The sequence below is a fragment of the Rattus rattus genome, chromosome 6 (genome assembly GCF_011064425.1).
Source record: "Rattus rattus isolate New Zealand chromosome 6, Rrattus_CSIRO_v1, whole genome shotgun sequence".
NCBI lineage: Eukaryota > Metazoa > Chordata > Mammalia > Rodentia > Muridae > Rattus > Rattus rattus.
The window spans coordinates 73,240,645-73,308,731 of record NC_046159.1 but is presented as its reverse complement, the minus strand read 5'-3'; the positions used below and the strand labels follow the sequence as shown (position 1 = coordinate 73,308,731).

General features: G+C 45.3%; 1 protein-coding gene across 1 annotated transcript; it reads left to right on the top strand.

Annotated features, from left to right (window-relative positions):
* The first annotated feature begins 7,346 nt into the window (after positions 1-7,346).
* Suclg1 (succinate-CoA ligase GDP/ADP-forming subunit alpha) lies at positions 7,347-37,443 on the top strand. The gene is made up of 9 exons (XM_032906330.1): positions 7,347-7,474; positions 15,238-15,341; positions 19,656-19,772; positions 23,147-23,359; positions 23,836-23,893; positions 28,568-28,651; positions 29,879-30,030; positions 35,698-35,886; positions 37,223-37,443. Exons 1-9 carry the CDS (start codon positions 7,378-7,380, stop codon positions 37,247-37,249), a joined length of 1,041 nt encoding a protein of 346 aa, XP_032762221.1. The 5' UTR covers positions 7,347-7,377; the 3' UTR covers positions 37,250-37,443.
* The last annotated feature ends 30,644 nt before the right edge of the window (positions 37,444-68,087 follow it).

Sequence of the window (68,087 nt, the reverse complement as noted above, 5' to 3'; positions counted from 1 at the left end):
ATTTCTTATATACATTTCGAGTGTTATTCCCTTTCCCGGTTTCGGGCAAACATCCCCCTCCCCCTCCCCTTCTTTATGGGTGTTCCCCTCCCCATCCTCCCCCCATTGCCACCCCCCCCCCAACAATCACGGTCACTGAGGGGTCAGTCTTAGCAGGACCAAGTTTCCCCTTCCCCTGGTGCTCTTACTAGGATATTCATTGCTACCTATGAGGTCAGAGTCCAGGGTCAGTCCATGTATAGTCGTTGGGTAGTGGCTTAGTCCCTGGAAGCTCTGGTTGCTTGGCATTGTTGTTCATATGGGGTCTCGAGCCCTTCAAGCTCTTCCAGTTCTTTCTCTGATTCCTTCAGCAGGGGTCCTATTCTCAGTTCAGTGGTTTGCTGCTGGCATTCGCCTCTGTATTTGCTGTATTCTGGCTGTGTCTCTCAGGAGCGATCTACATCCGGCTCCTGTCGGCCTGCACTTCTTTGCTTCATCCATCTTGTCTAATTGGGTGGCTGTATATGTATGGGCCACATGTGGGGCAGGCTCTGAATGGGTGTTCCTTCAGTCTCTGTTTTAATCTTTGCCTCTCTCTTCCCTGCCAAGGGTATTCTTATTCCCCTTTTAAAGAAGGAGTGAAGCATTCACATTTTGATCATCCGTCTTGAGTTTCATTTGTTCTAGGCATCTAGGGTAATTCAAGCATTTGGGCTAATAGCCACTTATCAATGAGTGCATACCATGTATGTCTTTCTGTGATTGGGTTAGCTCACTCAGGATGATATTTTTCCAGTTCCAACCATTTGCCTATGAATTTCAAAAAGTCGTTGTTTTTGATAGCTGAGTAATATTCCATTGTGTAGATGTACCACATTTTTCTGTATCCATTCCTCTGTTGAAGGGGCATCTGGGTTCTTTCCAGCTTCTGGCTATTATAAATAAGGCTGCGATGAACATAGTGGAGCACGTGTCTTTTTATATGTTGGGGCATCTTTTGGGTATATGCTCAAGAGAGGTATAGCTGGTTCCTAAGGCAGTTCAATGTCCAATTTTCTGAGGAACCTCCAGACTGATTTCCAGAATGGTTGTACCAGTCTGCAATCCCACCAACAATGGAGGAGTGTTCCTCTTTCTCCGCATCCTCGTCAGCATTTGCTGTGTGAAATCTCACCTCCTACTCTTTTTAAAAATCAGATTCTTTTCTCCTTTTGTATAATCTGAATATAATTTTACCCCCCACCCCCCACACTTCTCCCAGTTCCTCCCTGCCTCCTCCTCTCCCATCTGGATCTGCTCTCTTTCCATCAGAAAAGAACAAATTCCTAGGTATTTATATAAAGGAAGGCTGTTGTCGTTGTTGTTAATTTTGGATGCAGCTCCTTTGATGAAAGTGTTTATCAGCTGTAGGAGTTCCCTGGTAGAATTTTGAGGTTCATTTATATATACTGTCATATGATCTGCAAATGAAGATACTTTGACTTCTTCTTTTCCAATTTGTATCACCTTGTTCTCCTTCAGTTTCAGAGCAAGAATTTCTGTCTTACTAAGAACCATAGAAAGGATGGGGAGATAGCTCAGTCAGTAAGATGGTTGTCTTGCAAGCATGAACATTTGGGTGCAATTTTCCAGAATCCATATTTTAAAAAATAGGTGTTGTCTACATTTCTAGCCCTTTGAAGGACATTCTTTTGGTATCTCAGAACTTAAATATGACAACCAATGTTTTCTTAATTGATATTGTCAAAAATGTCAGGGATGTCAAAACCTTGCTTGACATCCAGGGGTTAAGCCAAGGTAGGCAGTGAGGTGTGGCCTTGGTGGTTGGAGTAAGTGTTGAGAGCAGCTGACAGTAGTCAGCACCGAGAGGGGCTGACAAGGGTTGGTCCAGATAGCGACCAACATGGGCTGTTGCCTAGGGCAGCCAGAAATTAGAGAAATTACTCAGCAGACTTTTCTCTGAGGGAACAAAGTTTGATTCACTGGGGCTGGCATTCCCTGTAGCCAGCAAAAAGCTCAGACTCGTTTAACTCTTAAGGACTTGCTAGAAAGAAAAGGAGAAAGAAAATTCTTACACATACACACAGAGTGGTTGCAGCAAAAGGCAGACTCCAATAACTTCATACATACAAATACATACACACATACGTACATACATGCATACATACATATGGATGGACAATCATTCAGACATTGAACGGATGGAGCAAAGCTCTAGCAAGCAGGCTCAAAGCATTTTACATATACACATATACATATATACACAAATACATACACTTAGATACATAGGAACATACATACATACATACATACATACATACATACATACATACATACACACACACATACAGTTGGTGGATGGACAAGCTCCAACACTATTTTTTCTTCTATAGCTTATATATTCCAGCAAAATCTTTCAAGGAGCATAAAATTACAATGTGATTACATTCTATTTTCCTTCTAGTGAATGGCTATGAAAAAGCAGTATGTTCACCAATGCCTTTACAAGAAAAAAAAATTACATAGTACAGGTAAAGAAGGCAAATTATTCCCAAGAACCCATGAACATTTATGACTAAGCAACTTGTTACAGATTAACAAAGTGTGAGCGAGAGAGGTAGTTTTCTCAGCCAGTTCCTCTTAGTAGCAGGGAGCAATTTGTGGTTACAAAGGAAGGAGTAACTATTTTATTATTTATCTTCGAAGGTAATCTTATAAGAACCTTAAATTTAAACTTTTCCATAAAAATCAGTCATATCTACTTTTAAAAGTTCTTCAGGATGTGTATCTACTTATCAGCACTTCTTAATAAATCATAGCAGGAAGCTGAGGGCAAACATGGGTCTAAAGAATCACTCATCAATCCAGCCATAGTGAGAGCCACGTCAGCCAGTGAGGCCACCAGCTCTGTTCCCTGAGCATAAAGGGTCCCCAGCTTAACTATTAAGAGTGTGCTTTCTAAAGTTCAGATTCTGCCTGGGATTTTCTACATCAGAGTCAGTAGCGAAAACATCTTAACCTAGTCTTGTTTACAATTTAAGTTTTCCAAATGCTTTCTAAGGGTGGTTGGTCATTGCAGACACTCTTCATTTCTAAGTTCTTTCCTAAGGTGGTGGTCAAATCATGGATCCGCTCCAGCGGCAATGCCTGAAAGAGATCAGGCATTATTATTGTGAATGACACAGTCCAGGGAGGGGCTGGAAGCCCTCTTAGAGCGTTCATGTAATTCTTACATGAAGAGAGATGTGAAGGCAGCAAACAGAGCAAAACTCCATAACAGCCTGAAATCCTCAGGACACATGGTGCACAGGGCAGGGCCATGCCTCTGCGAGGTGCTCCCACTGTGACTGTGCTAGCTGGTGGACCGCATTCCATGAGTTCTAAAGTCATTTGTCATCCCTCCTGCACAGCACTCAGCATGATATTGCATTACCTGATAAAGAAATTGAGGAAAGAAAATACAAACATCTGTACAAACTCATTCTTAACAAAATATGTCAGAAACACTCATGCCAATTATAACCCTTGCTTCTGTAGTGGGTCAAGTGGCTTTAGATGGTATTTACAACTGCCTTCCTCTACCACTCAATCTGTCTTTTCGCGGCCCTCAGTAAGCACCTCATCAGGTCTTAATTGTTTTCCTGGAGGAGTGACCCATACCTTTATCCCCCATGGGTCTGTGCCCTTTGTCACCCTGCCTGGATTGGGCTGTGGTAGTTTCCTTTGACTTCAGGATATGGAAGCACCAAGAGATGCCCTACAGGATCTTTTCTTGCTCAGGCATACTTTTCTGACCTCTGTTGTGGAGGCCGATCCAACTTTCTCTTGGTAATCTGGGTTAATCACCCTCCTAGCACTCGTATTCCTTTCTTAGTCTGTTGTCTTACAGGCTTGTTCTATCTCTCTCCTGGCAAGGGTGCTCCCTCTCTGAATCCAAAACTTGAAATCGACAGACTTACCTTCTCCAGAACAAACTACTCCAAAGTAAAAAATTTTCCTACTGTGTCACTAGGGGGTGATAAGTGGAACCATTCCCTCTCTGCTCTTTGATTCCTGGGCCTGGGGATCCTAGCTATAGGAGAAACCTAGATTATATTGACATTGATCCAAAGCATGTACCCACTGTCTTCTGGAGAACCTGCCCGTCTTCCAGGCTGCTGCTACCTAATTGGCATTGTAAATTTGTGTCTTCAAAAAGGTGTCTTTATTTCATTTTCCTACCAGACCAGCTGCTTCCAGGATGGCGGAAGCACAGTAAGATCAGCAGATTCCATAATCATGGGCCCACTGTCGCCTTCTCTGGCTGGAAAGTGAATTCTTTGGTAGAAGCATACTGTGTAGAATACTATGATGGTAGATACAACATTCTGTAAGTCAATGGATGGTGGTTTTAGCAGAAGCATTACATGAAGGAAAGGAAAACCCAGAACAAGAATGAGTATCTATTCCAATAAGGACAAAGTGTTACCTTTTTTCACAGAAGTGGTTAAATACAGTCGACCTGCCACCAGGTCCACAGACTGGTCACCCTGGGGAATGGTGCCATATCTGGGCTTGTATTGGTCTCTGGTATTGGAAGGTCTGGCACTAAATAGCAGTTGAAGCCAGGTCAGCCTTAGTGAGTGGAAGCCCGTGTTGTTGAGCCACTCCTAACTTTCATCTCTGCCACCATGGTCACTTTGTTCATGGGCCCATTGCACAATTACAGCAATGGCTGGGAAAGCAGCTGACTGTCCACAGAATGGGTCATCCTGTCTTCTTGATTATTGGACTTCTCAGATGAAGTCACCTTTTTGGCAGCATTAACATGGAATACAAGTATCTTCAAATCCTTTTTATCAATGTACTTCTTGCCCAGATGTCTTTCCACCAATTTTCCAATCATCTTCTTCCCAAGTCTCTAACCATCTAGCCAAACCACTGGCTACAGCCCATGAATCAGTGAACAGTTGAAAAATCTAGCCATTTGTGATGGTTTGTATATGCTTGGCCCACAGAGTGACATTCTTAGGAAGTGTAGCCTTGTTGGAATAAGTGTGTCACTGTGGGCATGAGCTCTAATATCACAGTCCTAGGTGCCTGGAAGTGAATCTTCTCACAGCAGCCTTCAGATGAAGATATAGAACTCTCAGCCCCTCCTGTACCATGTCTGACTGGATGCTACCATGCTCCTGCCTTGATGACAATGGACTGAACCTCTGAACCTGTAAGTCAGCCCCAATTAAATGCTGTCCTTGTAAGAGTTGCCTTAGTCAAGGTGTCTGTTCATAGCAGTAAAACCCTAACTAAGACACCATTTATCCTTCCAAACAAACTGTAGTACCATGTATACTGCCCACTATGAAGACTTCCCTTCACTGGTGTCTTTCAGGGTTGTCTCAGAAAGCGTTTGTAATGCTGCAGCTGTCCTCTCGTGGGTGATGCCTGCATAATGTACAGAACCATCAATAAACCAGGCCCTAGTCTTCTCAGTCAGCTGATCATAGGAGGTATCCCACGAGGCTGTAGGTGCATGCTTGGTGGCAGACAGCATTGTAATGCGAGTGGAAACCATAGGCACTTGGCGAACTTCTTCATGTAGTTTGCTCGTGCCTTCAGGACCCGTGCAGGCTGGATCACATATACACCACTTGCATTTATTAAGAAATTGCCACTGTGCACATCCTACTTTATGACTTGATGGTTCAGATAATTCCCAGCTCATGATGAACAGGTCAGGTTATATAGTAACTTGGTGTCCCATTGTCAAACTTAGTCCCAATAGCAGGCCAAGAGCTGCCTCTCAAAGGGAGAATAGTCTACAGATGATGGTAGAGCATTCCTTCAAGATCCAAAGGCCTCTTCTGAGATTCACCTAGAGGGGCCTGCCAAAGGCTCCAAGCAGCATCCCTGACTGCCACTGACACCTCAAGTACCACTGGGTCTGCTGGGTCACGTGGTCCAAGTGGTAGTGCAGCTTGTGCAGCACCTTGATCCTCCTGAAGAGCTTTCTCCTGCTCTAGGCCCCACTCAAAGTTAGACATTTTCTGAGTCACGCGGTACATGGGTTGCAGTCACACAACCAAGTGAAAAGGATGCTGTATCCAAAATCCAAACAGGACCAGTAAACACTTCTTGGTGCTGCTTTCTCGGTGGTGGGAGGGGCCAGGTGAAATAATTCACCCTTTTCATTAGAAGGAATATCTCTGCATGTCCCACACCACTGGACTCCTAAGGATTTCACTGAGGTAGAAAGCCCTTGCAGTTTGGTTAGATTTACGTGTTACCCATGAGTTCAAACTGGCTGCTACCCACTACTCACTGGGTCCAACCAATCAGCATAATGTTGTCAATATAATACACACACACACACACACACACACACACAACATATTTTGTTAAATAAATGAAACAAATGCTTAATTATTAAGTAAAGATTCGTTGAAATTTTCCTCCTTAAAATCATTGTTTACACTGGACCTATTTGGAAAAAAAAAAAAACAAAACTTTCCCACAAGGGTAGGATCTACAGGACAAGTCGACGTCTACAAGGAGCTTGTAGACGTGCCCAGTCTTAGACAGGTGCGAATTATAACGACGACCTTATTGAGCTAGAATAACTTTATTGATTATAATGATAAGGAATCTTAGGAACACGGTTTTAGACGAGAAACTTGGTGCTTTGGCTCCAGGACTTGCTGAGGTTTTAAAAAAGTGGAGTGAATAGTTTGTTCCAATAGGGCAAAAATTATCTTTGATCTCGAGCTGTAGTTAGGATTTTAGATAGAGGCATGCATACATTTAGCATTGTCGAAGGCAGTGAGTCAATTTGTTTAATAAAGAGATTCCTGCTTCTGGAAACTGTCAGCTAAGGGGCTTTAAGTCTCACTTTTTGTCCTTTCTTTGGCCGGCCGCTACTGCGAATTCGATCCCTATTACCAGGGGTAATTTCCGGAACCTTACAGGGAAGGCAAGAGGAGTCTTATCTTCTCTGTAACAGGTCAGAAAAAACAAGGTGCAGGACCACGGTCTGGCACATAGCACTGCTCAGCGTTTGTCACTGCTTTTCCTGGGTGCCCACGCCAGAGTTTAAATCGCATCCAATACCTTCCCTTTCTGCATGCTGCTTACTCGAAAAATACATTTCCCACAACACCACGCGCCAGCCGGGCCTCGCATGGGCTGTCCCTCATATTGCCGTTATGTTTATGGTTACCCAAACCCACATTTAGAGAAGAACAGAGCTACTTTCTGCTTTTCGAACGGCATCTTTCCTTTTCTTTTCCACCAGTGACGTTCGTTGTTTGAGAAGAGATTCCGAGAAGAACAAAATATTCGGGCTACTTCTCTAGACACCTTTCTGCGCGAGCCTGAGCCCATGCTAAGGTCCTGGGGGGTCCTGAGAGTGTCATTGGGGGAATGACCGCAGCGGTAGTTGCTGCGGCTGCCACTGCAACCATGGTCTCCGGCAGCAGCGGCCTTGCCGCCGCCCGCCTGCTGTCGCGCACCTTCCTCCGTGAGTCGTGCCGGCGGGGCTCTGTCTTCCATGCTTCCGTAGGCCTCGGGCTCCAGGTCCTGGCCCCTGCGGTGCCCAGGCTCTTCCGGGCGGGCCCTGGAAGGGGCTAGGGAGCCACGGGTCCAAACGCTAGTGGCAGACCTCAGGGGTAGTGGGGGCTTTGTCCAATAGGGTTGTGGATCGGCCTAGGCACTGTCTGCAGAGCATTCTTCAGACCCGGGAACATATTGTAGTCCCTACGGTGACGAGGGGTGAGGTGGAGGTGGCCTCTGGGCTGGCCCTTACTTGGAGCCAAGGGTGGACAGGTTCAGGATGAACTCTTCTGGGATAGTAAGCCTCCGGTTGAAGAGGCTGTATTTTGTAAGGAAAGGTTCTACACTTGGAGTTGACCGTTCTGTAGAGTGGTAGGGCCAACGGAAAGGTGGTTTCTACACCCAGAGTCAGCGTGGCCCCTTGCAGGAGCGTAGAAGCTGTGGGTTAGCAAGCACTTTCACCAATGATGTGTCGCTCTTTACGAGGCTCCAATGAACACTTAAGTTTCTGAGAACTAATCTCCCAGGATTGCTACTCTCTCAGCAATGCTGACACTTGAAAATTATTGCTACGTTCAAAGTCTCTGTTAGGTATGTTAGGAAACAACTCGAATCGGCCACGTCGTGTTTGAAGTCTGGCTAACCATTCATACGTGTATACATTCATTCGTGTATAGTAGTCTTTTTTTTTTTTTTATGATTTCTTGATGGATGTGGTAGCCCATGCATTAAATTCCTTCATTTGGGAGGCAGAGGCAGGTGTGTGGGTCTTTGTGGGCCTGGTCTACAAAGTAAGTCCCAGGATAGCCATAGCTGTTACACATAGAAACTTTGTCTCAGAAAAAACGAAACAAAAGAAACAAAAACCTACTAAACAAACAAACAAACAGCAAACACATCTCAGGTAATAGTGATTCGGAGACAGCGTGGTTTGTGAAGCACAGCATTGTTAGGCCTATAACTTACAGGAGAAATGATTGCCAATTAAAACTGTGATGAGTGATTGGTTGTCAGATTTATCCAGATCTAAGAGATGTTAAAAAGTAATGAGTGGCTTGGTTTCATTGTGCAGAGTAAGTGAGTCAGTTTACAACTCAGGAAAAGACACTCAAGCACCACTCTTTTCCTTGTGACATCTTGCTTCTTCTTGCATCAAATAGTAGGCGAGAGTATCCTAAAGTGTTCAAGGATAAGTGTGCACCTAGTAGCTGTACCTCATCGCCAGATCATTTGAGGACAAAGGTCTGACTTGATAACTTTGCCAATGCAAAAGCGTTGGGTCTATTTGGGAAAGTTTTTCTGGAGCTCCTTCTTGACCGATTAAAAGGATACTTGAATGTGTTCTAGATAGAAGGGAAGAAAGCAATTAGTTGTACCAGTAATTACTGTGGTTGGTAGAGTTTGAACACTAGTGTGTTGGGTATGGGCCTAATCCAGCGTATTTGGAATCATTTGTGGGTTAAGATGTAGAACACCAGGTGTGCACACTAGCCAGTTTAATGGAACACCCAGCGAAGAGTGGCTCACCTAGGCACCAGTGTCTTTCTCTGCTGGGGTCTTGCTGGTCCAAGACTCTGAACGAGCCTAGCCTCCATCCAGAGGGTCTGCTGTTTTAGTAGAAGTTTTTCCAGAAGAGTGTCTAGATGATTTGGTTCCTTAAGTTCATTCTTAGCAAAACTTGGCAACTGTCACTCCACAGAACTGAAGGTCTCTCTTCCTAGACTCCAAGATTGGAAGCCTAGAAGAGATTTAGCTTTCTGTCGCTGGAGTCATCTCAGACCTGAGTCATGCTATTAAAACTCTGAGGATCTAAGATCTAAACTAGGGTATTTTTGTATTAGTAATATTAGTTCTAAGGTTACAAGTGACTGTTTAATGTTTAAAAACCTCGAATTTGGCAGACCTTGGAATTCTCTCATATCTGCAATATTTCCATGCCACAGCAATGGCCATGTTGCCTTGCAAGTTGCTGCCTCCTCCCCTCCTCCTCCTGTTCTTCCTCCTCCTCCTGTCTCTCCTCCTCCTCCTCCTGTTCCTCCTCCTCCTCCTGTTCCTCCTTTTCCTCCTGTTCCTTCTGCTCCTCCTCCTGCTCCTCCTCCTCCTGTTCCTTCTCTCCTCCTCCTCCTCCTCCTCCTCCTCCTCCTCCTCCTGCTCCTCCTCCTCCTCTCCTCCTCCTCCTCCTCCTTCCTGCTCCTCCTCCTCCTCCTTCTCTCCTCCTCCTCCTCTCCTGCTCCTCCTCCTCCTCCTGCTCCTCCTCCTGCTCCTCCTCCTCCTGTTCCTTCTCCTGCTCCTCCTCCTTCTCCTGCTCCTCCTCCTTCTCCTGCTCCTCCTCCTCCTCCTGTTCCTTCTCCTGCTCCTCCTCCTCATCCCCTTCTCCTTTTTCTTTCTTGTCACAAATTATTTAGGCTCTTAGGTTAAAATAACTAGAGATGATAGGGAATCCCACCTCCACCCGGTTCTTAAATTTTAGCTGGTGGCACATAATGTGTTAAAGTCCCAAGTTTTGCAGTGTTGATTTGAGTTAGAAAGATAAAAAGACAAACAGCCCTAGATACTACAGGGCTCTATTGGAGGGCAACTAGAAACTGCTAAGCTGTCCTCCACCCCACACATTAATGACTTATGAAAGAAGAGGACAATCCTGTTGACATGGGAAGAATAGATAATGAAAAATGAGAATAATTTCTGATGAGAAAGTGTATGAATTTTATAAGCATCATTGAGATTGAAATGAAGTTTTAAAAGAAACCTAAAAGTTTACTAGAGTCTTTAACAAATATCAACCAGGAGTTACTGTAAATCACATCTTTCAGAATGGTTAATAAGAACAGGTATTATTTTGATCCTTAGAATTAGGATAGATGATGTCAGAAAGTAGATCTTATAATTCAGCTAGTTCTTCTGTTTTGCCTGGCAAATGAGGAAACAAACCCAGAAAATTTCCCAGGTGGTGTCAAGAGTGCTGGAAGCCAGATCTGCTGGTGTGTGCAGTGTCGTCACATGTGTGCCTTGGGAAGCTTGAACCTCCATGTGAGAAGCAGGACCTCTGTACTCTTAGTGATCTGTGGAGGAAGCATCTGTCAAGCTGCTACTTGCCTTTCTCCTGTCTCTGCCAAGTTATACAGGCTTATTTGCAGACCCAGGGAGTGTGTGGAAAAGGAGACTCAACAGCGATCTTTCCCTTTCTAGTCTCTGTTGCTATTTACACCAAGGAACTCAACGTTTAAGAAATGGAAGCCTGTATCCAAATGTATTGATGTACCCCTGAGAGACGTGACTTGATTTTCTGGCTTCATAGAAACACTGAAGTTTAAAATGATTTCTCCTAGGTGTAGCAGAATAATTTTGAGTTTGCCACAGGGCAGGTATTTTGTTGTTTGACCAATTTATTGATTTTTACTTTATAACATTTCTAAAATCTTGATAATTTCTCATTGGTGATACATTATAAAACATTGCATACACTATTTTCATACTTAGTGCTTAAAAACAGGAGTGCTTTAAATTTCACAAAACATAGTGCGTGTGATCAACTAAGCCAATAGTATGGAATGCATCATCAATATGAGTGAATATATAGTTTAGTATTTGAATAGTCAATTGGGGGTAAGTAGTTGCTGAGGTACTCCCATGTATTTAGGTCTATTATGTAACAGCTTCTTCTGCAATTAAAATACTTCATCTTGTAGGATGAAACTCCTTAAGCAGGAAGGTAAAAATCTATGAGTAGTTTCAGGAAGTCCCTAAAACTGACCAGATTTACTGTTAGAGTAAGCAATAAAAGCTGAGCCTTCCCCTCAGACAGAAGGGAGCCAAGCCACAAAGACTCTCATACCTGGAAGAGGCAGAAACAAGCCAAGCTGCTTGGAAGAGGTTTAGACCAACTGAAGCTCCAGAAACGGGCATGTGCCAGCCTATTGAGCTGCTGCAAGTTGTGCAGGTTCCCAGCTTTATGAGATGTTATCCATCTCGGGTGGCCTTTAGTGCTGCAGCTGTCTGAGAATCAGGTCTGTCCGGTCAGTAACCCCTCATCCGTTCTCCTGTAAGTAACTCCAGTAAACTTAGTGGTTCACCACATTGGACTTTGTTAGTGTTTGTACTTTGCTCTGTCCTGAACTCCCTATCTGGGATAAGTAAATGTGTGTGTTACATCTCCCCAGGAGAAGTTTTGTCACACAACAAGGTCTCTTCACTTGGGGACCACAATAGCCTATGTTTTGCATATGTATAATTCATGTTAGTGCTATGATAGAGCAGGTTTGAGTGTTCCCCAAGAGTTCCCATGCTAGGAGCCTCCAGTGAGGTGGTAGAACTCTGAGAGCATTGAGATCGCCGTGCCTAGAGGGGATTATTGGTAGTCTGCCCAGGTCACTTCTCAGTGAGTTACCAAGCATGGCTGTCCCAAGAACTTGACCAGTGCCTTGGCATCCTGTTATTTCCCTTGGTTTTCTGCCATGTTATATATGGGCAGAGGGGTCCTCACCAGAGCTGGACAGATAAGGCTGCCCTAAAGTGTGAGCTGAGCAAACTGGCTTTCTTTTAAATTCGTTACTTTGTTAAAAGTCAGTTGTTTTGTTAAATCAGCTGCAGGTGGGCCAATACAGCTAGTGAGTTTACATTTGTTAAATTCATGAATGCATATACATCAGTAAAGGAGGAAAAGGGGCATAGTTTTCAGAGTTGAATTGAGAAGTGTTTCTATGACTAGAGTCAGGTCATGGGTAAACTAATCTTAAAAGACCATGGTTCCAGTCCCACCTGGCAGATACCTTTTTTCCCCAGTATTTACAGACCAGCCATCTTCTACGTGGTATAATTGTTACCTATAGGAGTTAGGGCTGACTGACAAGCCTGGCTCCTCTGTGAAAACACCTTTCTCAGTACCCAGTCCCTTTCCTTGAGCATCTTATTTCAGTTTGTCCTTTTATAGTTTGTGCTTCTGGCTGTTTCAGAGGCAGGAGGTGTCTGTGGTGTAGGACCTGACTCTCTTAAGCACTCATGAACCTGTCAGAGCGGCCATTGATTTCTCACAGTAGTTGCTCTGCTCACACTGCAGCGGTGATAATGGAAGTAAGGAAGTGATTAGTGATGCCCCACGTACTGTGCCCTAGCCACTGATTTCCACGTTGTATATAAACTTTAATCTCACATCAGCTGGTGAGGTACATACTGTGGTTTTACTTTGAGATTACCCCATGCAAATGTTCCTCTGTGAAAAGATTCCCAGTTTATTTGTGAATGCTGCACAATCTGTGTGTGTAGAGGTCAGTTTATTTGTGTATAGAATGTGTGTGAGGACAGCCAGGGAGATGATTCAGTGGGTAAAAGCACTTCCCACGAAAGCCAGCTGGCCTGAGTTCCGTCCATAAAACCCATGTAAAGGCGTAAGGAGAAAACTGACTCAACAAGCTGTTCTCTGACCTCCCATGCTGGTGAAGAACCAATCTCCCTCCCTCCCTCCACTCTTTCCTTTCTGTCTCTCATTCTCTTTTTCTCTTTCTCTTAATGCACACGGAGAGCATATCTCGCTGGACTTACTTTAAAGTGTGAGCCTTATACTCTCTCTTTTTAGGGCGATGGTTCTCAGCCTTCCTTATGCTGTGACCCTATAACAGTTCCTCATGTCATGGTGACCTCCAACCATAGAATTATTTTCACTACTACTACTTCATAACAGTATTTTGCTAATGTTATTAATTGTAATGTAAATATTTGTGTTTACTAATGGCCTTAGTCTACTCTCGCGAAAGGGTCATTTACCCCCTCCCCCCAAAAAAAGAGGTTGTGACTCAGGTTGAGAACTACTGTTTTAGGGGAAGATTTACCTTTGTGCTAATGAAGGATTTCAGGAATGTAGCAGGCACTTTGATACCTACTGGTGTCATTTCATGTTAATGCCACACCCTTCCTGTGAGCAGCTATTAGCCTGTTTACAGATGGGAAGATCAAAAGTGAGGCCTTGATTGCAGTTCTGGGCCTGTGTAGGTAGGACATACACACCTGCACAGACCTGCTGGTTTCTGAAAGTGACCCCAGTTGCTCATGGGGACAGTTCCAAGGCTACACTGGGCAGTTGTTTGAGCTCAGAGGTGGCCCAAGCTGTGGCCCCTAATAGCCGTCAGCATATTCTTGGTGGCCAGCTTCAGACTTTCCGCTGGCCTGCTGTTTAATTTAGCGTGTTCATTTTTCATCTTCATTGCTCTACTGTTATCGTCTACTGTGCTTCTTAGCCTTATCAGTATGTCCATGAGCTAAGGGCAGGGATGATCCGAGTGACAGCCCCATGCTCTGCTGCACAGTGCAGTGCGCTCAGCCTTACAGGCTTTGAACCCCAGTGACCTGCTCAGGTCAGGCGCTTGGCTGTTCCCTGTGCCACACTGGGCTGCAGAGTGCACCCACAGCCCCCTGCTCAGCATAGTCTGGTCCAGGAGTACAGCTGTCTGTGTATGTGCAGGGCACTTTCTGAGAGGTACAGGCTGACGTCTGTCCTTCCTAGGTCTCCAGATATCTCTTTGGAAGGTGCTTCTTCAGTTGTGGCCCAGGAGGTCTGATGACTGGAAAGCCCCTCATAATTGCGAGCCCTGTGCCCTTTGCACTAAATTTTGAAGTAAGAGTTGGTTGTAGTAGCTACTTGGACTTTCTCAGTCTCCCTTGAGATGGGTTGCCAAAACTGACTTAGGTGTGTGGTTTTTCTTCTCATCTACTTTGGAACTCATCTTAATTTCTCTGCTTAATATGTGAGGTTCTGAATCCTACATCAGAAGGGTTCAAACAGAGTGATCTTGGGTTGTGTTGTAGCAAGATTTATACCAGGACTTGGCATTCCCTGCGTTGCTGTTACCGAGTAATAGCTAGAGCGTCTCCTTCATTCCTGAAGTATACCTCCTAGCCCAGCTGGTGTCCACAGGGGCTCATGGCCTAGTGGGGCGAGACATAACAAACATTAGTAGGAATGATTTCAGAGTTTAATTAAGACCATTGAATTTGGATCCCAGGGTCCTTTATGGGGAATGAAAATTACAGATTTCAGCTTTTCTTTTTCAGTTCAGATAGTGCTAGAAGATTGTGCTTCGAGGTAACAAAGGGTCCTGGGTGGAGAGCAACTTCTTTATGTTTGTTTTCCTAGTTCACACCGAAATTCACCTGACTTCATTTAAGACGTGGTTTTAAGTTGGCTGTGATCACAGTGTTGCTCTTAGATTGGAAGACTTTGTTTTTATTTATTTATTTATTTATTTATTTATTTTTATTTTATTTTTTTTTTAACTTGAGTATTTCTTATTTACATTTCAAGTGTTATTCCCTTTCCCGGTTTACGGGCCAATATCCCCCTAACCCCTCCCTCTCCCCTTCTTTATGGGTGTTCCCCTCCCCATCCTCCCCCCATTGCCGCCCTCCCCAACAATCACGTTCAGTCTTAACAGGACCCAGGGCTTCCCCTTACACTGATGATCTTACTAGGATATTCAATGCTACCTATGAGGTCAGAGTCCAGGGTCAGTCCATGTATAGTCTTTAGGTAGTGGCTTAGTCCCTGGAAGCTCTGGTGGCTTGGCATTGTTGTTCATATGGGGTCTCGAGCCCCTTCAAGCTCTTCCAGTTCTTTCTCTGATTCCTTCAACGGGGGTCCTGTTCTCGACTTTGTTTTTAAAAGATTGGGTCATTAAATTTAATTTGTGGTTCAGAAGTGTGGGGAGATTATAATATTGTCATATTTTCTTTACTTCTCAGTACAACAGAATGGAATACGACACGGGTCTTACACAGCCTCTCGGAAAAATATCTATATTGATAAAAATACGAAGGTTATTTGCCAGGGTTTCACAGGCAAGCAGGTATGTGCATCTACTTTTTTATTTAAAGTGCAGACTATAGATGTAAAATCTAATGTCTTTTTTCAGTAACACAAAAATAGTAAAATATGATGGCACAGGACTGTACCGTATAGAAAGGGGATGTGTGTCAGGAAGAAGTCAGGTAGTGTGGTAATCCTGTAAAGTGGACATTGTGTTTAAACTTAGTTTGAGAATACACAGGAACCATAGTGTCAGAGACACTGTCTTTCAGCAAGTACAAGACTCCTGGTTTTCCTCCAACAGATTAGTGTTCCTTTGAGAACTAGGTAAATAGACCATGAAGAAAAGCTTGTGTTAAATGTGGAATCCACATCTCAGTGTGGAGACATACACAAATACAGAGACACTCCAGAAAAGTGTGGGCAGATGAACCAGCACAGGACTTTCCCCACTGTGTCCTCTGCCTGGGGCGAGTGGTCTCTGAAGAAGCCAGAGGGTTAACTTGCCCTTGAGTATTTGAATTGGTTCTCTTCTCTTCTGTTCACACCTCCTCTCCCTGCTTCTGTCGTAGAATTTGCGTACTTGAAATGTACCTACAATTTGATTTTGCAGTAACACCATCATGAGGCTCCTTTCCCTCTTTCCAACCATTCTGCCCACCAGGAATCCTCTGTTAAGTTGGCATATGTCCTCCAGATAAATACAGGTTTATTTCTGAGGAAAGAGATGGTAAACTTCAGTATTTCTCAATTTAAAAAAAGTTACATAGTTATATAGTGAAGAGGTAGCCCTGGAGAGGACAGGGCTTGTATTTGCTTTTCGGACTTATTTCTTGTGTGTGTGTGTGTGTGTGTGTGTGTGTCTTATTACAAAGTCATGTACAAGTGTTTTGTATTTATACAATGTGTCTCTTGCCACATTGTACTGTAGGACTGTTCTGATACAATGTAATTCAGCAAAGGAGATGCAGGCAGTCTTAGAGACCAGCTTATCAAGCCTTATCTGCAGGGTGCCAGCAGATGCCACCAGCTGTTACAGACACCATGTTCAAATACAGGCATCCTGACAAGGAAGATGCACATCCCTAGGGAAGGAGGTGGACCATGCATCTGCCTCCTCCTTTCCAGGCAGGCAGTCTGATTTTGTGTATGTTATAATAGCATATAATCAACCTATAATCTAATTGCTGAGGAAGTTCATTATGCTTGATTTCTTTTTCTGTTTGTTGAATGACATTTTTGTATGACTTTTACATTTTGTGAAATGCTTTATGATATTCTTGTGACACTTTAACCTCTGATATTTTTGTAAGATGTCAGATATCCATGTATAAGCACTATTTGGAACTGAGTCTGCGTCCTAAATTAATGATTTATTAAAGTCTTTGAGTCTGGGGTTGGTCTTGCTATTGTTTTTGCCTCCTCAACCACCTTCTTTCCTTCCTTCTTTCTTTCCTTCCTTCCTTCCTTCTTTCCTTCCTTCCTTCCTTCTTTCTTTCCTTCCTTCTTTCCTTCTTTCCTTTCTTCTTTCTTTCCTTCCTTCTTTCCTCCTTTCTTCCCTTCCTTTTTTCTTTCCTTCTTCCTTTCCTTCCTTCTTTCTCTCTTTCTTTTTCTTTCTTTTTTTGTTTTTAAAAAGAGTCTCCATATGTAGCCCCAGGTAGCCTGGAACTCGCTATAGTTCCTGTCTTTGAACTCATATAGATTTGCCTACCTCTGCCTCCTGAATGCTAGTTTTCAGATCTTTTAATTCTCTCCAACTAAGCTGTTTCTCATTCACCTTCCTTGAGTTTTCATTTTTAGTAATTGTGATTTTTAATGGTCTCAGTTTTTTGGTTGGACATTTTGCTGAGAGCCACAGAAGCTTGAGGATTGTCACACTGGTTGCTTTCTTGTTCACATAGATGAGGAATGCTGTATGTTGGGGTTGATTCTAGCAACGCACATTGCCAGTGGGTGCTGCAGGATTTCTTTTCTGGCTCTTAGGAGCTGCAGAAATTATTCCTATTCTAAATTGTGTACTGGCTGGTGGTAACATGAAAACTATGGGAACGAGCTTATTTAGAATGGAAGCATTACTTTTATTTAATAACACAGTAGGACTAAAAAGATGGTTTCATTAGCATTTACCTGAAAGTGTAATCCATTACCTGGAAGTCTAGGCCATTGCTTCTCAGACTCTCTGGAGTAAAAGGATCTGTTGATCGAATGTGATCAGTACTTTTGTGGAGCGCAGTAAACCTTAAAGAAGTTCCACACTGCTTGCAAAGATTATCATTATTTCTTAATGATTTTTGTCATTCTCTCACCTTTGGGATCTTTTCCTTCTGTCTTGCTCATCTGTCACTTTTGATCAGCTGCTCTGTAGACTGTACGCGGAATAGCACTGGTTAAAGAGAGAGTGCAAAGCACTGACTGACTTGTGGCTCTTTCTAAAACTCCCATCACCAGCTTCAAACTGGTTGCTTAATTTGAGTTTGCTAGTAAAACGAGAAGTTTACTTGAAAGATTTCTAAAGTCCTTAAAGCCATCATTTTTATGCATTGAATAATTAAGAACTTGCGTAGTTGGCTCATCACTGTTAGGTCCCTGTCCAATGACCACGCAGACCTTTTCACTGTTGATCGGTCGCTGTGGATGTCTGCTGTATGTAATGTGTTAAATTAGGTGCCATATCGCAACAAGAACAGTGGACAGACATTACTGTCTTCAAGGACTGTGCCTCAGCTGAGAGAAGGACAAAATCCATGACTAAATGAGGTGGTACACTACAAAGTATGATCACTACGGAAACACAAGCCAAGGGAAGGGGGAAGAGTGTCCTGTGTGGAGTCATGTGGTTGGCACGGGGCCAAGATTTTATGTCAGGTGGTGGGGAAGGTTTACTCTCAGAGTCAGGATGGAAAGGATATGTGTGAGTGAATCATGCACAGTGCTCAGCAAGGCCGGCAAGCAGGCAGCAGACAGGCAGGCAGCAGGCAGGCAGACAGGCAGGCAGGCAGGCAGTATAGGGTCTGCCATGAGGAAACGGTGTGTGTTAACTTTCACAGTTAATGAACTAGAAAGAGATGGGATTTTCCTCAGACGTTATAGGATAACTCTTGCTGCTATGGGAAATAGATACAAAGGGAGGAAGGACACTGAGCTTCTAGGAATTGAGGTGATATCAGCCAACATAGTTCCCAGCAAAAGGTAGGACAGAGACTAGCTGTTTTGAGGATAGAGTGGTGAGATTTACTAATGGCTCGAGAGAAGTGAAGAGCTAGAATGGAAGAGAAAAGAATCTAGTGTGACTTCATATTTTGAGTCTGAGCATCTCTGGGAGTGGAACTGTCAGCACATAGAGCTGGTTTAGAGGAGAGTGGTCAGGGCTCAGTTTGAAGAGTTCAGTCAGATGCCTACTTGCTCTCCAGAGAGAGATGATAGGTAGGCACATGAGTGTGTGGTTGTAGGCAGAGGTCTTGGCTAGTTGTGTAAGGGTATGAATGGAGAAGGTCACCATAGAGATTCTACCTGCTGCCTTGGTAACGGTGGCATCCCAAAAAGCATTGGCTGAGATGGAAAAGAGAATCAGAGAGAACAGGAGGAAAGAGAGGCCTAAATGTTAGTGGGAAAGGATTTCCCAGTCTCCAGAGCCATCGTCCTTGTTACAGTTTGGTGGGTTTAGGGGCGGGTGTAGTAATGCATGTTGAGGGAAGAACCTTGCAGGATGGTCTCCCATAACAAGGAAGCCCCGTGTCCCAAAGACCAAGTAGACTGTCAGAAAGTGAGTCACAGGGAATGCAGGAAGTAGCAGGGACGTCTAAAAGACCCACTGAGGAGTGACTGATCCTTAAAGACAGACCAGTTAGCACAGCTTTGGGTTTTCTCTAGTTACTGTTTGGCTGTGTGTGTGTGTGTGTGTGTGTGTGTGTGTGTTTGCATGAGTATGTATGTCATGGTGGTTGGTAGTAAATTAGAGTAAACCAAGTTGTATTTTTGCTATCTATATAATTTAAGGGGAAAGAGCCAGGGTTGGATAAGTATAATGATCCATCATGGATTTGCCGTTGGGCAAAGTGGGGTACAAGGAAATGAGGAACAGGAAAAATGAGATGGCCTTTTAAACAAGTAACAGCGTTCCAGATCAGCAGGGAGTGGAAAAGGACTCTCCGGCGGCTGTTTTGGCTTTGCAGAGGCTGGTTTTACTTGAGGGTTGGCAGCAGTGTTGGCTAAGTGGGTGAAAGGGCTTGGTTTGGGCTCTCGCCCGGGAGCACTTAACATGCTTGGTTTTCCCTCCCCATGTTGCTGAGAGTGCCTTTGCTTCTCAGCTGTCTTCGTCTGCCTCTTTCATGGCTCTCGTGCTTTCTCCTCACAGGGTACCTTTCACAGCCAGCAGGCTTTGGAGTACGGCACCAGACTCGTGGGAGGAACCACTCCAGGGAAAGGTGGCCAGAAGCACCTGGGCTTACCTGTCTTTAATACTGTGAAGGAAGTAAGTAATGGTTTCTGAGAAAAAGAAGCAGGGCAGAGACAGGCAGCCTCTGGGTAGAAGTCTTTTAACTGTGTGCTTTTTGCCTTTCTAGCTGGATAACCAGTGACCTAGAGAAATTGTGATTGTGGTAAAATCCAGTCATGATTTTTGCAAGAGATGTTTATCATCTGTTAAAGGAAGCTTCATGGCCTGGCTTCTGTCTGGCGCCTTAGCTCCTCTTCCCTGCCTTTCTTCCAGCAGCAGTTTCCGAAACTCTGATTCTCAATGGACTGTCAGGCAGCAGTGGTGTTGGGTGCTTTGTGCACATTGCCCCAGCCAGGCCTGACACACCCCCACAGCAGCGCCCTTAAAGGAAGCCAGGGTGCTGCTGATGCAGAGGCTGAGGTCCTGTCTGAGACGGGGCAGGCTTAGACTGTCCTGTGCCATCAAACTGTTTTCAGATTGACACGGTGCAGATCTGCTTTCTTCACCAGTTGCTGACTTCTTTAAACTGATTTTTTTTCAGGAAGTTTAAAATGTAGAAGTTACAAATATAGGGTTTTTATATAGGTTTTTAGGTGAATCAGTCTTTTTTTCCCTTTCAGTTTTTAGGCTTTGTAAACTAATAGTTTTGTTGAATCAGTTCATATGTTATTCATTGTGACCCAGGCACATGTGCAATATCCTAAGTTCCCTGACAAATAGTTTCTTACTTTCCCACTCAGCTTTACAAAGAACTTTCTGATTGAAGATTAATAATATTGATTGTGTAATGACTCCCATGTGCACAGTACTTGTTGCCAATGTCTGGAAGTATTTGTAGCTTTAAGATAGGAGAATCTGGGGATTTGTATTTTCAATGATCTGGTTGGTCCTGACCTTGATTTCCATCTTTTGCTCAACTCCCTTCTATTGTTGCTTTCCCTGCACCACAGGGTCTTCGCATTAGCCCAATATAGTCTTGAAGCCATGATCCTCTAGTCCAGTGGTTCTCAACCTTCCTAGTGCTCTGATCCTTTAACACAGTTCTTCATGTTATGGTGACCCCAGCCAGAAAATCATTTTTGTTGCTACTTCAGAACTATGCAAATATCTGTGCTTTCTGATACTCTTAAGATGACCCCTGTGAAAGGGGTTCTTCCCCAAAGGGGCCAGTTTGAGAACCATTATTCTAATTAGTATCCGAGTCCCGAGTGCTGAGATTATAGGCACATGCCACCACAATAGGCCTTTCATTACATTGTGAAAGAATAAATTATTTCTAATCCTTCATGTCATTTATAGGTAACTGTCAGTGTCCTTGGACTGCTGTTTGGACACAGTTGAGATGATACTATTTATTGGAGATATAGTGGTCACAAACTCAGTCTCTGGGAGCATGGACTCATTCAGGGTGATTCTTGAAGACCCTGACTCGTGGTCTTTCCTCTATGTGTGCCTATATATTCTGTTCTTTTGTATTTAAAGTTTGTGTAAAATCCCTTGGTACAACCTTCCAAAAACATTTTGATTATAGAAGTTACCTGCTGTAGCGGTACTGAGCAGACACTTTGGAATCAGATATACTCAGGATTAAGTATTGGCTGTGTTCTTTCTTGGCCCTGTGATTTAGTGTGGTAATTTACTATATTTTGTCTGGTTTGAGACAGGGTCTCTAGGCCGCCTTGGCTGGCCTTAAACTCAGAGACTGCGTGCCTCTGGTGCTGGCATTAAAGGTGTGCAGTGCCATACCTGTGGGGCTTACTAGGTCGTGATCACAGCATCTTTTTTTTCCTTTTAAAAAAGTCTTGGCAGTCTCTTATATACATACATATATACACACACACGTGTGTGTGTGTGTGTGTGTGTGTGTGTGTGTGTGTGTGTAATATATGTTGGTCATTTTCATGCCCTGTTCTTTCTCACTGGACAGAACTCTTCTTCCCAAGGAATCTCCTTCCTACTTTGAGTCTTCTTGTGTGTGACCCGCTTACTTTCATTGGAGTTGCTTTTCTTACCTGGATTGGAGGCAAGGGTAATAACTTATCAGTGGCTACAGCACTGAAGAAATGACACCCATTCCTGCAGCAAACATTAACTGCTGTTAGTCCTTTGGGGAGGGGTGAGGCTTATTCAGAATCTTGGTTTGTAAACTGGAATATTATCTCCTGAAGCCTGATGATTCCTGCTCAGTCTTCCCAGGCCTGTTGTGGGACGAACGGGTGCTGCCGCTCTTGTAGTCAGAGCATCCGTTGTCTCTGTGGCTATGGGAATTCCATTAGAATAGGAGGCGTGGCCACCAGAAAGGTGGGTGGGAAGCTGGGCTTTGTGGTACAGGTCTCTAATCCCAGCAGAGGTAGATGGGTCTCTTGAGTTCAGGACAGCGTGGTCTACATAGTGAGTTACAGGACAACCAGGGCTACATAGAGAGACAATGCCTTAAAAAACTACAACAGCAAAACACCCAAGCCCAAATCAAAGCAGAAGTTGGGTGTGCAAAAGCCACATATGGATCAGGTTATGAGCAAATTAAGAACAGTGGTCAGATGGACATTTGCAGCATGGTGGGTGACAACACTAAAACTTAATGCTTATTTAACCCACATTCTTACTCTGTGGCCATGTATGTATTTGCACATGGTTTGATTTGTTGAGTTCTAGTATTTATTAAGTAAGAAATGTCAAGTAAGAACACTCCACTTAGGCACTGGGGAAACGGCCCAGCATGAGGTTGAGAGCATTTGATGGTCATCTGGGAGATCAAAGTTTGGTCATTTTCCAGCAACCACACTGGACTCCTGACAAGTAACTCTAACTCAAGTTCCAGGAAATCCAACATCCTCTTCTGACCTCGGAGAGCACCTGTATGAATGTAAGCTCATACACGTGTAACACACACACACACACACACACACACACACACACACACATACACCCCATAAAAATAAACCTCTATACAAAGGAACACTTACTGCTTGTTGGCAGTCTTTACTATGGATTTAAAACAGATGCCGAAAGGCTAGAGTCTGAAGACTTGGGCTCCCTGGCCCCGGGTCTCCTAAGGAGAAACAGTTTGAAGCTGGGTAGGTGCCACCGGATCTTGTGAGTCTGGGGAGGAAGAGTGAAGCTGGGCATAGCCTCAGGGAGGAGGGAGCAGGGGTGCAAATCAGGCAGAGCTGTCAGATTTACCATTTGTTTATAGGGTAAGACATACAGAGCCCTTACCTTCACAGTGGCATTCAGAGGACAGAGAGGAGGCTCTGCTTGGATTCTGCTCTTTTTTGACTGTGGCATGTGTGGGCTAGAGAATGCGGGAATGAAGAGAGCCTGCCTGTGATCCCTTCCTAAATATTAATCGAATTAGGCTGTTGCATATATTTTATTCATGATTCCATTGGTTGTGATTAATGTTTCAGGCCAAAGAGAAAACAGGAGCGACAGCTTCTGTCATTTATGTCCCTCCTCCTTTCGCTGCTGCCGCCATCAATGAAGCAATCGACGCAGAGATTCCCTTGGTTGTGTGCATTACTGAAGGTATTCCGCAGCAGGACATGGTGCGGGTCAAGCACAAGCTGACACGCCAGGGGAAGACGAGGCTAATTGGGCCAAACTGCCCCGGTATCATCAACGTGAGTGCAAGACAGGAGGGAAGCCCACATTTTGTGTGTCATGAGGCTATGGCTTTTAATTAAAGCCATGTGTGTATGCATATGTGTATGCATGTGTGTGTGTGTATGTGTGTGTGTATGCGTGTGTGTGTGTGTGTATGTGTGTGTGTGTATGCGTGTGTGTGTGTGTGTGTGTGTGTGTGTGTGTGTGTGTGTGTGTGTGTGTGTGTGTGTGTGTGTGTGTGTGTGTGTGTGTGTGTGTGTGTGTGTGTGTGTGTGTGTGTGTGTGTGTGTGTGTGTGTGTGTGTGTATGTGTGTGTGTGTGTGTGTGTTTGTGTGTGTGTGTGTGTGTGTGTGTGTGTGTATGTGTTGTGTGTGTTTGTATGAACTGTGTGTGTGTGTGTGTGTGTTGTGTGTTTGTGCATGCCTACGCATTTCACTTAGGAGTTAGAATTTTCTTTGGAACTTTTCCGAAACTGAAATTTACTTTCCTCCAGCCTGGAGAATGCAAAATCGGCATCATGCCTGGCCACATTCACAAGAAAGGAAGAATAGGTGAGTGAATTTGTTACTTTCTGATAGATTAAAAAATAAAAATTCTGTTTTCCTAACTCAACTCATAGTCACTGTGACTGTAAATAAATGTGTCTCTGTAATAAATTAATTTTTTTCTTACAATGAGTCAGTGATATATCTCAAATATAATGGGCCTCTATTAGGATCAGTGGTAGTTCTGCAGAACCAGTGAGGATCTGGGGGAGGAAAGTAGTGATTCTTTTTCTGCTCAGACTCTGGGTTCTTCTGTTTTCTGTGTCCTGCTCAGCAGCCGTCTGCTCTGTGGCTTTAACACCATTTGTTATCCATTTTCTTAGTGGTCATCTGGGCTGTTTTCAGGTTTGAGCGTTAGGAATAAGGCTACCATACAGGCCTTGTTATGGATACACCTTCATTTCTGATGGACATTTACAAGAACATACATGAAGTATGTTTGACTTTTAAAGAAGTTGCCAGATAATTCTGGACATGTCTGTGCTGTTTTGTATTCTGTCAGCAGAGTCCCAGTTACCCTTTGTCCTCCAGGGTTCTTGTCTCCAGCAGACTTGGGCTTGCTCTTTTGGGGATGAAACGGTGTCACACTGGCTTTTATTGCGATGTGCCTGATGTGCGAGGTGGAAGAGCGCCTTCTCAGTCTTTACTCTGGATCAGGGGTGCACTTGGAGGAGCACACGCACAGAGGCAGGCAGTGACTTTGGCTTTTAGTCTAACTCAGGTGCTGCCCGTCCTGTCCATGTGCTGCCTGGGGTCTGTCCTCACATTCTACCCAGTGACTAGTGAGCAAAGAATGGGATGGGGGATGGGGCTGGGGGGTCACCACTCCGAGGAGAAAAGGTCACTGCTCCAGTGCATTCAGTTCCTAGAATAAAGAAAGCTCTGGGCCTTTGTATGAAGAAAACTTTTACTGGGTGGGGAGGATTAAAACAGTCACATAGAAGTTTTTCAAGATGGGAGAGATGAAAGAATTTTAATTTCTTGCCCCAAAATATAAATTTTGTAAGATTTGATTAAAAAGATGCATATTTGACATTTCTTATCAATCCTTGTTTTTTTTTCCTTTCTTTCTTTCTTTATTTCTTTTTGTTTGCTTGTTTCTTTCTTTCTTTTTTAACCAAGACAGGGTTAGCCTGTCTGTCATGTAGCCCTGACTGTCTTGGAGCTCACGCTGTAGCCCGGGCTGGCCTTGAACTCAGATCTGCTTTCCTCTTCCTCCCGAGATTAATGCATGCACCACCACCGTCCAGCTTTCATTCTTTTCTGTTTGCTTTTTGTATTTATCCTTTGTTTTTCTTATAAACACTGTTTTCTTGAAACTTGTTAAGAAGCTAATCCTGAGGTAGGTTTCTCAGTAGCATTGTTTAAGGTGAGCCCACCTTCCTCGGGGTGGTTTGTTTGCCTGGAGATTGACCTGGCCCCGTTGGAGCGTTAGCTCACCATCCAGGCCAGACATTGCCGTTCTCTTTATCTGGAGTGGCTTTCTCTTAATAGGCCCTCATCGCTGCCCTAACATTCTGCTTTTCTAAAGATGTAGTGGGAATCGTGTAGGACCAGATCAGAGATCAGCCCTCCCAAAGCCCTTTCACTATCTTTGGCCTCTAGCAGGCATGAAGCTACCAAGAGGACATCTCTGGCTTTAGTCAATAAAGAAACAGCTTACATGTCCTTGGGATCTTTGTACCCGAAGCTTGACCATTTCTACCTCATGTTCTTATCATCTCTGTTCCCTCAGAAGAAGTAATCCTAACTTCCATTATGGGATTGAGATGACTAATCTGGCTTCTTGCAGATGAATTTGGGGTGTCAGGTGTGGTGGTATTGGGGTACCCTTTCAGAGGGCCTATTTAAAAGGCTCCAACCATCCAATGTAGGGAGAAAAGGAAATTTTTGACTGAAGTCTGGAAAGGATTTTAAATGTCCAAATCAAGTTCTTTAGAATCTCTTGTTGAGCTCATAAGAGCCTCCATCAGTGGGACTCCTTGTTTTCCTTTGGCCTCCAATGTTGGTCTCCAGAGTGATGAACCTGCAGTTTGCTTTACATGCTCCTTAATCTGTTGCAGTCAGCTAAAAGCCAGCATGATATCCATCCCGTGTGGCTTTGCACGTATTATAACTGTGGATACCATGCACTTCTTCTCTTGTGTCTTAGCTTTTCCTCTGCCCCAGGCACAGGTTGTTGATTGGCCTCCTTTACCCCACTTGAGTGTTTGTTATGTGGCTGAGAGCAGATGGGGCTGTGACTGCCTTTGTAGGCAGGAATTTAATGTCTGTGGGAAACAACTTGTTAAAGTGGTCAATCCTACTTTTACCCAGTTAGAAGAGTAGCAGCCGGATGGCATCATATAAGGCAGTAAGACTTAACCATGTCACAAGACTGGCTTTCTTCCTTCCAGCAGACCTGACCCAAGGTTTCCCAGGTTCTCTGAGGGAACTGAAAGTAACCTAGAATTATTTTTCCATCCTGGTTTATGTTGTGCTCAACCCCCTTTAGGGATGTTTCATGCCAAAGGCACGTCTCAACTCCAGGACACCCTGACCACCACACGACTACTTTGGTGTCCCCACAGCATTTCTTCCCTTTGCCCTGTGCACAGAGTAGTCCTGGACCCCTGGGGATTTCCTTGGGCTGACTCTCCTGTGTTGTCCAGAGACTTCCAAACCTGGATTCTTTTGCTGACTTGGAGAACGCCAAAGGTTCAGTACCCAAAAGGCTCCAAAACAGATTGGTAGGATGTGTTTCCCATAGGAGGGGGCTGAGGCACTCTTTCAGGTGAGCTAGATTCCTGGACTGAGCCCCCAAATTATTAGAAATGAGTTTGGGGTCACAAAGAAAAAGACCACCATTCCATCTGAAGGCAAACGTTACTCTTGCTCAGGAGGTTCACTTGGGAAGAGGGAGCCGGGAACATTTTTATCAGTACTATTTCTGTGTCCGTCTAAGACTTATTTTGCTTCATGGATTTCACGAACTTTGTCAAAATGCTTTGGGAGAACTGTATTGTTACTTGGTTGGTTCCTTAAGGAAATGGGACTGACCGAATTTCCTTATTTTAATCCACATTTCAAAGTTAGCTGGTCTAGGCTTGAATTTGGATTCTCTGCAGCTAACTTTGACTCGATTGTTTCTCTATTGTAATAGCTCGGGGCAGTGTTCTATCAATGTTAAATGAGAGCAGGTATCGCAGTAGGACGTCGTTGTTGATACTTGTTCTTACCTGAAGATACTTAGGGTTACACTGTGGTATATGAGGTGTGACTTCTGGACATCCCACTGTAAATAGGGACAATAGAAAACAGAAACAGGGGCTGGGGGGACTGAGAGAAGCAGATCTCATCTGTCCTTTGGGACAGTGCAGGAAGGGCTTGTGTGGGAAAATATCTGTGTGGCATGGATACATAGTTGGTGGGTTCTGTCAGATGATGGAGGTGAGCCCTCCATTTTAAACAATGAATGAAAAAGTAGGGAAGCATGGGAATGTGAGGCCCTTTAGGAGAAGGGAATCATAGAAATGCATTTAGGGAGTAGGCCAGATCTGTGTTGGGCTAGGGAGTTAGCAGTTCCCCACGAGGTGAAGCTGTCAGGGAGCTCAGTGGAACTCACCGAGAAGAACATCTGGGTGGTGTGTGGTATGTGGGAGGTCCATGTACGCTTGCTTCCAGTTTTACTGTCTTATGTGGAGAATCTGCAGCCCTGTGCGTCTGAGTGATAGGATGGAGAGATGCGTTTACATAGACCGCATACACAGTGACCATGACCACGGTGACAGCTGAGACACGCTGCACTTGGCCTAGGACTGAACACGCTGCGCTGAAGCTGAGGCCATGGTTAGCTGATGCTCGTGGTTTTTGTTTTAGTCAGATAAGAATTCCCCTAGCCCTAGTAGGAGGGCCATAGGGCTTAGGATGTGGTCTTATCCAAAGGAGGAGATTCAGTAACCCATGAACATGCCCAAGCTGGCCAAGCTTCAGTCATGCGCTGATGTCTTAATTAACATCTAAAAATTTTTAGTGGCTTGAACAACTAAAGTTAGTTATGCTCTCCGCTCTGTATCTTGCATTTGCTGTAAGGTAAGTGCTGCATAGACTACTGCATGGGACTAGTTGCCTTGGGCAGGGCAGAGCGAGCAGTACAGGCAGCCCAGTGAGCCGCTCGCTTCCCATAGACCTTGGTTGTGAAGTTAGGTGTTCTCACCACAGGCTTGATGCAGTGAGGAAGTTAAATGGGAGACGGATTGAATCAGGAGGGAGCTTACCTAAATAGTGTGAAAATTCTTAGAAAAATAGTTTCAAGGAGGGGTAGATAGTATTGTTAAATACAATTAATTCTGTTTTTTTTTTGTTTGTTTGTTTGTTTTTGTGGTTTAGTGATGGGGTACCTAAAGTCAGTCTGTTTCACTGCCTTAAGCAGGATTATGCCCACAAATATTACCCTTTCTGTAAAAATTCCCAGAAGAGGGCTTTTAAGGTATTTTTGTTTCTTTGTCTTGGCATTGGTTTCAAAGTCCTAAAACAACCCTAACTAATGACATACGTCCTTTTGTGTCTTCATTTGATGGTACTGTTGATCTAAGAGGCAAACCGTGATGGGGAGTGTATGCACACTCGTGTTGTTGGTTTCATCACCATCTGGCAGTGTGCCATCCCACAGTCTTGAGCTTTCACTCTCTTCCTTTTTAGGTATCGTGTCCAGGTCCGGTACTCTGACTTATGAAGCAGTTCACCAAACAACCCAAGTTGGATTGGGGCAGTCCTTGTGTATTGGTAAGTGCTTGGCCGGAGTCTTTTATCGGAGTGTAGCATCCTCGTGGAATGGTACAGTGACAGGGACACCAGATGGCTTTTAGTAGGAGATGCTATGGTCTCAGGGTTAATTTGCTGGCGAGGCACTTTCTGTTTCTCAAGATCTGATTCTAGGTTAAGAGTGCACATTGTACAACAGGTGACCAAAAGGGCGAGCAATGTGTCCAGAGCTTCAGTGACGTCGCTTACTGTGAAGAAATGGCTCCTCAGTTTGGCATTGTGTTACCTCAGTTCTGTTCTGTGTTTCACAACTGTTGAATTCTTTGCTCCTCTGAGCCGAGGCTGCAGTGTTTACCTCACTGGGCAGAATCAAGGCTGAGGCTGGCTACATGCCCTAGGGCTTCTCTGTGACACTTTAGAGAGGTAGCACAGAGGCTGGGGACTCAGCAGTGGCCCGTCTGCCCCTTGTGAGGCAGAGCACAGACCTGGCCCTGGCTGTCTCCTAATCAGTGCTGTTTCCTCTCCTCAGCTCCATTTCTCAAAGATGCATAGGAGAGTGAAGTCACCTTCAGCCCAGTGTGTCTGTAATGCAGAAACAGAGCATCAGCAGGCAGGCAGAGTAGGCCACATTTGCCTCATGGCTGTCTAAGTTCTCATTCTGAATGCCATGTGCCCAGAGGAGAGGCCTGCGTGTGTGCAGACGCTGCCATTTCTCAACCACAGGACGAGGGCCGAGGACCTTCCACCCTGTTGCTCATGGACAGAGTCTTCAAACTTAGCAGTCTCTCTGCAGCACCCTGGTGAAGAATTTCTCTGTGCAAAGACATTTGCTCATTGTTTTATCTTTTCCTGTGCTGTACATAATACAGAAAGCTCTCTGTTTCTGAGCAGTGTTTTCAGGTTTATTAAGTATATGTTCAAAGAAATAGAATCAAGGACGAGTGGTAAGAGACATGGCCCCAAGCACCCATGTCTTTCGGGGCACACTTGTCAGTGTGCAGTAGTTTTATGGGGTACGTGAAGAGGACTGGGTTTGTGAACATGGGCAAACCATCACCATTTCCCTGTATCCAGTATCATCTATGAGCCTTTCTGAGAGGTTTGAATGTTGAAGAGCAGTGCTTCATCTGAAAATATTAAAGAGAAATGGTACAGAGAATAAAAACAGAGTTAGAACATTTCTTAATATAAATCCCTTGCTTTATCCTTACATTTTTGACTGATATTGTCATCCTTTGATCTTCTCAGGCATTGGAGGTGACCCTTTTAATGGGACTAATTTTATTGATTGCCTTGAAGTCTTCCTGAAGGATCCAGCTACAGAAGGCATCGTACTGATTGGTGAAATTGGTGGTCATGCTGAAGAAAATGCCGCGGAGTTTCTGAAGGAGCATAACTCAGTGAGTCCGTGTTTAGACCGCGGCTGTCTGCCCTGACAGACACTGGCCTTGCTTCAGAGGGCCTTCATTTTTCACAGATTTCATTTCTCAAAAAACACGAAAAACTCACTTGAAACCTAAACTTTTTATTCTATATCACTCAGGATATTCTAGAGTCTGAGTTCATTTGTTCCTGGCTTTTCCACTTTGAACCCTCCCCTACAGGCATCACCCAATATTGTGTAGCTGAAATGTTGGCCTCTTACTGAGTGGAGAGAGTTCAGGCCAGAAGCCAGAAGCCTGAAGCCCAGAATTCATTTGAGGCTCACATCCGCTGTCCCTAGTGTTCTTTTAGATCCCAAGGAAAATAAATGTCCTTGGCTTTCTCCTTTCTCTTCTCTTTTTCTCTGATTTTTGCCTCCTGTTAGCATTAGTGTTTGCTTGTAGAAAGCCCTCAGCATCAAAGATCAAGGAGAAAGCTCTCTGTGTGCTCCTGGGGAAGTCTTCCCTGTTGCCTCTGCCTTGAGTTAAGTATGTGCTGGAGTAGTGTGCTGTTGTATTGCTATGCCAGTTAGCTGAGGGACCTATGCTTCTCTGCTGGGAGGTGAGGCTGAGGGAGGAGGTGCCACAGTGCTGGGAGCCCTGCTCTGGCTGTGCTTTGGTAAATGTGCCCGAGAGCTGAGGAAGGAAATGTCCAATGCCTGAGTCAAGTGTGCTTCTCTGCTGACGATGGTGAGAAGAGCTCTTCAGAAGGCCTTCCGGCGGGGGAGGGGACTGGAGAGGAGGTCAGTTAAGAGGAGACATGGGACTGGAGAGGTGGCTCAGAGCTTAGGAGCACTGGCTGCTCTTGCAGAGGTCCTGGGTTCAGTTTCCCACACACACATGGTGGCTTATGTTGATCTGCAAGTCCAGTTCTAGGGGATCTTGTGCCCTCTTCGGGTCTCCACAGGTACCAGGCACATACTTAGGGAATTAGGGAGCCTGTATGCATGCAGGCAAAACATTCTTCCGCAGTAAGATAAAACATAAAAAGAGGGGATAACTTCCCCTTAGCACTTGTGGAAAAAACAAACAAAGCGAAACAAAAGCACAGAGACCTGAGGAGCACATGAATGAAATGGCAGATGAGAAGTAGGGACTACAGCAGTATGAAAGTGTAAGGCCACTGCAGGCCTGGTACGCAGTGCTCCTTCTCTTGTGCATGCTTTAAGGAACTTTCAGGAACTGCTGTGAGTATTCATGTCTTCTGTGGAGATCGGAAGCTCCACGGAAGTCGTAAGATAGGATCCAGCTCTCCCTAACTTCAGGTCTCTTTCCTTACTTTTCCTTCACTCCCTAGCCCCACCCCCACCCCACCCGGCGGCGTTCTTGTTTCTTTAGGAACAGTCCTCGGTCTTGCTGCTTTGGTCTTCTTGTTGGCACAGCTGGGTGTGTGTGAGGCAACAACAGGGAAGCAGTCTTGGTGAGCTGAGCTGCAGTGTTGCGATGTTTCTGCAAAGGTTCCCAGGGCCTCCAGTTAGACCTCGGACTTCCTTTGACATCCCTGCTCCTCCTCCCCGGGCTGCTTCCTGCATCTCCTCATGAGCTGTGTGGATGTCTTACGTACTTCCTCTGTGGCATACACCCCAGGGCTGTCTTTGACTGCTCTCACCCTCTGTCTGCACACTGATCACTTCAGATCCGAGGCCTCAGCTCGAGTGCCCTGCGTCCCTCCACCCTGAGCCTCATCTTGCTCATTTGAACAGTCCCAGTCACGCTCTCACTGATGCCTCTGCTCTCCAGCCACTGGCTTCTCCCCAAGGCCTGGGTGCCTTTTGTGTCAGGATAAAGCCGGTCAGGATTTCCCACTGTGCATGTTACACTTGGATGTAAAGTGTCTGCATAAGCTCAGAGTGGAGGACTTGGTCCCTGGCTGCTAGCCCTGTGGAGGTTCTGAAACTTGAGGAGAGGAGCCCGGTTGGGGGAGGCAGGTCACTGAGGTAAGTCCTTGAAGCGCTGTCTCGCCCTACTCCCCCTTGTGCTCACTGCTTACGGCTACAGTGATGTCAGCAGAGTGCACTGTGCTTGTCCAGGGGAGGAGCATGCCAAGTGTGTACTGCAGGATCCCCCGAAACAGTGAGTGAAAATCCATCTCTTCTTTTAAGTCGTCCGTTCACGGGGTCACGCTGGAAGGGTGACTGCAGGCCCCATTCGGCACATGTTCTAGTTCTGCAGACTCTGCTGCCGCCTCCTCAGACCTGTGCTCCGTCTGATGTTCCAGGGGGTGGGTGTCAGGGAGCTGGTCCTCCTTGGCACAGCCATAGAACGCACCGATGAGTGCTCATAAGAGAGGAAAGTGGATTGTTAGTGGCTGTCTTTTTTCTTTTTTAAAATTATTTATTTATGTGTGTTTCACATGCATTGGTGTTTTGCCTGCATTCCTGTCTGCGTGAGGGTGTCAGATCCCCTGGAACGGGAGTTGCAGACAGTTGTGAGTTGCCATGTGTGCTGGAAATTGAACCCTAGGTCCTCTGGAAGAGCAGCCAGTGCTTTTAACCTCTGAGCCACCTCTCCAGCCTGCTGTCTTAAGTTCAGAAAAGTTTGTAAGCTTAAGTAAAAAGTGCTTTCTCTTTAGGAAAAAAAAAAAATCAGATACTATGTTACACGGTCAAATTGAATACTAAAGTGTATTAGGGCCCAACTCTGAATTCTTTAACTAGTTTATAAGTTTAGTGGACAAACACGCATGCTTGTTTCACTTATTATTTCTGGTTGGGTTTTACAGGGCTAGTGTATTTGATTTTAAGACCCTGATGTGTTTATGGTTGAAGGTTAAGCAGCTTAAGACAAAGTGTTACATAACAGCCAACCGTGTCTGCTGAAGGTTGGAGCAGACACACTGTGAGGGATGTGATAGCGGTCCCAGGCTGTACTGAGTGCACTGAGCCCTCAGAGCCAGTCCGTGTGCGGCTTTCCGTATTTCTCATCACTCTCTTTCCTGTTCTCGCCCCACACTACCCTGCTGTGTAATTCTATTTTTCCTCACTTCAGAAATCTCCATTGACTCCGTCTGACACTCTAAGCTTATGATCCTTTCCTTCCCGGTGCAGCAGCATTGTCACTTTAGGGGCTTTAGGGGAGAGATGAGTAGAAGTGAATATCACTCAAACTGGAGATTCTCGTCGTCTGTGCAGGGACATGAAGGAATGAATGGCTGGGGCCTGTTGACTTTTCACTCTGTTTCTGAGGCACTGCAGTGGTGCTGGGCTTAGGGAACAGAGGGAAACAAGGAGCTCTTTGCTTGGTAGGAGAACATGGGAAGCAGACCACAGAGTGTGCCGTGTGTGTGTGTGTGTGTGTGTGTGTGCGCGTGTGTGCGCGCGCGTGTGTGACAGACGAGTGGCAAGAGGCAGAGCAGGGTCTCGGAAGCCAGTCAGCCCAGGGTATTGGTGAGGTGTGGGAGGGGCAGGATGAGGCAATCGTAGGTGAAAAAGCTGCTTATATGCCAGGAAGGCGAGGAGCATTTTGAGCAAAGTGCCAAGTAAGAGAAGTCAGAGTCCTTTCATTTCCATCATGGAAGAGTGTGGGGGAGTGGTAGGCAGCCCAGAGCAGCCATATCAGACCTGCAGAACCTGCTGGACTCAGCACTGGGATAGCTGCAGGGGTCTGTGGTTAAAAAGAAAGTCAGCTTTCCTTAAGAATCTTCCTAGGGAAGCAAAAATTAGTCATTTTATTAGATCGTGAGCCTTTAGACTCTTGTGATGATCTGGGAGTGCTCTCACCGCTGGGTGAGCTCAACAGCCACCTCCAGTGAACACTAACTTGAAAGAATGACCGTCTGTCTCCAAAATATTTACATTATGATTCAGGACAGCAGCAAAACTACAATTATGAAGTAGCAATGAAAATAGTGTTATGGTTGGGGTCACCACATGAGGAACTGTATTAAAGGGTCTCAGCATTAGGAAGCTGCATGGAAGATAAGTTTATCTGCTGAACTGGTATTTTCTGATTTGACAGTCTGTCTTATAAGACCCCTGTGGATCAAACCCACTGAGACCCCGAGGCAGGTGAGGGCTTGAGAAGGAGAAGGACAGAGGGTCATTGCTGCTGCTGTAGTTGGCAGCGTTGCTTGTGACCACTGAAGAGGCTTGTGTGGTGTCAGAGAATGGGCACAGGCTCCCGGGAGGCAGCTAAAGCGGGCCATCCCTTCCCTTCCCTCTGTCTGAGGCTGGGTTTCCTCGTATGTCAGCTCCACAAGCTTCCACAACAGGGCAATTGCAAAAGCTTTTAAGTTAAACAGCCAGAGTTGTAGAAGTGAGTTATAAAGTGTTACTTGTCTCACCGGAATGTTTTAGACCTCTTTTAAAAAGTTGGATTTTGGGCTGGAGAGATGGCTCAGTGGTTAAGAGCATGGACTGTTCTTCCAGAGGTCCTGAGTTCAAATCCCAGCAACTACAAGGTGGCCCATAAAAAGTTGGATTTTATTTTTAGTGAATTCATAAATATCTACCGAACTTGGTTTTAGGTTTTGTGTGTGTGAGTGTGTCCCCACATACTGTAGCATTCATGTGGATGTCACTGGACAACTTTATGGAGTTTCCTTCCACCTTTATATGAGTTCCAGGGAGTGCACGCAGATCATCAGGCCCGCAGGGCAAATGCCCTCAGTGGCTGAGCCATTTCCCTGGCCCTCAGTTGTAATTTTTAATATAGTAAGTGTTATTGGATATTACTTCTTAGAATAAATAGCTCAGAATTAGTGCCATGGCATTGATATTCAGAGGTTTCATATTCAGATGGACTTTGTTCATTTATATGAACAAAAGTGCTTTGAATCCTCAGTAACTTTCTAAGTATCCAGGGTCCACATCCCAAATGACTTGAGAGCTGCTGCTGTGTTCATGTGTGGGGCAGTTAGGAGACAGGAGTGATTGAATGAAGCTCTGGATTCCATGCTGCCAGAGTCTGCCTTCCACAGACCTATTCTCCCTGGATTCATTGTGAAAAGTATCATATATGGTCATGTATTGCTGTGTGGCATTTTATAATGGATTGATATGTAAGCTTTTATGTAAGTTTGTGTGCTGGAATGCATTTTTGTTGCATAAAGTCAACCTTGATCATTTTTCTTAGTGTAGAATTTTAAAGTAAAGAGAATTAGTGACTATCGCCCACACTTCATATTTAAGGAAGTCCAGGTCGGTGTCAGTGATGTGTGTGGTCCATGGACTTGCAGCCTTAGTGGGAAATTGAGTGCAAGTCTTGAGTCTTTCCCTGTGTCCCATCACCCCTGATCTTTTTCTTTGAGGACATTTATGAAGGATGAGAATTATAATAACAACTCAAGATGTGAAGTAAAATAAGCTGATTGATCTTAAGTTATTGTCACAAGTCATAAAACACAATTTTCAGGTAAAAAGCAATGTGTGGTTTTTATTTATCAAAAGAAAGGTTTGGGTGAGTGTGTGTGTAACAGCTCATGGCGTGCCGCCTGGCTGATAGGAGGGACTTCTGTGTCGGTGTGGAGCTTGAGTCTCTCAGAGGGGAATACTCGGTGTTTGTGTTGAATGATGGTTGAGCTTTCCCTTCCCAAGCCACTTACTGCTTGCCAGCAGTCACAGATTTGACTTACTCTCCAAGCATTTACAACCTCTCTCTCTCTCTCTCTCTCTCTCTCTCTCTCTCTCTCTCTCTCTCTCTCTCCAGGGTCCAAAGGCCAAGCCTGTAGTGTCCTTCATTGCTGGTATAACTGCTCCTCCTGGCAGAAGGATGGGCCACGCAGGGGCAATTATTGCTGGAGGAAAAGGTGGCGCCAAAGAGAAGATCTCCGCTCTTCAGGGTGCGGGTGTAATTGTCAGCATGTCCCCCGCACAGCTGGGAACCTGCATGTATAAGGTGAGCACACAGTAGCTGGGTTCCTTCTCTCTCCGTGGCTTACTGTAATGAGGCCCTGATGTACAGGTAGATATTTGCCACTTTGTCATTGACAAGGCATGGTGTACAAAGCATTTCAGAGGTAGTGGGCACCCTGATTTGCAGCCTGGGATGTGGAAGGAGCTGCAGCCTTGCGTTTCATGTTTGAGGTTGTCCAGGGGAACCCTTGGGATATAGTCATCCTGGCTCCATAGGTGTCTGTTTCCAGAGAGGGGCTGCAGTTCAGCAAGGAAGCAAGCAGTAGAGAGGTGCCGGGGGTGGGTGCCTGAGGAGGGCAGGGCTGTGCTGTGAGCGGCTGTGTGGTGTTGTCCAGTACCCACAGGCGAGAGGAGCTGCACCTCAGCTGTGTCTTTGCCTCTCCTTCTGATAGGACACTAGTGCACGCTCAGTTGACGTGCTCCTGTGGTCTCTGTGGTGATGTCAGTATGTCTGCTTGAGGATCACGGTCTCTCCTGTTACTTACTGCTTTCTTCTCTACTCTATGAGAGTTCTAACCTGGACAAAACAAAACAAAAGGTTTCCACAACAGCTCATGATGATATTTGTCGCCTAACAACAAAACCCTGTCTCTTAAGCTGAAAATAGGCACAAATTATTTTCCTGGGTGGGAACAGTTTCCAGAGAATTCAAGAACTCTGCTTTGTTGTGAACTTTGCCCTCATCCTAGGGATTCCAAACCAGACTGCTTGTTTGATCAAGTCCTTGCACATCTGCTTTGAATAGCATATTCCTTAGTGGAGGAAGGGGGTGGTTAGTACAGTTTGAGGACGTGTGTGTGTAGTGCTTTCTTGTGAGCCTCACTGCTTTGCTCCAGTGAGCGGCAGTTGGTGGTTGTTAGTGCAGCCTGACTACTAACCTGTTCCTTCTCTGTAGGGCATTTGTTTGTTTCAAGCATTTCTAAGCTTCTCAACATCTTGTCCAAATGCTAAATGAATTAGTGTTGCGTTTAGTCCCTTAGGAAGTCTTCATTGCCTTATTAAAGGACCGTTTGCGTATGGGTGCACAGCATTATAGGTTTGCAGTATCGGTGGTGCCCATCAACCCCGAGCAGTGACTCTGCAGTGAAGACGTAAGGGTTGCAAAGCCTCCCTGTTGGCTTCGGGGGTTAAAGGAGAAGGGGCTATAGCTTAGGCTGACACCAGCAAAGGCGGATTGGAAAGTAGCTGGTTTTGGACAAGATCCCTGTTCCCACGCATTTTACCTCTGTAGAGCTGGGGTCCTCCAGGTGACCTAGAGTTTGAAAATCACTTTCCCATGAGGGCCATTTGCATTGTTTTCTTCTTTTCTGTTTGTGAAGGAATTTGAAAAGAGGAAGCTGCTTTGAAGGACACGACATGAATTTTAAGGCTGTGGAGGAAATCTCACAGACTGGAGAGCCCATCCAGACTGTCAGCCCAGGCACCTGACCCTGGTCTCTCAGTGCAGGGAAGTCCAGGCACGCTCTAGAATGTCCTAAATTGAGCTATTTTCACTAACTGTGTAACAGAGACAGATAATAAATCTATCATTTGATTTGAACATGACTGTGAGGACTTGTTATTGTTCCAGTCGTGGTGGTGGAGGTGGTGGTTGGTGGAGGGATTGTGGGGGCACGGAAGGTGTGTGTGTGTGTGTGTGTGTGTGTGTGTGTGTGTGTGTGTGTGTGTGTGTGTGCGCATGCTATGGCTCTGTGGAATCAGCGAATGAGCCTGTAACAACCTTGTAAGCATTTGCCTAATTATTCTAGATGTAGCCCTTAGGCCTCTGAATCAGACTTGACTCCTATGTATGTGTAGGCCTTCAGTGACCGGCTCACCAGAAAGTCGAGATAAGTGTATGTAGTCCTTAGTGTGTAGGCGGGCAACCTGGCTTCCCTCAGAATCCTTCCCATCCCCAACCCCAGCGCTGGCACTGAAGTGTTTCCCTGTGACTGGGCATGGGGTCATCTCCCCATCCAGAGCTCCCATCTCAGCTCGAAAGCTGGACATTTGCTGCAAGAAGCAAGAAGGCCATTGACTGCAGCCTTGTGTGTAAAAAGAGCTGTTAACTGGAAAGTCCAGTGGGAATTTGTCCCTAAATATGACAAGCCCAACCCTAACTTAGATTCTGGAGTGAGGAAGACAAAATATTCTCAAGTTGTGAGCCACCCTGAAAAGAAGCAATAGCTTTCAAAGGTTGGAAGAGGCCTGTGGGGTGGAGTCTTCCTGCGTGGGGCACCTAGGATCTGGAGAGGGAAGACGAGCACCCGGGGAAGAGAAGCTGCTTGTACAGGGGCGGGAAAGAGTGCTGGTTTGAGGTTTTAGGAGACAAGGGAACAATGACCTGAGCTCAGGGGACTGCTCGGGCTGCTGCTGAAGGCACAGAGGGCCCCGGGAGGACTGGGAGTCAGCTGGCAGACATGACAGTGTAGGCTGAAGCAGTTTGCTCTGTAGCCTAGGCAGGGCCTAAAACTTACTGTATAACCCAGGCTGGCATTGAACTAGTGGCAGACCTCCTGCCTTGACGCCGTGAGTTCTGGGATTACAATCAACAGCTAGGACACTCCACCTTAACTGTATTTTTCAGTGGGCTGAGGTTTTTAAGTAAAAAAGCAAGAATCCTTTTCTTTTTTTACTGCATTTTCCCCCTGGGGCCTGTGTTGCTGCCCACGTTTATATGTAAGATAGTAATGGTCTTCTTTTCTCACAAACATTATTTAAGAGCCTACACATTTAGTTCACCTCACTCTTAAATTGAGGTTTCTAAATAGCATGAGGTAGAAGCCAGGGCTGACTTTCTATAAAAAATATATTTGTTTGCTTATTTAACATGAGTATGCTGATGCTGACACACCAGAAGAAGGCACTAGAGATTCCACTTCAGATGATTGTGAGCCACCATGTGGTTGCTGGGACTTGAGCTCAGGTCCTCTAGAACAGCAGTCAGTGCTCTTAACCACTGAGCCATCTCTCCAGCCCCCTGCACTGACTTTGATTCCTTATGGTTCTGTGCCTGGCCTGGTGTTAACAGTTCTGCCCTTACTATTGGCCCAGCCTGACTATATCGCATCTCCCAGGGGCCATCTCCAGCCCTAAATAGAACACAGTCCCCTCTTGAATTTTGTACGACTCAACGTTTCTTTTCTTTTTTTTTTTTTTATTGTTAAAGATATATTTTTTATGTGTGATGTTTGTGTGTGGGTTTGTGAATGTGAGTGCGGATGCCCCCAGAGGGCAGAAGAGGGCATCAGATCACCTGGACCTGGAGTTACAGGAAATCATGAGCTGCCTACAGCTCTTTCTTTTTATTTATTTTTTTCTTTTAACACATTTTTTTTATTGATTCTTTGGAAATTTCACACCGTGCACCCTAGTCCCACTGATTTCCCAGTCCTTCCGTATCCACCCTGTTGTGATAATAAATAAAAAAGGGTGTGCACTGATCGTGATCAGTTGCTGTGTGCACCATCCATGCCCTCTCTGCCTGGCTCTCTCTGACCTGGGCTATCCTAGCGTGGCACCCTGCCAAACCACCCTGCCCTCAACTCACAGCTTTCTTGGTGGGTCGCTGCCACACCAGTTTCATACAGAGACCGCCTATCTCACGGCTCTCTTCCTGTGGACTCTGCTCACACTTCCAGCATCCACCCCCTGGTTTCAGCGGTTGCTACCCTCTTGTAACTCTCTCTCCCATTGCTCTGTTTATATTCCCAACATCTGCCCCTAATAGTTATGGTATAAACTCCAAACAACCCATTAAAATTAATGTCCCATCCTGCAGGACAGTCGACGAGGGTCCAGAGGGTACCTGGAAGAGAATGGGGGACAAGAGACCCAAAGAAGAACACCAAGAGTCTGATCAAGGCGACAAATTTTATTTTTTCCCAAGGCTGAATTTATACCATAGCAGGGGTAACAGAGGGAGGGGCAAAGTGGTAAACATCTATGCAAGCCAAGGACACAGCTCCTGTGGTCAGGGAATTGGCTGATGTCAACAGGATGTCAGAAAGGTCACAAGTTTGTCATATCACTGGGCATCCTATCCACCAGGTTTGTATTAGTATTCTGCAGCTGGCTGTGGATTTTCCATGAACCCAGTCATACTTAACTCTAACTATAATATTAACATCAATAATGGAGGGTTTTAAGGGCATCACTCCCAACATCTCCCCCTTCCTTTTAATCAAATGAAAAGGTGACCCATGGCCATGCTGTCCTGGAATGAGCCCCTTGGGAACTGCGTCTGTCTTAGGTTTGAGTGATATTTGTCACATGGCCAACAGAATCTCGTGGCCAGGGTCCATCATGGGATAAGGCAGCAGCTAATGGCAGCCCTCTTACCCATCATTGACTGTCCAGCTCAGCACGCAGGGTTGACGATTCATTGATGTTTCAGCAAAGGCAAGAAAAAGAATATTGGCCTCATTTGGCCCAAGGACAAAAAGATCCTTGCCTGGGCTGGGAGGAGATGTGTAGGTGAGCTTGGCCCTCACCAAAGGCATCCTCCATAGCTAGCCTATGAGAGGGAGTCAGAGAGGCCATCAACCCCTTGTTGGAGCCTCTGGACATCAGCATTGATGGTGGCACTAAGTTATTGATATCTGGGGTTAGATAAGATCAGGGAAGAATTGCCTGTTCCTGCACCCACCACCCCCAAACCGAGGAGTACAGAGATGGTGAGCGCTGAGATGGGTTCTCTGTGTTGTCTAGTCAGCACAGTGGGTGGGGACTCAAATGACTGTTCCCACAAATGGAAAAATTCTTCAGAATGATAATACACAAGACGGGGAACCAATTGAACCAATACACAAAAATCAGAACTATCGGTGAAAAGAACCTCAGTAGTCAAATGGGGTGAGGCACTCAAGGCAAATCTACCAAGTAATGAGGTAATAAATATTGGGAATATTTTTCAGGGACTATGGTTTCATTACAAAGGTGGGAATACATAGTGGGGAGATGAGATCCCCCAACACAAAGCCCCAACCCTGACATCTGGGACAGGGACAAACCATTCCATTTTCCTGGTTGCCATCTGCAATGGCGGGAATCATTCGTGGGGATAAAGTCTCCAACCACAGCTATTCCTTCATAAAAAGGGGGTTGGGAATAATAGCAAAGCCAACAATCTTCAACTAACTTAGGATCTGTAAGGTTTAAGGTCAAAAAGGTTTGATTGATCAAGGTAAGAATCAAATTTTTGGTATTGGGAGGGTTGGTTAATCTTTGGGGGGTGCTAAGAGGGCTCAAGGGAAATAAACTGGGTGGGCTGGAATCATTGTATACAATGGGGGCTGTCATGGGGCTCTGGAAAGTTTTTGGAGGGGCAGGAGGAACCAAGACTGGATTAGGGCCCAAGGGGACTGGGGAGGAGGAATGTACAGGTTCTTTTAACAATTTCATGGTAAATATAATCCCTATATTGGCACCCGATTGAAACATTCTAAGGCCCCAAGTATATCCACGTGTCCAGTCCTGCTTTCGACATGCGGAGGTAAATTTAATATTTAGGGGGATGCACCATCCCCTTGTTTTAGAACCTTTACAACGGGAATCTGGGACATGCATATTAGTAGGATGGGAGGTGTTAGAAGTCACTGTAATAAAGTCCCAGGAAGAGGTGGGATGCCAATAGGCTCGCTGGTGGTCTCACAGCCCCACGAACGGCAGTGAAGAGCATCAAGACCGCCACACTTATATAAAACTGGACCCACTGCAGCAAACTGCAACCCAACAATCAGATTTATATATTAAATTCTCGATCCACAATACATCCACACAATAAACTCATAACCAATTGATAAAGATATAAACCACCTACCTAGATAAGATAAATTTTCCTGCAGAAATCCATCCCAACTATCTTGACAATTCAAGACCACCTGGATCTAACTCATCCTTCTCCCTCTCCATCTTGAAGGGAACGATCCCGATGAGGGCCAGGGCAAACATAAAAATCATGGGACCCCAGAATGTTGTGGCGATAGTGATTATCACAGCCCAGATCATAGACTTTTGGAGCTCTCTGGGCCAGCCCCGGAGGGGACATGGCAGAAAAGGAAGTACTAGGTAGATTATCTTCAGGAGCCTGGGTCAAGCCAAACTTATCTTCTAAGCTCCAAGGGGTGGGCGAGCCCTGGGCAAGTTTGCACAAATCTGGGGTCAGATTGGGGGGCCACTGTGGCATGGTTGAAATCTTATAGGTGGCCCAAACCAGGTCATGTCTATCAGAAAGGACAACCCAGGTATAATTCCAGGGGAAATGCCTATTGGCGGTAGGCTTAGGGAGAGGCAATGATGGGTTGGTGGTCACAATAGTCCAGGCAGGGGTCATCAGGAGCAATTGAAGGAGCAGCATCTGCAAGAGAAGAAGTCTCAGGAGGAGACGACTGCTCCTTTCTGGACAAGGGTGGATTAATAGCATTCATTGCAGTGGGTCGTTGGTCTGGGTCAAGGCCTCTGGCATCTGCGACACAATACTGGACCCTCACCTAGACTCCTCTTGGACATCCTGCTGTTGCCCTAAGTCATAGAGATCCTGTGGCTTTTCTTCTGTAGGTCTGGCCCCTTCTAGTGCTCCAGCTCATAGATGGAGTCAGTGTTGGCAGTGGATCTGAGCCTGGGTGGTGCTGAGTTGTTCAGACAGCCAGCTCTCCTGTGTCCGTGCCATAGTGGGGGAGTGCAGCTCTCCCTTGACCATGCTGCCTGGACCAGCTCTGCACTGCCCAGACAAGTGGTGGGCCCAACTCAAGCTCTGCACGGCCCTTCAACATCAACACCCTTCAGGTGGCGGCTCAGATCACAGACATCCTCATGGCCTTGGATGGTACGAACACCAGCACAGACCCTGGCTGCAGTAGGGCTCTGAACCCAGACATGGTCCACAGCAATGGCGTGGGCCAGGACAGCAGAGGCCTCTCATGTCAGGCTGTTCTTCACTCCTGTTGCATCTGTAGTTCTGCCTCTCTTCACAGTGCACAGAACCATTTTGCTTCTCTTCCTCTCCACTACGTAGTTGCTCATGGTCATGATACCCGCCTGCCTGCACCTCAAGGCAGTTGGCGGGCCTCTGCCCCAACTCACTCTTGACACGGGTATACAGTAGATTTGCCAAGAGAAACAACAGATGTGCTCAGGATGACAGCTCAGATATACTTTTTTTTGGTCACATCACAGTCACAGAGAAGTCCTGACCAGGGAACTTTGTTCTCCAAGTTCACCACAGTGCTTCTCCCATAGCAGGCTGGCATTTGAGCTTCCCCTCCTCAGCCCAAACTCCCAGTGTGAGTATCTCTGTGTGGAGTAGCTCACTACTCCAGCTGCTGCCAGCTTGGGAAATCACATTTTTTCTGAAGAGCCTGCAGCACTTACTATGTCTTAGTCCCAACTCCTCAGGGGATTGTGATCTTGAAGATGAAACACATCAACGGCCTTTGGCAATGTCTAAGCAGTCACCTTCCCAGAAGTCTCCTGGGAGAGCTTCTGATGTTACTAGTAGGCGGGATCCCACCCTCCCTTTAGAGTTACACCTTCACACCAGCAACCCAGCCCTGATGGCTGTGTCCCAGAGTTTGGTTCCGTTCCCACCCCACCTGCTTGAGTTAGCTAGAGACCCCACAGGTAAGGATCTCCATCTCATGAGGTGCTCCCACTTAACAAGCCAGCTGCAAATCCTGGGATCACCGTACTGCCTACACTTGGCTTGGGTTTAGGTTGGAGATTTCTGTAACTCCCTTCAGATTAATTTGCTGGGGTGACTTGACTCAAACCACAGCCCTTAGGACCACAGTTTTGTTATAAAACAACTTAGGATCAGCCAACTAGAAGAGAGGGCTTTACCAAGGTCATGAAGGTAGGAGCCTGTGTCCCCATGGAGGTGCTGTGTGCCACACTCTTCTGCTTCAATATTAGTACTGAGGTGCAAGAAAGGACCTGACTTTCCTCTCAGGGAAAGGGAAGGCTGGGAATTGCATAGGCTTCCTGCCATCTAGTGCCTTGGGAGTTGGAGGCAAGAGGATCAGGAATATGACTCTCTGCTACATCCTGGGCTACATGAGACTGTTTAGGATCTGTGAGAGGTTTGGGAGGGATGGAAATGAGTAAATGAACTAAAAGTTTAACTGGAAATGCCCATTTTGAACTTCTGGTCTCTTGTTTTGGGTCTGGTGATTCTGGGCTACAGTGCTTGGTTACAGGTCTCTGAGGAATTTATATTATAGAGCTTCTATAGAGCTCTAGGAGAAGGCAAGTTGTACCTGGGAATCAGAGTTTAATGTGTCTCTGTGCCCTACTCTATCGATTCATTCTGGCCACTTAGAATGATTCCCTGTGGATGGCCCCTTGGAGGGCCTTTGACTTTATGATTGGGTTTATTTATTCAGAAGTCTGTGTGCTCACCAAGTTGTGAATCTCCTATTAGAACTCTCTCTCTCCTGGGCAGTCATTAATTAGGACTTTATCTCTCACACATTTATGTTGATTGTCCTTTGAACTTTGCTTTGGGAGCCCCTTTAGTTTGTAGCACCCAGACTTGTCATGGTAGGTAGACAATGGTGTCTTAATACCAGTGATGTCTTAATACTTAAATATGACCCTCAAGTCAGCCACCTCGAGAAGCTTTTACGACCTTCAGACATTAATTGGCAACTGATACAAGCTGTTTGTGAAGCTGGCGAGGTCACAGGAAGGAGTGGTGGCCTACACTGAGGAACTCGACCACTACCCTGGCCAAACCCTGACATGGAGGGAGGGAGACACATACGCTGACTAACCCACCTTCCTCTTGTATGTCCTGATGGGAGGACTGGCTGAACTCTACAGGAAGCAAAGAACGTACCGGCCCATTTGATGCCATGCCCAGGACTGCCTCTCAGGAACGCAGAGTCATGGCAAAGATAGAGAATGGGCCCAGATGACCAATTAGAAACTTAGAATTTCACCCTGTGACTCACATTTGTCCAAGCTAGCAGTTGGTCACCTGGGGGTGGGGTAGGGTGGGGGTTATGTCTTAAGCATTAGCAGATAATTCAGGATATAGGCTATGTTTGGAGCAATACCCCAATGGAGCATAGTAGACATTTGCTTTTTAGGGGAGAGAGGCAGTAAGGACGCTGGGCCAATTCAGTGGCTTCAGAGTTCATCTTTTGTTATTTCTCAGAGTTCTGGTACTGACTGGTTCCAGCTATTCCCAGGCTAGTTCCTCCAGAAAGGAACATTTTTCTCAGAACTCAGGCAGAATAGGACTGTTACCAGAAGCTCACAGTGGGTAACACTGACCACAGACTCAATTCTCCTGGTGTCATTCTCAGATTTTTTTTGTCCCTGTTGGTAGAAGAGTGATTTGAAGATTGACCTGAGGTCACTTCTCCCAGCCCTTAGCCTATGCCTCACTTGGCAAGGGGGATGAGGAAGGCACATGAGCCAGTCATTAAAAGGGGAGCAAAGGTGAAGGGAGGAGCTTAAATAGCCAGCATTCTTGGGAATGTCATGGGTCACAGACAAGTTATTCAAAAATTGAAATTTCCCACAATCTACCAGTGGGGTAAATTGGTCCTGGGAGCAGAGTGTAGTCAGAGTGAGCTCTCTGCCCATGAGATAAAGCCCAGCTGGAGGGTGGCGTGGGAATCACGGCTTTGTGTTTTGCCTTAGTGGCTCGGAACACAACTCTTCTCTCTAATGAGGTGAGCACAGGTGATTGACATGGTCAGTTCAGCTCTGGAGGTCATGGCAGATTTAGGAAAAGCTCCCATGATCATTCTCACCTTAGGAGGAACACTGCCAAGGAGACAACAGCTCAGCTGGGAAAGCATCTGCTATACAAACACGAGGACCTGAGTCTGATACCCAGAACCCATGCAAAAAAGCTGGGCATGGTGTATACGCTGGGGAAGGGGAGACAGGTGGATCCCCAGGGCTCCCTAGCCCTGCTTAGCCTGATGGGTGACCTCCTGGCCAAGTAAGAGAGTTGTCTCAAGAAAACAAGGTGCACAGCTCTTTAGAGCAACATCCAAGGTTGACTTGTGGTTTTATATGCATGTGAGCCTGCTCGAACACCACACACACACACACACACACACACACACACACACACACACACACACACACACACACACAAAGCTCTACAGTTCTGGCATCTCTGACATCAACTCTGTTTGATTTGGAGAGATTTGAAATTGCTAGTGATCAAAAGTCTGGTTAGGCTGCCGTAACCAAATGGAAAATTGAACGGGTAGTGTTGTGAAGGGGAGTGACTTTTATTCAAATCAACGAGTCTAAACTTTAATAACTTTAATAACATCATAGCTCATTAGTATTCTGATGTGGAAAGGGAGGTATCTTAGCGCTGGAAATCATGTTTCAATATTTGAAAATATTACTTTTGCCACAGGGAGTTGAGGGTCTTTCTGCCACGCCATGTAGTTGGTTGGTGTAGTGGGTTGGTGCTGTGGAAATTCTAAGCAGCTAGGGAAGGGGAACCAGTGGTTTTGCTGTGTGTGTCCCCCATCACAAGTTACTTGTTGGTGAGAGGGCTCCAGCAGTGGGCACGGTCAAGGAAGAGCTGGGTTCTCGAAAGCACTTGGTGAGAATCATCCTTAATCACCAACACTTAATCACTTGGCCAAGCCCTGAGACAAACCACACATGCGCTCTCCTTCCCTTGACGACACACCTGCTGAAAAACCCATCGTCTCACAAGCCTAAGTCTGTCACCTGCCCCAAAGCTCAGCATTTGACCTCCTGTGCTCGAACTTTGTGTTCCTGGTGGAGTTTGCCTGGTCTTATCACTTATCTTTCCTATAACTGCCTCGTGCTTCACAAGCAGACTGTTTATTACTGAAGGGCACAGCATGCATTTTATGTCTCTGTGGCTCCTAGAGTCGTGCTGTACCCTCCCATCAAGTTTGATAAATATTAAAGGAATAGGGCCCTTTTTAGACTTCACTTGGCAGGACTCAGAGGGATTGTTTTATGCACAAAGTTCAAAAATAAGAAGCCAAACCCCGGAAAAATCATTTCCTTTTGCATTCTTCATTTTGATGATGTCTCTAAGGTATGGTTTCCTAGATTCTTTATGTCCCTAATCCAGTCCAAATTACCTTATATTTCTGTTTTATCTAATAGGAAGGAGGTGACACATAAGGGTACAGGGCCTCCGGTCACCTCCAGTCATAAACCAAAAACTGTTGGAGTAGTCACAAAAACAGACCACACCAGAACATTTTATTAAAGCCTTAAAAACCTGCCTCGCACTAGGAAATTACATCCCATAAAGTTAATTCACAGTGGAAGGAGTCACCGGAAGTTCTAGAAACCTTGACTGTAACTCAGGTAACAGGGACAAGGCTGTTCTGGGTAAAGCCACAATGCATCATTCTGATGCAGACACTTCTTGGAGGTCACCTGGCAGATCCCCCTCCTCCGAGATACTCTCAGACCCTAGGGAAGGAGGAAAGGGGAGAGCAGACGTGAGTGATCCAAGTTCTAATTTATTTATACCTCTAAACTCAGCCGCGCACTCCCATGGAGGGACACTCAAGGTTACTCTGTTGAACCTCTATCCTGAGATCAGGTTAGCGGGTGCATCTCCCTCTTGGTGTGTTTTCTTTTGAAAGAAACGAGGGGCTGGAGAGGTTGCCCAGTGTTTAAGAGCTCTCACTGATCTTGCAGAGGACCTGAGTATGATTTCCAGTGCTCAGGTTGGGCTCCTTCTTTTTTTTTTTTTTTTTTTATTAACTTGAGTGTTTCTTATTTACATTTCGAGTGTTATTCCCTTTCCTGGTTTCGGGCAAACATCCCCCCCCCCTCCCCTTCCTTATGGGTGTTCCCTCCCATCCTCCCCCTATTGCGCCTCCCCCAACAATCTAGTTCACTGGGGTTCAGTCTTAGCAGGACCCAGGGCTTCCCCTTCCACTGGTGCTCTTACTAGGATATTCATTGCTACCTATGAGGTCAGAGTCCAGGGTCAGTCCATGTATAGTCTTTGGGTAGTGGCTTAGTCCCTGGAAGCCCTGGTTGCTTGGCATTGTTGTACATATGGGGTCTCGAGCCCCTTCAAGCTCTTCCAGTTCTTTCTCTGATTCCTTCAACGGGGGTCCCGTTCTCAGTTCAGTGGTTTGCTGCTGGCATTCGCCTCTGTATTTGCTGTATTCTGGCTGTGTCTCTCAGGAGCGATCTACATCCGGATCCTGTCGGCCTGCACTTCTTTGCTTCATCCATCTTGTCTAATTGGGTGGCTGTGTATGTATGGAGGTTGGGCTCCTTCTAATCCCTGCTGGTTTCAGTGCCAGCAGATCTGACTCCCTCTTTTGGCCTAGGCAGGCACCTGCATGCACACAGTGCATGTGAAGTCGTACGAGCGCGCACACAGGCATACAGAAGTCTTAAAGAGAAACGGAGGCTGAGCGCACTCTTAGTTTCTCCAGCCACTTCATGGCAGCTCTCACTCCTAGCTCCTAGGTCCCCGGCCTTTACACCATAGCCAGATCCCACCCTCAGTCTCCTATGTTTGTAAAGACCAACTGCACACTGGGAGAAACCCACTTGCAGAGGCTCTGCCTCCTCCTCTCCTCCCTCACAGACTCTGTCTCCATTTATAGGAATAGGCTAGTTGCTAACTGCAGACCTTATTACGTGGAGCAGCAGACTCAGTGTGGGGCTATGGTGCCTAGCACACGCTATGTGCGTATCTTTGGAGATTATATACATGTAGACACACATATACATTCTTATATGATACATTAAGCAGGACTCAACTAGTTCCTGTACACAACTGTCTCTGAAAATATCTGAAATAGTTCTGTCTTTATAGATCATACTCTCTGGGAGGTTATTATAGTGACCAGATCATTAGCCTAGACTATTAGAGGGGTCCCAAAGTCTCCTCCTACTTAAACACAGCAAGGCAAGTAAATGGGAGATATTATTTCATGAAACCAATGTATGTATCTGCCTTTCAAGGTCCCCAGCTGCTCTGGCTGATGTGATTTAGGACTTGACTATTGGCTGTGTTCAGAAAAAGAAATACCATCAGGAGAAACATAGGCATAGCCATAAAGTGTCATTTTATGTCGCCTTGCTCCTTTGGGTATAGGATTCTAGTATACATTTAGTTCTTAGTTCTGGATGCTCAGCATGACTCCCAACCACATTATACACGCGAGCTGTATGTCCCTGGATGTCACCCAAGCCTCAACACCCTTGTCTTAGTTTCATTTCTACTGCTGTTATAACTACCCTGTCAAGGAGACTCAAAGGAGAAAGCATTAATTTTCCTCACAGTTCCAGGTTGCAGTCCATCATAGCAGGGAAGTCACTAGGGCGGGAGTTGATCATCAAACTAGCCAGCACAGCTAACCCCTTTGCAACTGGTCACACAAACGTATCACTGTTCAGCCACAGTCTTTCCTTTCCTGTTCATCCCCAAGATCACACATTTTACAAACTTAAGAAGTCCCATAGTCTTATACATCCAAAGTTCAGTCTCTAAAAGAAAAAATTCAAACTCTTAAAATCAAAAGGCTCTCAACTGTGGGTTCCTATAAAACCAAAATTAAGTTAAATCCACTCTTATTTCTAGATGGAGGAACCAGGGCACAGTCATAATCATCGGAGCAAAACCAAGTGTCAACAATGTAAATCACTCAAATCTAACATCTGCGAGCCACTCACAATCTCTGAACCCCTCCAAAGGGACTAGGCCACCTCCCAGGCTCTGCCCTCTGCGAGGCACATAACTTCTTTCCCAGGTCCAGCCTGCTCCACTCCACAACTGCTATTGATCTTGGTGGCCATCCTATGTTATTGGCGGCTCCAAAGTTCTGGGGCCTCCTGCTCTGCTTTCATCACTAGCTTCTCCTCGGCTCTTTTCACTGTGTTAAGTCTCAAACTTTCTCCATGACCCCTTCAATCCTGGGGCTTCAACTGCTTGCGATGCTTTACTTCACCAGTGGCCTCTCCCGATGTCGCCAGGGCTAGGCCCCCGCTGCTCGTTTTGACCCCTTCATGCTTGCAAAACTAGTCCTACCTGGGAGGTTCTTACACATGGTCAAGCTCAAGTGCCAGCACAAGTTCGCCCATGGCTGAGCTTGTAAGGCGGCTTCTGTGTATTGATTGACCTCGAGGAAACCCTTCCCAGGAGTTCAGTCACCACTAACTTTTCAGCTCGAGCTGAGCAGTGTTGATTGTCCCAAAGGCTTCACTTCTGTGGTACCAGTCTCTTGTTAATTAGAGATGACTGTTTAGTCCCAGATAACCACAACCAAAGAGTTTTAACTCAAAATTGAGAAGGGTCCTAATGGAGACTTTAAACTTCGCCTGAACTTGATAAGCCAGGCCTCCATCATCTACACTGATCTTGGCATTATCTTCCACGCTCCCACAGAATAACTCACCAAGCTTTGAACATACAACAGCTTCTATTTAGCCTGAATTTCCACAATCCTCCCAAAAACATGGTCAGGTCTTTCATGTCAAAGCCCAACTACTGGTAGCATTTTCTGTCTGTGATGAAACACCATGACCAACTTGGGGAGAAAAGGATAAATATTATTTAATTATTTTTTTATTTACAAAGATTCTTTTCTGCTTTTATTTGCGATTATTTTGTTTTCTAAAGATGTACTCTAGGATTCTCTCTTTCTCTCTCTCTCTCTCTCTCTCTCTCTCTCTCTGTGTATATGTATATGCATGTATGTACTGGTATTGAGGTGCTCGGAAGGGTGTCAGAATTTCTGGAGTTGGAGTTTCAAGTGGTTGTCAGCCACCTGATATGGCTTTTGAGAACTGAACTCAGATCCTCTAGAACAGCAGCAAGTACTCTTAATCCCTGACCCATCTCTCCAGCCCAGGAGGAAAGGGCTTATTTGGCCTATGCTTCCACATCATTGTTCATCACTGAAGGAAGTCAGGACAGGGAATCAAACAGGGCAGGAACCTGCAGGCAGGAGCTGATGCAGAGGCTGTGGAGGAAAGTTGTTTACGGTCTTACTCAGCCTGCTGTCTTATAGAACCAGCCCAGGACTGGCACCAGCCATAATGGGCTGAGCCCTCCCACAACTATCACTAAGAAAATGTAGGCTTGACTACAATCCAATCTTGTGGAGGAATTTTCTCAATTGAAGCTCTTTCCTCTTCAATGACTCTAGCTTATATCAAGTTGACATAAAACTAGTTGTCCATATATCATATCTAGAATTAAGACTAGAGAGCAAGATAATAATGCATGCATGCTTGTGCTTAGCTCAATTTCTCTGCTCATATACAGTTCAGGATTCTCTTCATAGGGATTGGCGCCACCCACAGTTGGCAGGTCTTCTCACCTCGATTCACATAATCAAGACAGTCCTCTATCAACATGTCCCTAGGACAATTTGATATACAGATTCCCTCACTGAGACTCTTTTTCCAGGTGATTCTAGATTGTGACAAGTTGACATTTAAAGCTAACCAATAAAATTCACATTCCTCTAATGAGAAGAATGGAATGCTCTTCACTGGCTTCTTGGGAAGGCTAAATGAGTGATATTTTAAAAATACTCAAGCACTTGCTCCTGAGAGACACAGCCAGAATACAGCAAATACAGAGGCGAATGTCAGCAGCAAACCTCTGAACTGAGAATAGGACCCCCGTTGAAGGAATCAGAGAAAGAACTGGAAGAGCTTGAAGGGGCTCGAGACCCTATATGTACAACAATGCCAAGCCACCAGAGACTTCCAGGGACAAGATAATAAAGACTATACTGGACTGACCCTGGACTCTGACCTCATAGGTAGCAATGAATATCCTAGTAAGAGCACCAGTGGAAGGGGAAGCCCTTCTCCTGCTATTCACTGAACCCCCATGAACTAGACTGTTCTATCAACAGGGCCCTAGGACAATGGGGGGGGGATTCCCTCAGGAACACCCATTTCCAGGAAGGGAGGGGACATTTTGCTAACCAAAAAATTCCGGAAAGGAATAATGCTCTTCAAATGTATATAAGAAATATTCAAGTTAATAAAAAAAAAATTCTCAAGCACAGTAGCAGCCGCATGTCAGCCACTCAATAGTGGTGCCTGATGCTAATAAACTCAAATGTAAGTTCTCTAAATTCTCTGTATGTCTGCACTGGGTGTTTTGGTATCAGGATGCATTTATTTTTCAATGTTCCTATCCTTAGTCCCTAATATGGGACAAACATGTGTGGCATTGAATGGGATGGATAGAGGGTTTCTACTTATACTGAGGTATATGCTTGTGGGAGTAAAACATTTTATCCATTTAGGAAGGATTCTTCTGAGAAATCTACAGAGAACCTTGAACCTACTTTATAGTCTAGAGGATTTTAAATTTACTGTGCACCAGTCGCTTGGAGACCTTGCTATAACAGATGTCTGGGCCCCACTGATGAGTTTTTGATTCAGTAAGTCTGGCAGACAGCTCCTGTACTGGCCTCTGATCATTCCTTCTGGTGCTCATGTCCTTGAGCGTGGGTGGAACCTAGTGGCTTGCTGTTAATGGATAGAGCATGGTAAAAGTGGTTGAATGCCACTTCCAAGACTAAGTGACAAAGATCATGATTCCGATGCTATTTCTTTGAGGAAAGCCAGCTGTCTGTTGTGAGTTATTGTATAGCGAGGCTCCTTTAAAGCTCGTAAAGAAAGATGGACTGCCATCAGCCATGGTAATGAACTTTGTCCTTGAGGTGACCACTAGTACATACTGTGACTCTGCCTTGTGGTAGAAACGGAACTATGGGCATCCTGTGAGGTCAAGCCTAGGTTCCCACCTCTGGTGGTTTGAATGAAAACTGCCCCTACAGGCTCATATATTTGCATGCTTAGTCCCCAGTTGATGAACAGTTTGACAGGATTAGGAAGTGTGGAATTGTTGGAGGAGGTGTGTCACTGGAGGGAGTTTTGGGGCTCACATCAGACCCAGTTTCTCTCTACCTATTGTCTGTAGGTCAAGATGTCAAGCTCTTAGCTACTGCCCCAGCACCATGCCTGTCTGCTTCCTGCCATGATGTTAATGAACTAATGTGGGGCAGTGGACCGTGTCAGGAAACTTGGTAAGGTTGAGTGGGTTCAGAAACTCCAGTACCCTCAGACCTGAGGATGGTAGGCATTTCACCTACTCCTGAACAGTTCGTTGTCCCATGACCATTTTACCCCATGGAGAGGACAATGAAAATCAGTCACATAGGGGCAGTGCCCTGAAGCCACCCCAAATGCAGATAAGGCATCCCTAACACCTCAGACCAAGCCAATTAAAAGCATCTGCTTTTAGACCCCAACCCATTCCCAAATGTATATAAAACCCTGTCCACAAGGAATAAAGTTGTGAGAGTTACTTCATCGAAGATTGTCTGAGAGCCTCTGTTGTACCAGAATTGTAACAGTTTTTGGGGAAGAGAGTTCTCTCCTGAAGCTTTCACTGCTGGGAGCTGCTCCAGTCTACTGAGGTCACTTCCTGACCTTGGCTCCTAGCTTGCCAGCTAGCCCAGTCCCCTCGCCAGCTTTGCTTCATCCAAGGAAGTAGAGTGATATGGGACTTGAGGTCATTAATGCTGATTCTACATAATCAACATTTTCTAGTTTCACCCTTCCCATAGTATCTTTCCTTTGTGAGCAGATAACTTCTTAAGCTAAGAGTTCTGATAAGTGTTAAATATTAGGAAGGCTGTCTTTCGATCTTCAGTTTTGAAGGATGTATGGCATTTGTGTGTCTTTTCCTGGGGAGGCATGGACAAATGTCTTCTCTTCACCTCACAAAGCATACTGACGGTGGACCAAAGGAAGGAGTCCATCGAAATCCTGCTTATTGAGGCAGTGAGTTTAATGGGGCATGGGTGAGGGGCTACTTACCGGAGTATGGGCAACTCAAAGGCAGCTGTTGCGTCAGCACAAGGCTGTCTTCAGTGTGGTGAACGGCTCTTGAAAACTGATTCCTTGGAGTTCTCTGCCCAGCATGCCGGAAGCCCTACTGGATGGTTTCCTTTTCTACAGTAATTGCCCACTGCTCATCTAACCTTGGGGAGGGACCTTGAGAATTGCATAACTCTGAGCATTGGGATCTTCCAAGCTTGATCAGTTCCTTCAGTCTTATGAGCCATGCTTCTGCCAGGAGAGGATGTTTCAGTTCACAGGCAATTATTTCAGAAAAATGACTTGGAAACATGGAGACTAAAGCCAGGAGGTACAGAGAAAAAGACTTCTCAGTCTCTCCTGGGCCTTCTGGGTTGTGTCTCTTCATTTTTGCACTCCATTTCCCTTCTTCGGTTTATCCATAAACTTTGCGTTTCCCTAGAATGTCAGCATGATTTGGCTTTGATTTGTCATGTTATTAATTCTGTTTCTTGTTCTGAAATGACTCTTCGGTTCAGGAATATTCCTCTAATTGACTAGGATTTGTCCAATGATCAAGACAAGGACTATCTGTTTGGCTCCCCAGTATTAGAGCTCCTTGGGTTATGCTCTGCTCTTCACTATCTTACCTCAGCCCTGTATCATCAATGGATCCCCTGGAGCTGGAATTCAAATAGATTCTGGGAACTAAATTCAGGTCCACTGCAAGAGCAGCAAGTGCTCTTAACCACTAAGCCATCTCTTGAACTCCCTTTGAGACAGGGTTTTATTATATGGGTCATCCTGGCCATGCACTTGCTATTCTCCCGACTCAGCCAGTGCTGGGATGGTGCTGTGCACCACCAAACTTTGTTCATATTGGGGAGTCTTCACTGAGTAAACTTCCCATGCTCTCCTGGCTCTTACGGGTGTGTTTATGATGACTTTATCTGGGGCCAGAAGTTGCCCAAACTGGCACTGACTGGGGTGCTGCTGAGTGAGAGAAGGAGTTCTTGCATTAAATTACCTTGTATGGTAGTTTCATTGAGAATGCCCAGTGGCTGGACAAGACAGACAGAGGTGGGACTTTTAGGATTCCCAGGCTAGGGACAGAGAGGAAGGAGGGAAGGAGATTTGCCATGCTGAGAGAGGTGGAGGACGGAGAACATAGCTCCATGTAGGAGCTGGGGGAGAGTGGACCAAGAGGGCTTGGCTTCAGGGCAGCCAAGATGGAATATAAGATTTAGTAAGTAATAACTCAAGATTATTGGCTGGAGATGGATTAACCACAAGGAGATTAGAAAGTGGCCCAGCCATTGAGCTGATTAAACATATCAAAACATAAAGACTCGATGTATGTCTTTCATTTAGGAATGCAGAACATTCGGGCAAGTAGCGTGGGATTTAGTAAATAATGTACTACTACAATGGCCTATAGGCTCATGCTTGAATACTCAGTCCCCAACTGGTAGAACTGCTTGGACAGGATTAGAAGGTGTGGCCTGAATCACTGGGTATGGACATTGAGGTTTCAAAGCTCATGCCAGACCCAGTTCTCTCTCTCTCTCTCTTTTTCTCTCTCTCTCTCTCCTTCCCTCTCTCCCTCCCACCCTCTAACTTATGGTTCTGGATCTAAGCTCTCAGCCAGAAGATGGCATCAGAGTCCTGGATGTGGAGTGACAGGCAGTAGTGAACGGCTGAAGGACACTCAGGCTCTATGAAGAGAAGCATGTGGCTTAACTCCTGAGCACAGCACCAGCCCTGGGATTAATTTGTTTCTCAGGACAGGGTTTTTCTATGTAGCTCTGGCAGCCCTGGAACTCACTCTGCAGACCAGGAAGGCCTTGAACTCACAAAGATTTGCCTGCCTACCTTCCAAATGCTTAAATTAAAGGTGTGGGCCATCACCACCCGGCCCTGGGATTAATTTTTAACATAAAAAGTTTAAATTACATAAGCACCTAAATCATAACAAATTGTATTGTGTCGGCTTCAACCTCCCTAAGGCTGTCACAGGCCTCATGTCTTTCTGAATGCAGCAAGCATTCCTAGACTCCCTTGCCTTTTGGTTCAGTGATGATCCAGCTTCCTCAAAGCGAATGCAACCATGCAATGTTAGATGGAAGAAACAAGTTAACGCTGTGATGTGTAAGCAGTTGTGTGGATGCCATCATCCTCAGTGTCTGTGAAAGATGTCATCTTGTCCAGCTTCAGCTTTGCAGACAGTGAGAAACACACACACACACACACACACACACACACACACACACACACACACACACACAATATGGTGATGATCTTGATGCTATCAGGTGACTTTCTCAGCCCAGCTCCTTGGTCCCAGTGGACTAGATGTCCTCTCAGGAATTCCTGCAGGGCCAGCTCACTGACTGTATTGCCTTTTAAGTCATTTGAGGATGCATCTAAATAAATTTTAGATTAAAAGTTACTGACCTGAATTCTGTGGCATGCTTAACCTAGAGAAATGTAGAAACTGGTTCTAGACAGTCATTCAGGGGTGGGACTCCGGGGAGGCTTCCTGACATGGTTGAGTCTGAAGCCCTCAGGTTCTGTAACGTAAGTAGTTATGATGTAGCCGTTAGTGGGAATAGGTGGGCTCCTGGCAGATCACGGAAGGGAGAAAGATACTTAAATCCCAAGGTCATGTGAACTAACATGCCTTTTAGAACCCCGCCTATCCCAGAGAGCATAGTGGTGTTGTAATACAAAACCACAGAGATGGCTGGCTGCCTACCATGACGCAGGAGAAGTTGACAGAAGACTTGGATTTTGAAATTTTCATTTTGAGGATGTCAGAGAATTAATGTTTCTTCTGTCCTAGAATAATCTTATATCTCTGTTGCCATGGAGGTGATATAATCAAAAACAGCCTCGGATTTGTGTGTGTGTGTGTGTGTGTGTGTGTGTGTGTGTGTGTGTGTGTGTGTGTGTGTGTAGGAGTGGTCATTACAACAGATAGAACTCTTGGACGAATGATAACATGTGAAGGCCAAGTATTTGGGGCTGCAGAAGAAACCGAAGTTGGGATGACACACTGAGATGATTCAGATGAGCTGGAGATCCTGTAATCCCAACATGACTGTCTCTGTGTGTGCACATACACAGACATACAAGTGGAAGTGGATATCTCCTGTATATACCCTCCTTTCTCTTTCTCTCTGTCTTCTTGATAAAGAGTCTCCTGTAGCCCAGGTTGGCCTTAAAGTCCTTATATAGTGGGGTACTGGCTTAGAACCCCTGACCTTCCTGCTTCATTTAATTTCCCAAGTTCTGGGAATATGGGTGTCTACCATCATGGCACCCCAACCCCTGCCGTGAGGCTAGTGTGGCAGGGTAGACAACAGGAGGCAAATGCTCCATTATGCATGGCAGAGTATAGTCCTGGAGCCAGCAGAGGTGCGGACAGCTTCCCGATTCCTCCGCTTCCTTTCCATCTGTCGGAGCCTCCCTCAGGTGATACCTGCTGTGAAGTTTGGAAAGTTGAAGCCACTATTCTGGTGTTTCCGTCAGTCACCTAATACCATGAAGTAGCTTACTTGAATAGATGGAGTGGGCTCTGTCCATTGAACTGAGCCCAGAGACAGAGAACTCATAAATTATTTCATCGTTCGCTTTTTACATTCTAGCTCAAATCACATTATTAAACTCTTTTTAATGGCCTTGAAGGACTCATTTATAGCCTCAGTAGAAATGACCCATAGCAACTCTAAGAGGAAGGCAGATAGTCTCTGCCTGAATTCCTCTGAAATAAGTTTCTTAGACAACTCATTCCATTTTGAACAAACTCCAAGCAAAGATTTTTTTTTCCCACAGTCAACTGTAATCTATAATTCATGCCCATTGATAGAGTTTCCTGTTAGCACATTGGTTTAGTTTCCCATTATCTCTAACCTAAAATTCTTCTAGACATTCCTTCTGTAATTTGGCTTCCTTCTGTAATTTGGCTTTAACACTGTGTACAGCTGAGAGAGAGAAAAAATGGGAGGAGGGGAAGCATTGGTCTTTGTGGGGATTGTAGAGGGCGTCCGAGTTAATGAAGTACCAGACCAAGGTGTCTTAAGGAAGAAAGAGTTAATTTGGGCACTGGGTTCCTGAGGGCTAGAACACACCATGGAGGCAGAAGGTATCGCAGCTGGGACAGGATGCTCACATCCTCAAATGTAAGCACAGTGACCTGGAAGTGCTGGAAGAATTGGGGTGACCCCATAGGCAGACCAGCAGTCTCAACTAACCTGGACCTCCGAGATCTCTCAGACACTGAGCCATCAACCAGGCAGCATACACCAGCTGATAAGAGGCCCCCGGCATATACAGCAGAGGATGCCTGGTCTGGCCTCAGTGGGAGAACTCGAGACCCCAGGGAGTGGGGAGGCCTGGCAGGGTGAGGTGGGGTGGGGGCATTCTCTTGGAGATAGGAGGGAGGAGGAATGGGATGAAGAACTGTTGGAGGGCAGACCAGGAGGGGGATAATGACTGGATTGTTAAAAAAAGATTAAAGATGATGATGATATGATGATGATGATGATGTGACGATGATGACGATGATGATGATGACGATGATGATGATAAACAGACAAACAAAAAACAAGAGACAAAAACCCCACCTATTTCCTCCAGCACAGACTATCCCTTTTAAACCTCCTCCAACAGCGTCACCAATTGGGGTCCAACTGCTCAAGGACATGAGCAACCTGGGCCTATTTCTCATTCGGAATACCACAGTGAGATTGTGATAAAGACGTCCCTGTCAGCAGGTGCGGATTTTTCCAGTCCACTGAAAGCTTCCTATTGGTCCAACTCTTTATCATTCATTCATCAGTTCATTTACCCCTGGGTAAATGAATAATCTTTGGGTCATGTACTTGACAGCATGAGTTTTATGACTTTGAATATTTATTAATGAATATTCATTATATGAATATTTATTGAATCGCAGTTTTGTTTTTACTTCTCACAGTACCTATTATCAAATGGCTGTTTTGTATTCACACTGTGTGCTTTTCTCTCTTAAAGAGAAAATTCAAAGAAGGAAATATTATCTTTTATGGTTTAAAAAATTTTTCTTTATTCACTTTTACTGTACAAATGCTTTTACCAGCAGTCTGGCTATTTAACATGTATGTGTGTGAAGCCTAGGGGAGGTCAGAAGAGGGGATCAGATCCCCTGGAACAGGAGTTAGAGGCAGTTGTGGGCCGCTGTGTGGGTGCTGTGAGTCAATCCTGGGTCCTCTGCGAGAGCAGCCAGTGCTCTTAACCTCCGGGCCATCTCTCTAGCCCAACCCCCTTTTTCTACATAGGGCTTCTCTGTATAGCTCTGGCAGCCCTGAAAGTCACTTTGTAGACCAGACTGGTTTTGAACTCAGTGATCCCCCTGCCTCTGTCTCCTGGGCGCTAGGATTAAAGATGTGCAACACCACCACTGGGTAGCATTCTCTTTTGAAAAGACTTGTTTTTATTTTATGCATGTGCATGTTTCCTGTACATGTGCATGTGTATACACATGCATACAGTGCCCACAGAGTCCCAAAGAGTTTCAGATCTGCTGGAACTGGAGAGAACTCTGGGTCTCCATGTGGGTTCTAGAAACCTTACCTGGATTTTCCAGAAGAGCAACTAATGCCCTTAACCATGGAAGCATCTCTCTACCCCAAGGCATTATTTATTTTAATCCTTGCTGTATCTTTGAAATCTAGTCCAGAGCATTAAATAGAGTAGACTGTTATTTCTGCCTTTGTCTTTGTACCCACCCTTCCATATATATATTTAATATATGTGAATGGGTGTTTGCAGATCGTGACAGGAAGAGGCGGTAATGGAGAAGGAGGAGACATTTGTTTTCTCCTGCTGCACCTGACACCTCAGGCGCTGACAACAATGAGTCTTCATCTTACAAGGTTCCCCCCACCCCTGCCTTTCGGCATGTAGTCTGTGCTGGGTCAAATCTGGAGGCTCCTCTGGTTAATATCCAACCCCAGGTCATGTAAACCTTTGGAAGAATTTGTTTCCTCACAATACGACCCGAGACCCGCAACTTGTTAGTCTGCTAGTGGCAGAAGGCAGCTTTCAGTGTCTCTAGGCAACACTGAGCCACATGGTCCTCCCATCAACAGTTCACACATGGTGGTTTGCTTCTTCCGGATGCAGACGACTTCTCTCTCTAGCCTGTTAAGGTAGAGCCTGAGGTAATGAAACTTTTGTATATGTACATGTGTGAGTGTGAATGTGCATGTGTGCATGTGTGCATGTGCACGTGTGTTTGGAGGCCCGAGACTGATGTTAGGTCTTCCTAGATTACTCTGTAATATGTATGTATGTATGTATGTATGTATGTATGTATGTATGTATGTATATATATATATGTATATATATATTGTACTATGGTTTTTTATAGTACAATTTTTACTAATAATTTTATTTACATTTCAAATATTACCCCTTTCTTGGGCTCCCCTCAATGAAACACCCAGCACTCCCACTCCCCTTTGCTTCTAAGAGGGTGCTTCCCCACCTACCCACCCACTCCCATCTCACCCCTCTTTGATGTCATATGTAGCAGGAACCATGGACCGGCCCATGTATACTCTTTGGTTTAGTCCCTGGGAGCTCCGAGGGGTCTGGTTAGTTGATATTGTTCTTCCTATGGGGTTGCGATCCCCTCCAGCTCCTTATCCCTTACCCTAACTCTTCCACTGGGGTCCTACTTTTAAAACAGGGTCTGTCACTGAACTGGTTTGGCTAGACTGCCTGGCCAGAAAGTTCCAGGGAACCCCTTGTCTGCTTCTCCCCAATGCTGTGATGCTCGGCTTCTTATGTGTATGTGTGTGCTGGGCAATCTGAACTCAGGTCCTCATGCTTGCGTGGCAAACACTTTGCCAACTGAGCCGGCTCCCCAGCCCAGAGACTTTGTGTACCACCATGTTAGAAGGCCATCATAGGGCTTATATTATACACACATGGGACTTACTAGGAGTAACCCTGGAGTGGATCTGCCAGCTGTCTCAGGAATAAATTAAAGCAGTTAAGGAGAGAGTGATAGACTGTAATTTTGACTTTCATGTGCTTTCTCCTTCTTATAGACTCTACCCACCACTCCACAGGCACCATAGTCCACTGCTTGCTCGAACACTCAGCCTGGGAGGGCTCCAGGTGGATGCGTATCAGAAATTCCTGGGGCTGGAATCTGTAACTTGGTGAATGATTCACACCATTTGCAATCTCTCTCTGGACTCCAATTTCTCCTCAGTGAAGAGGAAATTCAAGAGAGATTGAGGCTGGTTGCAGGTCCTTGACTAATGGCTAATTAAGAAGTAAGAGTTTTTCTTTTCTTTTTTTTAACAAGATGAATCAAATTCTAAGCCAGAGTGATGTCTGTGAGTGATGCCGGAGGGCTTACCTGGTGCCGGCCTTCGGAAGAGTTCCAGTTAGTGACCAATGAGCCTAAACGCTCAGAGAAATGACAGTACCTTTGCTAGGAGGCTTCCACTGCATACGGGAGAGGTGTCTTCTTCCTGCTTATCTTTCTTCCAAGTGGTTGAATAACTAGAAGTTTAGTTCTTGCCGTAGTCAAACAGAAAGAAGCTTGCACGCAAAGCCTGTGGGTAATAACTAAGAGAGCAGCTCATATGCATTTGAAAATCATAGGATAAAAGAACAGATAACTGTATTTGCATTGAAAGAGCCTGGCAAAGGCCTAATATATTCCAGTGAATCTAAGGCCTCAAGGACAAGGACGAGCTACTGATTGTAAGACACATAGTCATTTCAGGGATATTAATACGTACCAGAAGATGTGCTCAGCGTGACTGGCTTCCTACGGCAGCTGTGTCTGGAAACGGTGCTATGTCAAGAAGCCCTGATTCTCAACAGAGACGGAGACAGAGAAACCTCAGGATATGACACTGATTACTCCACCGTTGCTAGGGAAATGAAATAGTTTTAGAGTAAAAGTGTCCTTAGAGGCCATCTAACCCGACCTCCCCATGAGAAAATAAGTGGCATCCCTCTTTTTGATGAGTTGTTTTTTGGCTTCTGCCCAAATATTTTGAGTGTGGCCTTGTGCTGCATTTTCTAGTGCTCAGATAGTGAGGGCTCAATTTGAAGTGAACCTCTCTGCTTTTCCAGTTTCATTTCTGTCGGGGACAAATACCAAAAGCAACCGTGGAGGATAAAGGGTTTATTGGGCTTACAGTCCCAGGTTGTAGTCTGCCACTGAGGGGAAGTTAAGGCAAGAGCTCAAAGGAGGAACTTGAAGCAGGGCATGGTTTCTATTCCATGGGACATTGAAATGACAAGGAACTCACAACAGGGGCAGTGGGGGATGTGGCTTGCTGGATGACAGGCTGCTCTCACAGCTGCCTACATAGGGAACATAGGGAATGTTGCAACCTGTAGTAGCCTGTGTCCTCCTACATCAACTAACAATCCGGACAAACCAGGCAGACATGTCCACAGGCTTATGTGATCTAGGCAATTTGAAAACGGAAATTGCCTTGCAAAGTAATTCTAGGTTTGAGTCAAGTTCCTTGATAAAGTTAACCAGGACAAGTTCCCTAGTCTTGCCTGGCAGTGAGAAACTGTGGGTGATTAATGGAGCAGGTGTTGGGGTTGGAGAGATGGCTAAGCGGTTAAGAGCACGGGCTTCTTTATAGAGGATCCGGGTTAGAATTTCAGCACTAACATGATACTTATATAACCATTTATAAGCCCAGTTCCAGGGGATCCAATGTCATTTTCTTGCCTTTGTGGGAACAAAAGTGGTGCGAAGACATACACACAGGCAAACACTTATACACATAAAAGAAAATTAAGGGATATGACTGGTAGAATGAGAAGATGAGAATTCTGTAGAGAGAAGCCATGCCAAGGGAAGGGAATGAGGCTTACGGCACGTGCCGATGTTTCCGTTTAATCTTCCTACTCACGGAATGTGCCTATCATTTGCCAACATCCAGTCAGTGAGGGACACAGGTTCCCAGTGTCTGCTCTTCATAGCTCTCAGATCTAAGGAGTTGGTGAAGCATCAGGAACTCCCGAGATGAAGAGAGCAGCCAGGGTCGCCTCCAGGAGGCAGGATCAGTCAGGATAGTGCCCAAGTCACCCAACTTTAGAGATATTTTGCTGGGTACCTTATGATACCCAGCTCCATCATCAGTGTTGCTGGGCGTCTCCATCGGTTCTGGTGTAACTTGGTAAAGAAGTGCCTTTCAGACCTTGTCTGGTCTTGCTGAGGTCTCAGTGACCAGATCTTAGAACTCTTGGCCTGTGTTAACCGATGACGCTGGAGATCACACCCCTTTCCAGCCAGCATCATTCGTGTCTCACGCTCCTGTCACCTGCCCGCTGTAGAGGTCACTATCTGCACACGATGGGCTACTATTATTTATGGACAACTGCAGAAGCTCTCAACGGTCCTCATGCATTGGTCTCTCATGGCTCTGTACTGCGTTTGACCAGGAGTCTGCAGGGGTTCACCCTTTGTTACCATCCCCCACCTGATCACGGCCATCCACAGAGGAGTTATAGATTAGCTGGGTTGACTTTGTCAATGTCCTTCCCCCCCACCCCCCAGAATCATCTGCTCTAGCCACATGGGTTTGTATCAGTCATTTCTCCTCAGCCTGGAGCTCAAGCTTGGCCGGCTCCACTTCAGATGGGGTTTCTCTGGACCTCAACCAGGAGAAATTCAATATTCAAACTCTTAAGAGAGCTATTCATAGGTGTCTGTGCTTAAATCCAATTTTAGGAAAGTATTAAGTAGATTTTCTTTCCAAGGTCAGTGCCAATGAGTTGTGGACGGTCATGGGGAACGCTAAATGAGAAGGAATCTATTTTCTCTTGAGTTTGAAAGGTATATTTTGTAATCCTTAGTGAATTTAGATATATAAATAGAACAGTATCTAAATCCACGGCAGCGTTTAATGCTATGCTTCCTAATTCAGAGTCTTCCAGATCAACTTTTATTATTTACTCGTTTACAATTTTCATCCTCAATAGTTTCTTTCTTTTAAATTAAGAGAGTTAGCATTTCTCTTAATTTAAAAACTTATATTGTTTGTTTGTACAACAAGATTGTATGTCTCTGGACCTAGGGGGCCCAGAGGGTAACATCTGGGAGTTAGATTTCTCCCTCTATCATGTGGGTTCTGGGCATTGAACTCAGATTGTCAGGCTTAACGGCAAGCACCTTTACCCACTGAGCCATCCTGCTCGCTGTAAGCACTTCATCTTAAGTTAATACTCTATTTTACGACTTTTGTTCTGTTTCATCTTCAGGTTCTTGAGCCCCTTTATGTTTTTGTCTTAAAAACTTTAACCCCTTTCTAAGTAAAGGAACACTCAAAAAAACTTAAACATTACACAAGGGAATGAAAACACACAGAGGCTGGAGAGATGGCTCAGTGGTTAGTGTGATGCTTTTGCAGAGGGCGTGGCTTACTTCCCAGCACTCACTTGGTGGCTTACAACCATCTGGAACGCCAGTTCTCGGGGTTGTATCGCCCTCTTGTGGCCTCTGAGGGCATTGGAAGCATGTGGTGCACACACATACACGGAGGTGAAAAACATTCAGGCACATTAAAAAAATAAAATAAGAAAGCACATAAGCTACAGTGTAAACTTTTAAGTTCTATTTTATTATTATAAGAATTCCATATGCTAGAGAATATGCATAATAACATCACAGACACCCGGAGCTTCAGAAGACATGACTGGAGCCCCTGCTTACCCTTCCTGAATGCATTCCCTGAGCTGGACTCTCAGAACCAGTTGCTGAATCACTGTTTGCTGTGCTTCTAGGCCTTTTCTGGTTTTAATTGCAGGATGATTTGGATATTGCATATTGCTCTGCATATTTAAAAATAACCCAGGGCTCATACCACTCCATATGAACTGTACTATGGTTTAGTTGGTCCACATATATGTACACATGGTTTTCCCTGTGCAGATGTATTTATGTAAATTTGAGTCAAATAACCTTACAGTATAATTCATGTAGGCAAAAGCTGTTCCAGCATGGCTGGGGTCAACCACAAGGATAGAAGCTGTTAGCAGTTGATGGCTGCTGAAGGACGTGACAGTCACCCTGCCTTGGGGACATGATCGTGCTTCAGCGGATTTCCCCTTGTGCATAGGCTTATGGGTGTCACTAATTAGACGCAACGGGTTAATAATACTAATAAAGAGAGAGGAGATGAAGCTGGGAGGGAGATAGCATAGTGACCCTCAGGGTTAGGGCCTGAAGAAGTGTAGTGGGAGATGGATACGGTCACAATAAATTCTATGAATGTATGAAACATTCAAAGAAAAAATAAAAATAAAAATATTTTAAAAAATGTATGACTTACATTCAACCTCAAATTAAACCATAACTCATTTTAATGGAGGTGCACTATTCCAAAATACGTCAACTCATTATCCTCTTCCTCATAGTGGGTATTTATGTGATTTTTTCAGTATTTTTGGCTTTTTTACCTGTTATCATGGGAAATGTAATTAAGATGCCATGCAGATCTCTTTATGAGCACATAGGTGAGTTTCTCTGAGGAAACTCTGATTGGTGGGTGAATTGTGTCTTCCATAAGCCGTATATGGAAACACCTCAGTCCCTCAGATAAAGAGATGATTGTTAGCATCATAGGTTAGCATCAGCGTTGCTTGGGGTGGGCCGCAGGCCGGTGACTGGCGTCTATAGAAGAGGAGGGGGGTGGGACATGAGTCCTCAGTGATGAGAGTGCCCAGAGCACTGGCACCCATATAACAGCCTGCGGGATCACCATGGGAGCAGGTACCAGGAAGCCATCTGTGGCCATCTGTGACAGAGAGAGAAAGGCTCCAGAAAACAAAACCTGGGGACACCTTGGCCTTGTACTTCTGGTTTCCAGACTGAGGGAAAATTAATTTGTTTTTAAACCATCCCATGTGTGGCTGTTGGCTATGCCTTTGTCAGTAAATCAAAATTCTCAGTTTGAAGGGAATGTGTTGGGTGAGGAGTATTTGTAAGCTTCAGCCTCCGACACTCTTCAAAATGGTTGAAATATTAAGTTTTATCCTTTGAGCATCTTCTGGCTTTCCAGCTTCCTTGATACCGCAGGGAGGTCTGATATGGCATTACATCTTGACTTTAATTTCCACTAGTTTTTAGTGTATTTCAACAACTGTTCTGAGGCAGGGTTGACTGTAGCCCAGGCTGGCCTTGGCCTTGTAGTGATTCTCTTGCCGCAGCCTCCCAAGTGCTGGGGTTGTAGGCTTGGGGCACTAGACCTAATGTGAGCTGAAGACTTTAGATGTTTCCAGCCTTTTGGCTTTACATTTTGCTGTATGCAATTTTTATGCAATGCTTCGATTCAGTCTTCAAAACTGCTAGGCACAGCATTCTGTTAATGTCGTGAGTTTAGATTATTTTGTTGCCTCAAAAGTTTTCAGAAAGCGACTCTTTCATTCATTTTCTTTTTAGTTATTGAAGGAACCGCTAAAATTCTGTTCTTTCATCGTAGTTAGGTTGAATTCTCTTGCATTTATATATTGCTTTATTTGAGACTGAAGATGTATGGACCGCATGTTTTGTTTTTCTTTTTCTTTTCTATATTGCAGATTGGCTTTAATGAAACTTACCTTTTAATTCAGAGTTTCTTCTACTTACCTACTTACGTTTATCAACAGTATGATGTATTTGTACACAATTTGTTGATCTTAGTTTTTGGGTTTTTTTTGGTATTTCTTGAAAAATACAAGTATCTATTATCTATATCTATCCATCTCATCTATCTATCTATCTATCTATCATCTATCATCTGTCTGTCTAATCTTTCTATTTATTTTTACATGTATGTAGAGCCATAGCACACATGTCAAGGTCATTCCTCCAATCATGCTAGTCCTAGGGATCAAATTCAGGTCAACAGGCTTGGTGCATGCACCTTACCCTCCTTGCCAAAGTAAACTATTTAAACTGTATCAAATGCCTTTCAAACACTGTACATCCCATTAGCATTCCTTCTAGGCTCCGCCCAACAGTTACTTGGCAACAGCCAGGTAGACCGGGCTTGCTATAAAACGGGTTGTTTGGTCCCTCCTTGCTCTCTCTGACTCTCTTCTCTCCCTGAGCCCTTTCTCCCTCTCTCCTTGCTCCCCCTCCCCGTGTTCCTGGATGTCCCCCTCTCTCCCTTCTCAACTACCCTTCCCATACCCTAAAAACTATACCATACCTGTTGTATGGCTGGTACCCGAGGGTGGGGGGAATGCCTTAGCATGGGCTCGCCTAGGCACCCCCTCCCACCACACCGTAGGGCACTCTACAAAACACATCCAGATCTTTTTATAAAACACAACACCTCCCCTCACCGTCCCATACAGAATCTTTGCTTCCTTTATGATAATCTATAAAGAACTTACTTTTGGATAAAAATTTAAAAATGACTAATGATGCCGATCACATACACGAGCATTTAAAAAGTATAACAAGTACGTAAGGGGAAGGGGGGAAACGGGGCAGCAATAATTCTCTAAGCTTCTATGTAGTAAAATGACATTACAGGAATAGAATTACTTCCCATACCAAGAGAAGGTGCAGAGAGGGGAGCTGAGGCTTAAGTGGTCTCTGTACTGCTTTGTGGGTCTGGAGCTGTTTCTCACTGCCGAGGAGTGGGCTGTCTCTTAGTGGTTAACTTCTCAGTTCGCGCGCAGTTCATGTCCGGTTCACTTGAACCGCCATAGTTACATGTGGCAGCACGCACAGAGTATAGACATTAGGACAGAAGTCACACACGTCTACTCACCAGAAAGGGAACCCACTACAGACCAAAGTAACGATTGTACGAAAGTCCAATTTGGGGAACAAATGATTTTTTTCTGGGGTTAGTTACAGCGGCGAGGACTCAGAGATGATCACCCAGAGCCCGGAGGCCCTGGGATCTATGTGGGGCAGCCTAACAGGACCAGAAATCTTGGCAGCTTGGCAGGTCAGAGTCTCCTCTTCCCTAGAACTGTTTAGTGTTTCTACAACCTCCAGAAGGGCCCTGTGAGTCAGCTTCCTCAGACAAGAGAAGTTTGTTTCCTTCTCGAATCTCACAAATCCTCGTGTCCCCTTCCTGGAGGGAATCTTTCAGCTCAGAGGGAACCGATGGTGGCCTAGAGGGGTCAGATTACCTGGGTTTGGATTTCAGCTTTACTACCTGCTAAGTACCTGTTGCTTGGCAACCTGCTTAGCTAAGGCTCCCTACAGAAGCCACTTAATGTAGGATTATTAAGAGGATTAAGCAAGATAATCCATTTAAAGAATTTATCACACCGCCTGCCTCAATAAATGTTTGCCAACACCACTCGTTGTTGTAGTATTAGAGGGAAACCAAAGGGGGAAAAACCGTC

What these genes read in the sequence shown, in the direction of transcription:
- Suclg1 (XM_032906330.1), top strand. Translation starts at nt 7,378, where the DNA reads ATGACCGCAGCGGTAGTTGCTGCGGCTGCCACTGCAACCATGGTCTCC. An exon ending in TCACAAGAAAGGAAGAATAG is followed by an intron (nt 23,894 to 28,567) that starts GTGAGTGAATTT and finishes CTTCCTTTTTAG; the next exon opens with GTATCGTGTCCAGGTCCGGT. An exon ending in TTCTGAAGGAGCATAACTCA is followed by an intron (nt 30,031 to 35,697) that starts GTGAGTCCGTGT and finishes CTCTCTCTCCAG; the next exon opens with GGTCCAAAGGCCAAGCCTGT.